Consider the following 72,089-nt stretch of genomic DNA (forward strand, 5'->3'; position numbering starts at 1 on the left):
GTTCTAGTCTGTATGAACCAAGTGTACTGAGGAGAGGAGAGGGCGGAGCTCCGTGTACTCCCTATTGTTGAGGAAACTGTAGGGTTTCCCATCAGAAATGATTCATCTCTTTTATTCAGACAGAAGAAAGTAATCCTCCACCGAGACAAACAAGATGGATCAACGGAAGGGCTCAGAGACTGGGGCCTGCAGACTCTTACTCAAAAGGAAGATGGCTTCCCTAGCTAGGTGCCAGTGTAAGCCCCACTATCTGATGTGTGCATGTTCCTGTCTAAGTTGGGAAGGAATTAGCCTAAGAGAGTCAACAAGGCTAGATCTGTGATACAGGCCTGTAATCCAAACTTTTCAGGAGGATGAGACAGAAAGGTCACAAGTTCAAGTTCTGTCTAGAGTTTAAAACTAACCTAGGCAGCTTAGGAATATATGACTCAAAATGAAAAGTAACAAGAAGGTTGAGAATATATTTCAGCAGTATAGAAATTACCTATAGGTTTGTGAAATGTACTGTGTTTAATTCCCAGTACCACAAAAGAGAGACGGGGGGGAGGGAGGGAAGAGGAGAAGTAAAGGGATAGAGAGAGAGATCATCCCTAACATCACTCATGGCAAAGACAAGTGAGTTGACTGTGGGCCGAGAAGGTATTGCAGAAAGTAGGCAGCATCCACATCTCTTGTCCTACCCATGGTGGTGACTGCTCCAAACAGAAAGTTCTGGTAACACAAAGTTGAAGGTTTGTGGTACTAGGTCATGATGGATGAAAGAAGTAGAAGCAGTATAGCTAACAGTTGGGTCTTCTGACAACCACAGAGTAGAAGGGTCCTATAGAACCTACTGGGAGACTTGTAGACCACACAAGAAAGACCCCAAGAGAGGGAAAGGGTTACAATCAAAATTGAGATTAATGCTTTAAAGTAAGTGTAATGGGTTTTAGTGGCTCAAAGTGACTGGAAATTTATGGGCTCCATCCCAGATGGTATTAAGTGACAAGAAATGAAGAATGGATTAGGCATGGTTGGAGGCAGTGACTGGAAGAAATAAATCCTTTATGTATTTACACCACACTGAGTGGACTGTTCATCAGCTCTAATGGGATACTGGATAATTTCTCCTTTTTCGGGCAGGCAGCTGAAAATGGCTCAACAATCAACAGAAGCTTTGGCATCAGATTAGAAGCAACCATGGTGAATGTGGCACTGGTACCTTTGCATTCACAGTCACACTGCCTTGTCTGTCTTCCTAGATAACCCGCCAGAAAGTCTTGATAGAAGAGATTGAGAGTAGACCACAGAGAGACTATAGTGTATGTCTAATGGTTTCTCAGGATGCATTACACTGAACAGCTCAAGAATCAACTCAGAGCTTTGTTTTGAGAAGACATGAGATATCAGTCACTTTTCCTGTATGTAATTCATGCCTCTTGTTCTTTCCTAGACTTAGGAGATTTTTTTAAAATTAAGGTCTCATTCTAAAACTACATTTATGCTCATTATCCCCGAGTTTTTAGAATATCTGAATCATGGGATAATTCTGGAAAGGATGACGTGATAAGGACCGATAAAAGTAGAAGCCACAGGTGTTTCATTGAAATGTGTAGGGAGCTGGTTAGGTTGCTGGGACCTTGACAGAATGGGGAAGATGTGGGTGGGCTGAGGAGAAGTGCAGAGTGCCTGTCAAGGGATGCAGCTGCTACTCTCTTCCTGCTGACTGTTGCCATGTGAACATCACACCTGGTTTAGCCAAGTCTTCCGATTTCTCAAGATAAATGACAATTTCACTTTTTCATATAAATCTCATTATTTTTAAGCATTGGCAACTACTCAAAAAATTTTAAGCATGATCAGGGCCAAACAAAGCACATCTGTGGGCTGATATGGCTGGTGGGTTGCCAGCAGCCTCTGGCATAGGTAATGGGAGAAGGTGGTCAGAAATGAAATATGGGATGAAGGCTCTGGAATTGTTGATCATTATTGCTGCTAAATGGGCCCTGGATGTCTCTCAGGCTGGAAATAGCATTGTAGGAGGTCTGAACACTAGAAGAAGCAAGTCAAATTCTACTAATGCTGAAGAATGAGGTACCGATACCCCTAGGATGATGTTGATCACACCGAAGCTTTGGGAAGGCTTCTTTCAGGCATCCCTGGGATAAGCAGGGAGACCAAGTGTTAGCTGAAGCAGCAATGTGCTTTGGTGACATACAATTGGATGTGCCATAGTTGAGACCAAGAGGATGCAAAGTGAAAAGCTAAATCCAGCCACAAAACACAATCTCATGAAAGACTGGTGTATCATGGATTCCTTGGAAGAGGAAAACATTACAAACACAACTTTTCTAAGCACACAGAAAAAATCTTTTTGATCCAAAAGGCCAAATGTCTTCCTCTCCTTGGATAGTGTTTTGGGTGGAGGTGGACTGGACAAGTGCTGGCCCACAGGCAGAAATGAGATCAGAGCAGACTATGTGTGGTGCTAAGAAAATGCTACATTGAGAAACTGGCCATGAGGTGAGCATCATGTTTTGACATTGAATCCAGACTGGGTTGGATATGTGTATTTCTTTTTTATTTTAATACTTATCTTTTGAGATTTTTCTATATGAGTACTGTGTTTATATCCTTTCTCCTCCTCCTTTACCTATCTCCAACTCCTTCCTCATTCCCCTGATCTCTCTCAAATTCATGGCCTCTTTATCTTTAATTATTATTGTTACATATATACACATTAACATCTAAATATAACTTGATGAGTCTATATAGTGCTGCTTATATCTTTGTCTCAGGGCTGACCACTTGGTGCTGAATAACCAATTAAAGGGCTGGCTGGTTCCTGGAGAAGACTGATTCTTCCACTCTCAGTAGCCCATTAGTTTCCTGAAGCTTTTTATCTATGGATCTGTGTATTTCCAAGAGAACCCTCATCTAGTATTTGCATTACACGGTTGCCTCCTAACTTTTCTCCCTGTTTGTGAACTTGACCTCTACAGTTAGCTCTGAACACAAGACCAAAGTCATACTTTATAGATTTAAGTCTGGTCATAGCATTGTCTCTGCTAAAAGCTCCCAGGCATCTCTTTTCATCTGAAACCAATCCCAGAACCTTTAAAAGATCCAGGTCCGTGATCTATCCTCAGCGTCCTTATTTTGTGTCATTTGCTCCAACCCTGACCATCTCATTCATCCATACTGGACCCAGCCATGCCCTAAACATACCCAACACTTATTCTTTTGTTCTCTTCACATCTCCTACATCTCTCCCCTGGATCTCTTTCCACAGTTTCTTTTGGTCTTGCTCAGATCAGCCTCAGTTGACCTCTCAATGCCCAGGAGCAGCTCTGTGCCTGTTTCTCTCTCCACATTACCAGATTGTTGTTCTCACAGCATTTACCACTACCTGACCCATTTTCTTTGCATTTGTCTATTAATATAATCATGTATCCCCATGAGAACACATACTCCATTAGGGCTTTATTGCTGATCTATCTCCTAACCCCACAATAGTGCCTGGCACATTGTGCTTGATAAATGTGCTGAGTGAAGGAGTGAATGGAAGAACAAATTAAGGAAACTTTTAATGACATCTGAGTAAATTAACAGAGGCTGGGGAAGTACTTCGACAAATTTTCAGAGAGATTTAGAACCTTGGTGTATTTCCAATGCTTAAAAACATGTAATTGTCGTTGTCTATTCCTCTCCTGTGATGAGTAATGTTAGTGACACAAAGTTGAAAGGGTGGGTGGTTGCTTTCTGGAAAGAAGGAAGGCTGACTCCTTGAAACTGTTGAAAGATCAGAAGGGAGTAGATAGGATTCCAGGCTTGCATGAAAAACTTGGCCGCAGAAAGGCCCATATGTGGGTTTCCAACAGAGAGGACACGATGTCTACAAGCTTGTTGAGACTGTGCCAGAAACTGTAATCAGGACCTATGACTTTTCTGTATTTCTTAACTTTCAAAAAACAAAAAAAAGCCCCATGATTTAGATATATTTCTTCAGAATGCTGGCTGTCATCAAGATCTACTAGTGACAGCAGTCTTTGGGGATTCCTAGTGGACTTGCCTAATTTGCTGAGAATTCTTTTCTTCTGTAATACATATTTATAAAACATAATAGGGAGAGAAAAAGGGGAGAAAGAAAGTAACATTTTAAGTATTTTCTCCCAAAGCTATTTCCCTCTCTTTCTCTTTAAGATAAATGACAAGTTGTAGTAGCCCTCTATAGTAATATATTTCTATCTCTGCTTATAATTATTTATACTCAGCTACCCTTTGCTGCTAGAAGTGGGTGGAAGAGGCTAGGAATAGGATAGGTAACTTAATTTATTATCTAATATTAGCCATTTAGCATCACACTAATCAAACAGCCACAACTAGAAAAGTCCGGGAGACAAAAGTGACTCCCATGTCACCTCAATGAGTGTCTATATTAGTGATGGACAAGACCTTACCATTTTTAAAAGTTAAATTATGTTTTGAATTTTAACTTTGTTTAGTTTCAAAGGTTTTTGAGTTCTAGTGCAAAAAAACCCTTTGCTTTGTTTTTAAGGATAATTTATTTTAATTCAAGTTTAATAAACTCAAGATGGGAAAATGACTCAAAAACAATGAAATGTGTTTTCCTAAGCAATCATATTGGGTTATAATATGAAGAAAACATGTGAATGAAACCACAAAGAATACTATTTTTAATTAGAATATTTATGGCCCAGTTTTACTTGTACAATATATAGAATTATGTTCCCAATTTCCATTAAATATAATGAGAAGAATGCACAAAACTCACCACACAAAGCAGTTAAAATGTGATGAGGCCAAAGAGCTATTTCCCTCTTTGCTGTTGACCCTAATGTCATTAGGTTGTTCTGTACCTTTGCAGAACTTCCCCTGACCTCTTAATAGTGATTGAATACTTTGTTCTCTGATCCTGTCGATGGAATCCTGTGGGTTTTACCATTTCTCAATGCTGTTACTTCTAACTTAACTTTGCATTTTAGACACTTATTCTCTACCCATTCATTGACTTATCTACGGAAAAAAATATTGAAATGTGGCATTTAAATCCCTCTCCAAGAGGAAACTCTGATACATCAAGCTTCAGTCAGGGATTAAAATTTGTTAAATGAGACTACAAATATATTGTTTTTTTGCTTTGTTATTAACTTTATCACATAAAGTCAAATTCTTTTAAGAATCCACCTCTGGAAATTCTTTTAAACTATAACATCTGGAAAGATCTGGAACGTTTTCAGAAGTTGGAAGACAGATGTAGGCTGGACATTGAGGACTTGATAGCAAACTCTGCACATAGAAGGGAGGTGGAGCTGGTGATACACAAAAGAAGACTCCCTTGGGGAAGCAGTAGCCAGAGTTACAATCGAAAAGGGACCAGAAAGAAATGGAACCCAGTGAATATTCTGAACATGAATCAAGTTAAAGGTGGGTGTGTGTGGAAAGGAAGCCTTGGAAAAGGCAGCGAAGGTATCTGAGTATCAGGCTGTATTAATTAGGAGTAATGCCATCTTCAATAAGCAGAAAACCTGATTAAAGCTCAAAAATGTTTGTTTTCTTAATTTAAAAAATAACAGAATTAGGCAATCTCAGGGTTATATCAGCAAGTCAACAGAGTTCTCATGGATTGAAAGCCTTCTACTTCTCCCATGCCATGCTTCAGGACTTTTGTTCCGTCTCCAGGCATCGTGTCTATATTTAAGATGGGAGAAAGAAAGGCAATGGTACATATTCCACAGAGAGAAAAACAAAGGCTTTCCTACAATTTTCCAGTAGTCTTATATCACATTGTCCAAAGCTAAGTCAATGGACTTCTGCAGCTGAAATAGAGCAAAGAAAACTGTACTCTTTCCAGCCTTTGAGGTGAGGATGCCAAAAGAAAAGTTGGAGATGCTATTGCCTGTGTTAGCCAACCTGCCCAAATGAGTGGAGATCAAATGGATCTTTCTGGATAGAAGCAGTTACTGAAGATTTTCAGAAGAGAAATGGCACAAAAACAAGGCTTTAATATGATTAATAAAATGGTTTACAGAATGGATTTGGGGAACTAAGAGACTGATGGCAGGGAAAAAAACAATGAGGAACACGCCAGGTTCCAGAATGTCAGATTTGAGTTCCTGTTGGAAATGTATTCACCGTTAAGTTACAAAAAAAAAAGAGCTGCCTGCTTGAATCCAGACTGATTTTCCAGTCCACATAATTGTAAGCTAAACAGTGGTTCTTGCTTTCAGCAGCTAAAATTTGAGATGGTTGTTACGCAGCAAAGCTAGTGGACACAACAACCTGGCACGTATCTCTGCTGTTACCTTGCTCAATTCAAGCCTATCCTTACATCCAGAAGGCAGAAGTAGCTTTCTGAAAACGTAGTGACAATCACATCAAGACTCCCTCTACAGTGACCTCTAAAGTTGTGCCTTCGTATTACTGCTGTTCACATAATCCCAGCCACTCAATCCTTTGTGCTTCCCATTCCAGCCTCACTAGCTCTCTTGCTATTCCTTGAACACATTAAGCACACTCTTGTTTCAGGACCTTTGCCTCCACTAGAGGCATTGCCTGAAATTTCATTGTCCTTCCCAATATCTTCTGTCAGTCCTCAGTGTCACTTTCTCATGAGACTTTTCCTTCTTCTACAGAGCAACCCGGTCCCCGTTCCCATCAACCCATGTCCTTTGTACTTGCTGTTATCTTGTTCTTCTATACCTATCACTTTCTCGTGTACCGTGGTTTGTGCAGTTATTATGCTCACTATCAACATAGGATTCTCTGTGCAGACAGGGTTCTTCAGAAGAGCAAAACCAATTAACAGTAAGATGCATGTGCTGAGTTGGTGTGTTTAGATACATCAAGAAATAACACTTGTTTGTTGTTTGTTTCCTTGTTTTGGAGCTTGCCTCACAATACTGGAGGGGCTAGCATGTTCAAATTCTTCAGGACACTAGAGACATCAGGAATCTGAGGATGCATGGCAGGTTTGCTATTACTACTCAGGTCTAAAGGCAATCAGAAGACAACTCAGGGGCCCCAGTCTTTAAATATGACCTCATTTTCTTACCATAGTTCTCCTGGAACTCATTGTGAAGGCTAGGCTGACCTTGAACTCAGAGAGTTCCAGCTGCCTTTGCTTTCCAGTGGCTGGGACTAAGGATGTGCATCACCTCCTGGCAGGACCTCAGCCTTTTCCTCAGGCCTTTTAAATGAATTTGATGGTTTTAGTTACATCAAGAATTTTCTCATTTCTAAATCTACTAATTTAAACAGTAATTTGTTGTTTAAAACAACACATTCATAGCAACATCTAAATTGACGTTTGACCAATTACTGTATGCCATCACATTGCCAAAGGAACAGTTAAAATCTGTCACACTATCTTTAGCGAAATATAAGCCCTTTGCGGAAAAATATCCTTTATTTTGTTCTGTAATTTATGTAACATGCCTGAACCTATGATTGACACATATATTAAATGAATCAATGAGTCTTACCAAATGTAACTGAAACCCAACAAGAATATTGTGTCTAGAGGGTGGTGGGGTCAGTCCAGAGAGCTCCCAGAATGATGTGCACTTCAAACAGAGCTTTGCAAGGATAGTGGGATGAAATTTGGCAAAAGAAGAGGAAAAGACTTTACTAAATCAGAATAATGTGTATATTGGCTTTAAGTAGGGAAAAAGCAAACAAAATATGCCCTCTACAATAACCGCATCTTGTACAAAACAGGGACACTTTTTAGTTACGCCTGAAAAAGTAAACACTTCCTTATCATCTACTGATGACCCACAGCATCATTTGTCTGTCTACAGCATGTCTTAAAAATGTTGTCTCTTGAACATTTGAATGTTTTCCATTTCTATGAAGCAGATGCATTCAACACAACCTTCAACCATAATCTTCCTATACCTACAGTAAGATCACCACAAACATAAAGACCTGTTCCCTAACTTTAACCAGCAGTTAAAAGTCAGACTCCATATGATGACTGCAGGTACCAAGCAAACCTGCTCAGTTTTCTGCAGAGACAAGCAGTGTCTCTAGGGTAGAGTTGCTGCCAATTTCACTGAGCCATAAAATCCTCCCAGCATCTGACCCTGATGAGGCTGTTGGAGTGTCCTAGATATTTATTATTTTTGTAGAGATACAGAAACTAAAGCTTAAGTAGGAAAGATGTACATAAAATAACTATTTCTCATCATGGTTCATTTAATCACTGTCACAAACATAATTTCTGGTAAGCTCAATGCAGCCTCATTTCTCTATCTGGTTGCTTAATCTATCATATTTCAGTGTTCTCATCCACATTCTATTATACATGTATGTTGTCCTCCTGCTCTCTGGGACAAGGACTGGACTTCTTGCTGGATTTAGAGGGTGGAGAGTGTACATACCTAGCAGCTCTTCCTCTCCTGGCGATTACAAATCTCCCGGTGACCACAGTTTGGATAGTGCTCTTTGCTTTGTTTGTCTTTGAGAAAACAAAGATCTTAACCTTCTCATGCGATATGGTGCCAGAGTTGTATATAACCTTTGAGAACAAAATTCTCCAGAAATCATGCTTCCCGTATAGGAAATCCCATCTCTAGATATTTTCAGTCCTCTTTCTATAACACCAAGTAGTTTTGGAGTAAGGTATTAGAAAGACTACAATAGAACTACATTTGTATGTTATAAACAACCATGCATTCAATCATTCATGAGACATTTATTTGAACTATCCTTACACCCAGGCTGTTGTGAACCATGAGGAAGGAGAGAAACAACACTTACATGTTCCAAAGATTTTAGTAAACCACCACATAAGTGGGTCATTGATTGATCAGAGCTGCAAAACAATGACTCAGGAGCCTTGTTTCTCCTGACAGACCTGAGCAGGGGCAGCAGCAAGGTTTATAAGCATAAAAATAACAAACACTTGTTGCCAAGTTACAGTTACAGTTTTCACAATCAGAAATCAATGAATAGGGACTTTCCTTGTGTGTTTTATCACTGTCAACTGACATATAATACAAGCCTTTTAGACCAACCAATCATATTCATTTGTTCTTTCTGTTGTTAGGAACAGCCATAATGTTTCTAGAGAACTAAAGATGCATAACGATTATCTCTGTGGTTTAGGGAGGAGGTTGGCCAGCAATTGGAAAGTTCTCAGCACCCTTAGGGCTTGGGAAACTGAACTTTATTTCACCCTACAGGTAAATGGAAGTTAAAATTGCAGTATGTAGGCCAAGGTGCCTTTGCAGGCTCCCTTCACTATCTGTAGATTTTCTCTTAAAATATGAATATTAATAATAAACAAATGATTGTGATTTAATTCCAAATTTTAATTTTCACATTTTGAAAGGAGGGAGGGCAAACTTAAAACACACTGGATCTTTTTTTTCAATACTGAATTCTATAACAGACACAGGTATATTTAAAATATATTTTGTAGAGTTGATTATCATTATCAACTACTGTTGGACAAATATTTTACTGCTAACTGATATATGAAACAAACAAACAAAAAATCCCTGTGCAATTGGCTGGCTGGGTAGGTACTAGAAATCTTCTGTAGGTCAGTAAGAAATCTGTGTGTATTAGTGTGGTGTATGAACAATGCTAACTGGCTGTCACCAGAAGAACAACGCAGCTTGCTCTAGAATCACAGGAAAAACACCCTGGACAATATAAGCTGCTAAGTCATGCCTGGCTTTTATACTTCACTTTTACTTATGGAACAAATTGCATCATTAATCATATATCACTATTGTAAGGAGAGTGAAGACTTAGAAAGAAGAGGAGAGAAGAAATCATACATTGTTCATCTGAAAAAGAAGGGTGTGTGTGATAAGCATGGTATTGGGTGTTTAATTTTTTTCATGTTCCCCCAACACTCATATACGTGATGCTAGGTATTAATTCCAGCCACTGTCTCACTGTAAATTTGCTGCTTATAATGGCAGGACATTATGAATGGTCTTTTAGAAGTGATTTTTGGACCTACAAACTCTTATAGAAAAATTGGCAGCCACATAGGCTAAGGTTCTCCACTTTTCTTAAAAACAAGTATTGTTGGAAAGTTGCCTACACATGTACCCAAAAGATGCACATTCATACAACAAGGACACCTGTTCAGCCATGTTCATAGCAGTATTATTTGTAATAGCCAGATCCTGGAAGCAACCTAGATGCTCCTCAACTGAAGAATGGATGGAGAAAATGTGCTACTTTTATACATTAGAATACTACTCAGCTGAAAAAAAAAACAATGGAATCTTGAAATTCAAGGGAAGTAGATGGAACTAGAAGAAACCATGCATAGTGAGGTAACCCAGTCACAAAAAGACAAACATGGTATGTACCCACTCGTATATGCATTTTAGACATAGAACAAAGGATTACCAGCCTACAATCCACACCGCCAGAAAAGCTAGGAAACAAGGAGGACCCTAAGAGAGACACACAAGGTCCCCTGGAGAAGGAAAAGGGACAAGATCTCCTGAGATAATTGGGGGCATGGAGGAAGGGGAGGAAAAGTTAGAAGAAAGAAAAGGGGAGAAGAGGAGGGGAGAGGAGGACATAGGAGAGTAGGAAGATTGAGTCAGGGGAAGAATAGAGGAGAAAAAAGAAAAGAGATAACATAATAGAGGGAGCCATTACAGGCTTAAAGAGAAATCTGGCACTAGGGAAATGTCCAGAGATTTACAAACTTGATCTCAACTAACAATCTAAGCAATAGTGGAGAGGCTACCTTAAATGCCCTTCTCTAATAATGAGATTGATGACTACCTTATATGCCATGCTAGAGCCTTCATCCAGTAGCTGATAGAAGCAGAAGCAGACATCCATAGCTAAACACCGAGCTGAACTCTGGAATTCAGTTACAGACAGGGAGGAGTAATGAGCAAAGGGTTCAAGACCAGGCTGGAGAAACCCACAGAAACAGCTGACCTGAACAAGGGGGAGCTCATGAACTACAGACTGATAGCTGGGAAACTAGCATAGGGATGTTCTAGACGCCCTAAACAAGGATGTCAGTTTGGAGGTCTGGTTAATCTATGGGGCCTCTGGTAGTGAATCAGTATTTATCCCTAGTACACAAATGGACTTTGGGAGCTCACTCCACATAGAGGGATACTCGCTCATCCTAGACACAGGGGAGGGTCTAGGCCCTGCTCCAAATGATATGACAGAATTTGAAGATACACCATGGAAGACCTCACCCTCCCTGGGGAGCAGAAAGGGGATAGGATAGGGGATCTGTGGGGGGCAGGGGAAGAAGGGAGGGAGAGAGAACTGGGAATGACATGTAAAACAAGCTTGTTTCTAATTTAAATTAAAAAAGGAAAAAAAGATTTCATCTCACAAAAGAAAAAGAAAACTTGCCCAGAAGTTTACTGGGAAGGAACTTAAGGAGTAGATGGGAGTAGTGAGGGGCGGGGTGGGAGGAGAGAAGGAAAGGAAGACTGTGGTCAGTATGTAAAATAAATGAAAAATTGTTAAGTAAATAAAATCAACTTAAAAAGAAATTCAAAGTTTGCTCATGTTTGGACTAGCATATACATTCAGATGAAGTTTACTTGGCACTGGGCAATTTTTTCATTGTTTGACAGTTTTCGGAAGCTTTTAATTTTTTATTTTAATATTAGATGAGCAGTGACTTTTTAAAAATTCTTTATCTCTTTAGTGAAATGATGCACCAAAAAGAGTTCATTTTCAGCCGGGCGGTGGTGGCGCAAGCCTTTAATCCGAGCACTCTGCAGGCAGAGGCAAGCGGATCTCTATGAGTTTGAGGCCAGCCTGGTCTACAGAGCGAGTTCCAGGACAGCCTCCAAAACAGTACAGAGAAACTCTATTTCAAAAAAAAAAAGAGTTCATTCTCCAACTCCCCTCCCAACTTAGTCTAAATAGATGTAGGATGATTTATAATAGTGCATAAAGTTTCTTAATCTAATTTACAGGGCAAAGCTATATTCCAAACCCATCTACCTTACACAAACACAGGTAACTTGTCCCTCCAACAGATTAACAGCAGGAGAGAATTAACTCACACCACACAGTACCATGAAATTGCTTCATTTTTCACACGCTAAAATGGATGCCTGGAAAAGTAGAACAATTTATCTATAGGTTAACATAACTTCAAATTTTTAACTGTATAAGCTAAATAAAAGTTAAAATAAAAAGCTGTGATTCAAGTCACATCCTTGGCCTGCAACCCTTTCTAGAATTAAAAGGAGTATGTATTATTTTTGAAGTCCACAATGCAATAAAGTAAAATGAACAGCTAGCAAGTGACTTCAAAAGATGTTTATAGATTGTCCCTTAAGCCATCATTGTTTATCTACAATCTACCTTGCACTGGCACAACTAATAAATATAGTATTGAATTCTAATTGTTCCTTGAATGTTAGCGCTCACACCGTACAATTTAAAATAAAGATAAAACCAACCTGTGGATTATTCTTCTTATGTTCCCAAAGCAGTAATAAGAGCTTTCAACACAAAAGGAACCAAAATGTACAGAGATCAAGGACAATGAGCCACACACTCACATGATTTCTGATGGATCCAAGAAGAGCACAGACCCTACAAACAGCCCTCTTTGCTCTCGGTGCATCTTACAAAAAGGCAGAAATGGATAACTATACTGTTACTGATCCAGGAAAAATGTGTTAAAAGTGATAGCTTTCAAAATGCAAGAGTGTTTTCTCTATGCGGTGACTTATTAATATGTGAAGACTCAAAAGAGCTATTTTCTTTTTTTCAATATATTTTTATCTAAATTAGAAACATGATTGCTTCACATGTCAATCTCAGCTCTCTCTCCCACCCCTCCTCCCTTACCTCTCTACCAGCCCCACACCCCCCACCCAATCCCCACACCATTCCCTGGGGACAGTAAGGCCCTCCGTGGGGGATCTCCAGAGTCTGTCATTTCATCCAGGGCAGGACCTGGGCCCTCCCCCATGTGTCCAGGCTGAGAGAGCATCTGTCCATGTGCAATGGGCTCCCAAAGCTCATTCATACACCATGGTAAACATTGATATATTACCCAAGAGCCCAGAGATTGCTGAGGCCTCCTCACTGACACTACATTCAGGGGATCTGGATCAGTCCCCTGCTGGCCTCTCAGCCATCAGTCTGGGGTCCACGAGCTACCCCTTGTCTGGTCAGATGACTTTGTGGATTTCACCAGCACAGTCTTGACCCCTTTGCTCATCACTCCTCCATCTCTGTCACTGGGTTCCAGGGCATCAGTTCAATGTTTAGCTGTGGGCATCTGCCTCTGCTTCGATCAGTCACTGGATGAAGGTTCTAGAATGGCATATAAGATAGTCCTCAATTTCATCATAAGAGAGGGGCTATTAAGGTAGTCTTTCCATTATTGCTTAGTTTGCCAGTTGATGTTAACCTTTCAGATTTCTGGAAATTTCACTAGTATCAGCTCTCTCCTCAAACCTATGTTATTTCTCATTCTGCTCTCCTCTATTCTTACCATGACTCAACTTTCCTGATCCCCATGTCTTCCTCTCCCCACTTCTTCTCCCCCTCTCTTTTTCCCTGTTCCCTCTCCCCTCCTTCCATGTTCCCAATCTGCTCAGCAGAACTTGCCTCATTTCACTTCTCTGGGGTATCATGCATATCTCTCTTGTGAACCTCTCTGTTTCCCAGACTCATTGGCAATGGGATTGTAGGCTAACATTTCCCTGATCCATGTTTAAAATCCATATATGAGTGAGTACATACCATGTTTGTCTTTTTGTGACTGGGTTACCTCATTCAGAATGGTTTCTTCTAGTGCCATCCATTTGCCTGCAAATGTCAAGATTCCGTTGTGTTTTTTCCACTGAGTAATACTCCATTGTGTAAATGTACCACATTTTCTCTATCCACTCTTCAGTTGTGAGGCATCTAGGTTGCTTCCAGGATCTGGCTATTACAAATAATGCTGCTATAAACATAGTGGAACAGACATTCTTTGTTGTGTGAATGGGCATCTTTTGGGTATATGCCTAAGAGTGGAATTGCTGGGTCTTGTGGTAGACTGAGTTCCATTTTCCTGAGGAATCTCCATACTGATTTCCAAAGTGGCTATACAAGTTGGCACTCCCACCAGAAGTAGAGGAATGTTCCCCTTTCTCCACAACCTCTCCAGCATAAATTGTCATTGATTTTTTTTATTTTAGCCATTCTGACAGGAGTAAGAGTTGTTTTGATTTTCATTTCCCTGATAGCTAAGAATGTTGAGCACTTTCTTAAGTGTCTCTCAGCCATTTTAGACTCCCCTACTGAGAATTCTCTATTTAGTTCTGTAGCCCACTTTTTAATTAGATCCTTTGGTGTTTTGGAGACTTGCTTCTTAAGTTCTCTGTAAATTTTGGAGATCAGCCCTCTGTCAGATGTGGGGTTAGTGAATATCTTTTCCCATTCTGTGGGGTGCCTTTTTGTCTTGCTGACTGTGTCCTTTGCCTTACAGAAGCTTCTCAGTTTCAGGAGGTCCTATTTATTAATTGTTGATCTCAGTGTTTGTGCTACTGGTGTTATGTTCAGGAAGTGGTCTCCTGTACCAATTCGTTCAAGAGTACCTCCCACTTTCTCTTCTAAGAGGTTCAGTGTGGCTGGAGTTATGTTGGGGGTAACACTGGCTGGAGTTATGTTGGGGTAACACTAACCAAACAAGTGAAAGACCTTACCACAAGAACTTTGAGTCTTTAAAGAAAGAAATTAAAGAAGACACCAGAAAATCGAAAGATCTCCCATAGTCTTGGATAGGTAGGATCAATGTAGTAAAAATGGCAATCCCGACAAAAGCAATATACAGACTCAATGCAATCCCCATTAAAATACCAGCACAATTCTTCACAGACCTTGAAAGAACAATTCTCAACTTTATATGGAAAAACAAAAGACCCAGGATAGCCAAGACAACCCTGCTCAACAAAGCAACATCTGGAGGCGTCACCATCCCTGACTTCAAGCTCTATTGTAGAGCTATAGTCCTGAAAACAGCTTGGTATTGCACAAAAATAGGCAGGTAGATCAATGGAATGGAATCGAACACCCTGTTATTAACCCACAAACCTACGAACACCTGATTTTCGACAAAGAAGCTAAAATTATACAATGGAAAAAAGATAGCATCTTCAACAAACGTGCTGGTATAACTGGATTTTGGCATGTAGACAACTGGAGGTAGATCCATGTCTATCACCATGCACAAAACTTAAATCCAAATGGATCAAAGACCTTAACCAAAGAGCTATTTTCTAATTCATTAAAAGGATTACACTTATCTGGGCAGTGGTGGCAAATGCCTTTAATCCCAGCACTCAGGAGGCAGAGACAGGCATGGTCTACAGAGCAAGTGCCAATACAGTCTCAAAGGCTACAAAGAGATATCCTGTCTCAAAAAATCATAAAATAAAAGTAAAAAAATAAAAGGATTACACTTGCATCATTGCACTTAAGACTCAACGCTACTCGACGGTGTTGGTTCACTCCTTAAATTCCAGCACTTGGGAGACAGAGGCAGGCAGAGCTTTGTGAGCTCAAACACAGCCTGGTCTACCAGCGAGTTCTATGATACCCATGGCTACAAAACAATAAAAAGACTTAACTCTAAAACATTCTATTTCTTTTGTGAGGTCATCTATCAGGTTCTTTTCTGTAGAAGTTTTTCTGTTTTATATACACCATCAAAAAATGCCTGCAGAAATGAATTCAACAGATCTTGGCTGCCTACCATACCAAGCACCAGTGGGTAATGATGGGGAACAACTTTTGGTCCAAAGGATTGGAGAGTCTGGTAAGGAGAGATTCTAAAGTGTGGAAATACTTAGCTAACTATGATTCTAGGGACTTATTTTCCTTTCTATGATTGGATGACTTACAAGTTAACTCTGCACATCAATATTAACTCACATTTTAGTGATACAATCTTAATAGGAGTGAAAACAAATTAAAATACAAATAAAGTGTCATGAAATTATCTGCGTGATTCCAAAAAGTCACTAGGGTATTGGTTCTCCTGGGTTGAATCCAAAGAAAATGAATCCAAAGAAAATCTAGGGGATAGTCATGTCTTGATCTTCAGCATACAGAAAAGGAAATTTCTTTTGCAAATAATTAAATATCACATTTGCTCAAAGAATGGCAAATGTTTTGAACAATGAAACACATTTGCTTTGAGACACATTTGTTTTGTGAATAGAAGGGGTAGAATAAACTTATCTGGCTTTCGAGGCAAACACAAGATCAAGTGTGGGTCTTCTATTATCTGTCAGACTTAAGGAAATTTCTTGACATATTAACTTATCAGATGTTTAGTTTCTTATCCATAAAACCCAGATATTAAGATGAATTTGGTTGTTGTAAGAGCAAGTATTCAATATGGAAATCTGTACTATATAATTTATTTTTCCCAAAGTCTGAAGATCGACTAGGATAAAAAGATTCTTGGACAAAAAGGGGAAAATTCCTTTAAAATATCTTTCCACCTGATGTGTTCATTTCAGCCAGAATAAGTAAATTAATGATAGTGTTTGGCCATGAGAACTCTATGTCTTTTCTGTAGTCCCTGCTAATCTGAGGCTACTGGTCAATGCTCCCTTTGCTGATACAATTCTCAGTATAAGAATGGCTACCTTCTCTCATCTCCCACTCTTCTACCACCCGGATGTGCATTCTTCCTTGCCCCTGTTTTCTCTGCTTCCTAAAAGCCTTCTAGTCATAATAACTGAGAACCATAAACATTTTCCCAATAGTCACTTGGAATTAAAAATTTTGCTGACATACTTTCTTACTTTTCTACTGCTGTGAAGACATCCCGACCATGGCAACTTACAGAGAAAAGTTTGTTGGGGGCTTAGAGTTTCAGAGTGTAAGTCCATGGCTACCATGGTGGGGAGCATGACAGCAAGCAGACATGCATGGCACCAGAGCAGTAACTGAGACATAATATCTTCATCTGCAAATACAAAGCAGAGAGAAAGAAAGCTAACTGGGTCTGGCGTAGGCTTTTGAAACCTCAGAACCCACCTCCCAGTGACACACCTCCAACAAAGTCAAACCTTCTAAGCCTTCTCAAACACCAAATAGGGACCAAATATTCAAATATAGAAACCCCAGTCGGGGGCTAGGGGTGTCATTTTCATTCAAACCACCACATTGACTTGAGAGAAATCTCAGTCTTTCTGGGTCTATAATAACCCCTAAATATTCGACTGGATAGTTACTAGAATAGGAAGGTCATGTATCCTTATTTATTTTAGATTCTCTTTGGCCTTTGGTTATTCTTCCTAGACCTAAAGAAGTTGATACTGGTGCCCCCCAGCCATGCAGCTTTGGTTAGTCTCGAAAAGAATAAGGGCACTTGACATACTGTCTCACACTTCTCCTTCCATGGTTTTCACTCTTTTTAAAAGAAAGGCAATTTTTAAAAAAGGAAATATGAAATGAAACCATGTTGAATTTAACTTCTCAGGCCCAGGATGGGATGCTGCCAGTCTCCATAGTGAAGAGCTCTAAACGGATGATCTCAAACTTCTGTCTGTCTCCTGGCTTGGCACAGACAAGAAAGAGTCACTTCAGTAAAGATGCGCCAGCCTTTAATTCCTCCTCACACTGGACTTGACTGATATATTTTGTCATCTTGTTGTTTCATGTATCCTCAAATTTGCAAATGTAATGGCCCATTATATAAGGACCTTTGCTTTTCTATCAGCTGGAAGAGACAATATGAGCAATTAGCAAGGCAGGATTTGTTTAGCTGGAAAATAAGGGAAATGGTGAAAGATGAAATTGTTTAATTCTTTCTCCTCAAGTAACTTCAGAATTACAGATGTCTCTGAATGCAATCAATTAATTTCAGCCATGTCTGTTTATTTGTATGCATGTTACCAGAGTAAAGGCCTAATCCAAAAACTAATGATTTGGGAATCTGTTGGGTATTCTTCTGGACCCTGTCCAATTTCTTTTCATGGGAACACCCAGATGAGCTCTCTTAGAGTACAATATACAGCCAGCGAAGTGCCTGGGCAGCTAATGTGCATCAATGCATAGTTACACTCAGTCTGGAGCAAAGGCAGAGCTCAACTGCTTAACTCCAGTCTTCTTTAAATGCAATTAAGTAGAGTGAACCCCAGTTAGGTGGAGCCAGAAACTGGAAAAGTTGGGTTATTCAATGGAAATAACAACTGGTTATAATCCACAGACAAAAAATAATGAAAGTATTCAAAGGAAGAAACGTCTTGTTAAAAAGAATCAGATGTTGTGTTATTGGCTTTTTGAAAAGTGTAACAAACTGTTTCATAATTTGCCAAAATAGTATTCATCTACGTAAACTAATAAAGGCACCACTGATTAGTTTAGGAGGAATCTGATTATTGGGATAGAAGTTGAAAGTAAAATGCACTTGCTTAATAGATAGCTTTTCTCTTTACAAATTCCCTCATATGCTTCTCTGCCCTGATAGATGACAGACATTTACTGTTCTGGAAGGCAGTATTCCACTAGGTAAATGCTCAATCACGGCTACAATGTGTAGTCCCTGTTATAGAACTAGAACAATCAGGTGTGGCATTATTTCCTTTTTATCTCTCCCTGTTCTTCATAGGATAAAAGTTTTAACTTATGTGGAGTTCTTTTGTTCCTATAACAATATTGCAGGATGCCAACATTTGGCACCATCAGGCTAAATAAGAGAATAGTTGATATGACGGGCCTGAAAATTAGACAATTATCCTCTCCATAAGAGAATTTAATATAGACCTGAGTGGGAATTTTGTACCTATTGGTTTGTCAGCAAAACTCTACTTATTATTACTCTCCTACTTACTAAACCAAATTCTCATATTTAGAACGAAGTTCCTAAGGGCAGAGGAATGTCATTTGCAATGTTAAGTGCTTATAGGATACATTATGATGTCTTAAAGTCAGTTAAGTTCGCCCATACTGAGTCCATGACTTAACTCTCCTGTAAAGGCATTCTACTATTGTTTTTCCATCTACCCAGCTGTAAGTTTTGACTCCATAAAAACAACGATTAATTTGATTTGTTTTACAGGCGACTTAGCAGTGAAAACTTTAAGGACCAAGTTTCAGTCCAGAGTTAAAATAGTGTAGGATATGGTGACAAATAAGAGCACAGAGGTAGAAGCTGAAGAAGCAAAGCTACCAAGGAAGTTAGCCGTCACTCCTAGGAAGGTGCCTACTTCTCATAGGCTGCAGAATTTGGAAGAATAAAGCAGAAGCAAGACTCCTAATGACATGAGCCACGCTAGTTGATTCGAAATCAGCATATGACTACCTTGGTTTTTTAATTAATTCTTAACCAATCCAAAACCTCTGCCTCCTGAAAGCCAGGAAACATAAGCATCACTGATTGTTGCCCACACAAATGTGTAGAATTTGGCCTCAGTTTGCTTTAACATTGTTTGATGAGTCATGTTTATGTACATGACTAGCTCACTTAAACTAGCTCCACAACTACTTTCCCTTTTGCATTGCATCTATTGTCTTCCCACAATGCATGATGCCTTCCATTTCAATCTATGCACATTGTATTCCTTTCTCCAGTTCCCAGTCACATTTCACCTCTCTTTGAAATTACCCCAGATAAGCTTGCAATGTCCTTTGTATCGAATAAAAACAAAGAATATTTACTAATTCCCAAATTACTGCTTTTTCATAGTCTTTTATTTTATGAAGTGCCCTTTTTATTAAAAGTCTTATTATTCACTTTCTCAGCATTCCTTTAGTGTTATTCTCTTGTCTGCTTTTCATTGCTATTAGCTGGGACTTAACCATTATTTTCTCTCATTCACCAGCTATAATATATTAACTATATATCAATAAATACCAAATCTTTACTATCAGACTATCCTTTATTCCTAGGTTCTAGATCAATCTATTCTTTCTGGTTACGATATTTAATTTCAAGGAGAACTCATGCTTGCAACTCAGAAAGAGTCTTTTCCAAATTGGAATTCTTATTCCTATGTTCATTGTGATCCCAAGAAGAAGTAAGTGATGTAATTTGGCTTACACTTCTTGCCAGGGCATTTTGATTACCTGATCATTGCCTACTTTTAGGGCCTTGTTTGGGAGAGATGCTCTATGATAGGCATTGGCATGAGTTAAAAGTATTTTCACACTTTATCTCTGCTTATGTGAACCCACTCACCTCCAACTTAAAACATTCTCATCTCTGTGTTTCCAAAGCAAATGAGTAAGTACTAAGAGTAAGCCCAAGTATAGTGTGAATGTTAGTATTCAAGGTCTTTGTCTTCCTACGCAAGAAATGGAGAACTGGGCCTATAATCCAATCTCTGCTCATCATTAAGATGCCCTCTTATTAGTAGTACAATACATGATAGATGGTCTGGGTTACAAGCACTGGGCACTTGCATTTCTCCTGTAGAGCCTATACGTCTTTTGTTCTGGAAGTACCACTCATACTAATATCATGAAAGTATGATAATATTAGCATTGATTCATATTGAACCTACTTGTCTATCTAGAGTTTGGTAGATTTGACAGTATTCATGGTAGATCTGGTAGGACAATAATTTGGGAGCGCATGGTCAGATGCTTCACTGGGTTCCACAGAACCCTTGTAAAATTGATCTTTAAAAAAGCATATAGCTTTATACTGCAAATGGCTTTTCCCACTGATGATAGAAGCTCTTAAGATCATACTATGAGATCAGTTGACCTGCTAGTACTGAGAATTGGAACTGATACAAAGACATTTTTTATTCTGAATCTCGCTCAAATCTATCAGTCACTAATGTCACTTATTATATTAATTGGAGCAACATAATGAGGTAGAATTGAAGAGTTGTTGGACCTGTAAGTGTAATTTCTGTGTGAAGAGAATGAACAAATTTATTTTTCATTGGCAAAATGAGTTGATTTTTTGATTAATAAAGATATTTTTGAGCCAAGTTACAATGATACAAAATTTACAGGCTGAAACCACAACCTATTATTTACATCTTTCAATCACTCTTTTCAATATCAACCATGGTAATTTTGATACTTCTGTCTCAGAGGAGACCATCACTTTCTTAGGCATGAACCCTATAACTAATATACACCACAGCCAGAGTGTTAAATATATCTGAGAAGTATGAACCCAAATTCTTGATTTTTCCTCTTCCAACCTTCCGCTCCTCTTTCCTTAAAGTATACGGTCAGAATTCAGCCTTGCATATGGATCTCCCCAGACCTTATGTATATGAAGTCTCCTAATCTCGTAGTTCTTTGTGGGTATAGCCCCATTGTCATCAGGATAGTGGTGAGTGGTCTAGTTTCAAAATCATATCCCAGCATCCTCATGACAGCAACTATTGAAGCTTTCTTCTTTGGAGAAGAAACTTTGAAACCAAAATTTACTATTGCTGATGTGGAGATCTTTGGAAAGGCAAAGGAAGAAGCAGAGTCACCTAGAGAGTGGAGCTAAACTTCATGATAGCCTCAAAGGAAGTTCAAGCCAATGAGTTTGTTATATGGATGATTCTCAAGATAGTCTGTTCTTTCCTAGTCATCAAAAACTAGAAAGGAGGAAGATGTTTATATTCCCCTGCATTAAGTGTTGGCCACCATGTTAAGAAGGTGTGAGGGCTGACACTTGAAGGCCATTTTCAGTAGCATGCTCAGGAGCGCATGTAATAAGTCCTGTATCTCGAAATAGAATCTCAACTGTAGATCACAACCTCCACCACCTTGTCTAAAAATATACTGACACTAAACTAGGCAGGTCTTCATAACTGCCTATTTATTACCTTTTCAAAATCAGATGCTATCAAAAATTTTGGATTGCACCCCATGATCCAACAACTTAGGGATATTGTTATCAGTTCAATGAATATGACCAAGATGGAGAGATGGCATAGTGGGTAAAGGAGCTTGCTGCCAAGCTTGATCATCAGGACTTACATCATAGAAGGAGAGAATGGAGTCCCCATAAGTTATCCTATAACCTCCACATAAGTACTGTGGTATATGCATGCCCTCACAGAGACACACCCATACCCACACAGGTAAATAAATATAATTTTAGTAATCTTTTCAAGGGGAATAACTATGTTTAGGTCTCTCAGAAGCAAAGTTCCACAAGCTGCCTCTTCACACAAAAACTGAGTGCTTTGCAATCATAGTTAGGAGCCCAGTGAGCCTGTCTTCAATATTAATTGGTGCATTTGTACAGGCTAGAAGTGATTGACTAAAAGAGATTACACATCTTTTTGCCTTGATGAAGTCACACAGCTTTATTCAAAATAAGAAAAATATACTACCCTTGAGCATCAGGCACACAAGTGTCACATAGACATACATGTGACAAAAACACTCATATACATAAAATAAATAAGTAGAAGTAAAAAAAAAGAAAAAGGGACAAGAAGAAAAGCATTTGAGAATGTGCTTCTTTATAGCATAGGAGTTATGTGATCCTTCAAGGAAGAACCTGGTCAATGAGAGCAGAAGAAACTTCAGTAAATGTAGATTGTGCAGTTCTTCAGAAGCCAAGTCACAGGTCTAAACTAAGAGGGTAAAGACTGAGGCATGACCTGGGAAGTCCATTGATAATAGTACCAGAATCTCACAGTGGTTTTCTGGGCCTTAAACAAACTAGGTGTGAAGCTATTCTGGTACATTCCAAAACTAGAGCTTTGAAGTACATAGTAAGTCTGACATACCAGTCAGAGATGAGCCCATGCCAACAAATATTTCACACACACAAGTTAGAAGCAAATCCTTAGTTCTTGGAAATGCTTTAGGATGCCTTTCCAGGGAGCTAAGCCCTACAAAGCAGCAGAATTGGTTTAATCTGGAGTATTTGAATAGCCAGTAAAGGAAGTGAGCCAAAATCACCAGTGTGAGGGCAACCAGGGCGGTGAATGGAATATGATCCTTCTACCAGTGTCACAGGCGACATGAAGACTGTAGAAGTCTACCGGATTATAGAATTGGGTAATTTATGTCATTGACATTAGTTTCATGCGACAATTATAAAACTTCCCTAGGGCAGTAATCACAAAGCTAGGCTTGTGCAATATGCCAAGTTGTATAATGTACTTGATAATTGGTTTCTATAAGAATCTTAAGTGTGTGGTATTTGTCTTACTCTGTTGTCTAATACTTTACTACTGAGTAAGTTACAAACAATGAAAGTTTATTTGGCTAACATGTTCAATCACTCATATAGCAGAGAAGAGAGGTCATTTCCAATAATGAACCCATGATGATTTATAACATAACAGAGCAACAAGGAAACATGTATGAGACAGAGATGAAAGAAAGGTTCCAAACAAAGCCAAGTAATTCTTATATTATACTAATTCACCCTCGGAGGTTCAGTCCACCACCTGATCCCATCTGAAAGGTTCATCTCCTAATATTGTTGAAATGACAATTGAATTTTAATAAGAATTTGGGAGGTACCTCCAAACTATAGCAGTGTTGGTGATAAACTGTTGATCATGTCATTTATTGAGGCTAAAAGACATCAGGATCACTTTGTCATTCTTTTGTTTTGTTTTGGTTTGGTTTTGGTTTTTTCCATACAGGGTTTCTCTTTGTAACCCTGCCTGTCCTGGACTCTCTCTCTGTGAACCAGGCTGGTCTCCAGCTTAGAAATCTGCCTGCCTTTGCCTCCAGAGTGCTGGTATTAAAGGCACACAACACCACACCACACCTGAACACTTGGCTATTCTTACAAAGCATGAAACTATCATGTTACATACATGACCCTAGAGCATGATGTATCATGAAATAATAAGTGTAACCCCAGAAAAAGGTGCCTGTGGCAGTCCTGGGGAACATTTTGATGGGGTTGATTCAAACTGAAGTCAAATAGGATTACGCTGCCCTGGGCTCAGAAGATGGCATTATCAGTCAAATGCAATGCCATAATTTCAGTGACTTTCAAAGTAAGAATTGAAAAGAGGGTTGGAGAGATGACTCAGCTGTTAAAGACTAGGCTCGAAACAAGAAATAGAAGAGTTGAAAAGATTTCTCATAAACATGTTTCATCTACAAACATGTCTCATGGTTGTGGAATAGTATTTCATTGTGACACCTAGCACCCTTGGCCTACTTACTCAATAAAAGTCAATAGTGTCGATGAGTGGAAGGAAGGTAGAAATGATATCTGAACCCATGGGTAAAGAAAGCATTATTGGGGACTGGTTAAATATAAAGAAATCGCTAAATTGACATCACTGGGCCAGTAGTATTTGTCAGCTCTACCTTTTTTTTAAGAAAAATTAAATATATTTAAATTTCAAACATTAAAAATATTTTGCAATGCTCTTTTTATTAATAAAACGTATACATAAGTACAATCTTCACATAAATAAAAGACAAAACTATAATTTTCCCTAGTAATATGATGAAAGACAAATGAAAAGAAAGTAACTTATAGTAAACCACTGTAGATTCCATTAGTAAATGCATGAAGCAATAGAAGACATAAAAAACTAGCCAGATTCTCACAGCTGCATGTTGAATCACATCTGTGACAGTTACATATGCTGATTGACACTAATTTACATGCTGAGAACAAAACACCAAGAATGGTTTTGTGACAGCATGATTTTCTGAAATTGTGAATAATGTTTCAACATCAAAGATTACTTTTTCACAGATGGTATAATGTTCTGTGTTGAAAAATCTCAAGATTCCACACCCCCCAAAAAATCTAGAATCAGCAAAATTATCAGACTCCAAAGTCAAAACACAAAATTTAACTTCATTTCTATATGCTAACAGTTACCAATAAGTGAAACTTCTATTTAAAACAACATCAAAGGAATAAAACACTGAGAAGCTAACTTAAGAAGACAAAAGTCTTACACAATGAAAACTACAAAACATCACTGAAAAAGATTAAAGAGAAGCCGGGCATTCGTGGCACATGCCTTTAATCTCAGCACTTGGGAGGCAGAGGCAGGCGGATCTCTTTGAGTTCAAGGCCAACCTGGTCTATAGACCGAGTTCCAGGACAGCCTCCAAAACAATACAGAGAAACCCTGTCTCGAAAAACCAAAGCCAAAACAAAACAAAACAAAAAACCCAAAAGATTAAAGAGGATAGATGATTATATACATATCCCATGTTCATGAATAAGAAGGCTTAATATCATTTAGATGTTGGCACTACTCAAAACCATGTATAGCCAGTGAAGTTCCTACCAAAATCCCAGTAATTTTTATGGGGGTGCAGGTAATAGGGAAATCTCAGGAGACTCCCAATAGCAAAAACAGTTGTGAAAAAGAACAAAACTGGAGGACCCATTATACCTAACTTCAAAGCCTATTACAAAGTGATCAAAAAGTGTATGTTAGTCACATAAGGAGAAGTATATGCAACGTAGAATAGAATAGAAAGTCTTGACACAAAGTCACAAGTTCAAATGGTTCTTGATATGGGCCTAAGACCATTCTGTGGTGACATATTATTTATGATTTAATAAAGATTGCCTGAAGTATCAGAATGCAAATCCAGTCACACTAGTTAGCTATAGAAGAGGAGTGGTAGTAGCACACACCTTTAATCCCAGGACTCAGGAAGTAAAGGCAGATGGATCTCTATGAGTTCAAGACCACCCAGGGCTACATTAGAGTGAATCAGTCTAAAAGGGAATTAGAGTTCACGCCTCAATCCCAGCCCCAGAGAGGTACATATGAGATTGGAGCCCAGTGTGTCAGGCTCCATTCTGATATTTAGTCCCCAGCCACACTGAGGAGAGGCAACAGTCTGAGGCTTGGTAGAGAGCTTGTGGAGACAGGATCACCCCTTTCAGTCTGAGGTAGAGGTAAGAGCTAGTGGCTGTCTGCTTTGCTTTTCTGATCTTCAGCATGAAGCTTGAACGCCTGTCTCTGGCCTTTTAGTATTTGTGTTATACCATTTAATATGGAAAAGTGCATTTTCAACAATGCTGCTGGGAAAGCCAAATAACTCCTTGTGAAAAACAAAGCTGGGTTCCTAATGTTATGTATAAAAATGAATTAACCTGCCAAAGTTGGACCCCTAACACATCAACAAAAATTAACTAAATTTAATCAGACCCCCCCTAGAACTTTATAGTCATCTAGGAAAATAAGATAAGGATTCATGGAATTTTATTTGATAATGATATTGGGATATGACAGGAAGGCACGGGCCACAAAAATAAAAAATACCAATTGTACTTCATGAAAAGTCAATTTTTGTATATACCAGGAGACAGTCAATATCAACAGACAAAAACACAACTCAATAGAATAACAGCAAATATTTGTAAACAATGTACTAATATGTAACTTATTATAATAGTGCACTAAATCCTGAAACTGCATGACATAAACACTAGACTTAAAATGGACAGACTTCAGTAGTCATTTTTCCAAGTTAACACAAATGATCAACAACACGTTTTTTCCAAGTTAACACAAATGATACCCAGCATTACCACTGTGGAAATACGAATCAAAACCACACAATGACATGTTACACTCATTAAGAAAGTAAACCAATCAAAGATGTGCATAAATAGGAGCCCTTGCATTGTTAGTGAGATGGTAAAAGGTATAGGTACTATGGAAAATAGTACAGTGGTCCTTCAAAAAATAAAACCACAAGCAAACCCAAAGCCAGCCAACAAAACCAAAGAAAGACATTGTAGAATTACTATGTAACTCAGCAATTCTTTCCATTACACACTCAAAAGAATAAAAAGCAGATTCTGAAAAGGTATTTGTACACTTAATTTCTTTGCCTAACAAAAGCAACTTAAGATTGTCAGAAGCTTCACACCTGCTCTCAGTCCACGGGCATAGTCTATGGTAGTGGGAAATTCAGAGCAGTGGGACCTTGAAGCATGACCACATAACATCACATTGGAACCAAAAAGGATCTAAAGAAAGTAAGTTTAAGAAATGGGATGGATAGGAAGTGGGGGTCTCATGATAACCTGCAAGCCTGATATGTTCCACAGACACCTGGAAAGTAGTTCTCCATGAATATTGTCCCATGTGGTGTTGGCTTTGCCTTTTCGGATTACAGAGATGAGTTTTGTGTAGAGAGGCTGTGAACAGCATACACAGAGAGTGTAAGAAGGAAAAATCATTCAAACTTTTACCAGTGTGAGTTGGACACTGTGCTGTGATGAGTATCCTCCCATTCACATTCCTACAGCGTGCACACCCTTATTAGTGTATGCCATTGTTTCTGGAACCACTTTTAGGATGCAGTGACTTTATATCACTTTTGCAATATTTGATGCCTTATTGCCTTGCGAATTGGAGATGTCTTAATTAAATGACAGAGAATCTCACTGGTAATAGAAATGGTTGTAACTTATCCTGAGAAATGACTTTTCAAATGGCATGCCTTTGGTTGAACACTGCATACTTTTTTTGGTGTTTGTGTGAATAAACAACTTTGCAACTCTTTTGTGCTCTGGGGACAGGCATGATCCCTTGGTTTTCCACGTGTCCCTCTTTGCTTTCACTGAACTCTAAGCTCAAAGAAAATACCAAGATGGGAGGCCATGGACATTTGTCTTACTACTAAATTGTGAATTAAGACCTGATGAAAACCCTAGGACAAAAGACCAAGAAAAGGGACAAAAATCCCCTGCGGTGGTTTGGAGAGAAAAGTGGGAAGAATAGACTTGGCTTGGCCTTGCCATTTCCCCTACTCCCTCGCGGGGCCGTGGGTCTCTGAACATCCCTCTGTGACTTGTGCTTACTGCACTCTATGAGGCAGGTCCCCAGCCTCTACTGCATGCAAAACTGGAGGGTAAGGACCGTCTCTGCAATTGTGAACTCTTGCCCATATCTCCTTCCATACAGAGGACAATCCTGCACTGGCTGTTAAGGGAGATCTTCTAAACTGAGAGACTTAACAAATGGACCTTCATGAATCCACCTCCCACACACCTAAGGTTCTGTGAGTCTAAGACAGGAGCCTTGCAGAGGCAAGGAACTTTCCATTTTACTCTCAGGAACCTTTAGTTACTAAGGCTTGGTAGCAAGCATAAGGGTGAACTTAGCAGTCTAGGCTGAGTGGCACAACTCCTCTTTCCCAATCCCCCATCCTCCTCTTCTCAATGTGTGGTTCTCGTGTCCCCCAATTTGTTGCTGCAAAGAAGACACAGAGTCAGGTGCAACACTGGCTTATTGAGTTGATCTCAAAACACTTTTCACACATTAATAAAAAAAGAAAGATTAAAACAAAATACTTGAACAAGATGCTAGATGGCACATTGTATGAACAATTTTGACTCATCTGGGCACTTCACATACAAGACTCTGCCAAGACTGATTGTCTTAAATAGGATCAACAGCTATATATACAGGAAACCTAGATCAGGGCCTCCTGGCCTATAGTTACTTCTGTTTGACGAATCACTTTTTCTACCATAGCATGTTGTATATGACATTTTCTCAATAATGGATAGCATATATGCTGGTTCAATAAGATCATATTGCCTAGAGACATTGAAACCATCTTAGTTGCTGTAAGTATACTGTACAATGTTCCCACCATGGCTAAAATTCCTAATGACACATTTTTTTAGAATGTACTTTTGACTTAAATGACATATGACTATATGTGTGTGCACATGCAAAAACATACATTTTATAGTCTTCCACCAGTTCTATAATTTATGAACATAATGGTGTGCCTGGGAATATTTTATTTTCCTCCTGAAAATGCCCACAGCTGCTTATTCCGAACATCTGGGAACTCTAAACAAAATACAGTGTGCATAATGCCAGGCACACTTAATCCCTCTTTTGAATGAATTACCAAAATTAGTGTGAAGGAAAGAATTCAGTAGACCTAAAAGGGCCGACCTTTAATATCACAGCTAATACATTGCAACACAGAAAACTCCCTTGAAGTGTATTCATTCTTATGGAAGGCCTGTCACAAAAGCCAAAAGCAAGCCAAGATATGACATCCAAAAGCAGTGATAAATGGCCATCCCTGGAGCAGGGAAGGTGTCCAGTAATATCTCCATGGTATTGGAGTGGAACCAGATTAATTTAATACCTTTATTCCTGTTCTGGTAAAGGGTGAGGGGTAAACAGTATCCCCTGTTAGTATGATAGATGTACCAAGTTGGCAGATGTTTAAAAATTACAACAATAGAAAATATAATGCACCATGGAAAAGTGAGGCTAGAAATATGGCATAAAAACATAAAATGAGGTTCAGCTTGGAAATATGAAGACCGATACAATTGGGAATTATAATATGAAGTGGGGAAATTGTCCAAGAATCTGGCCTGAAGGGACAGGGGGTGGGGGAATGAGTGAGGAACAAAAATCACAGAACTGTTCACTCCCAAACAGGATGTGTCATTTTAAAGATTAGACCTCAGACGTTACCTATGGACAAATTGCATGCAGGCCAGAGTGCAGAGCTGAAGACTGAACAAGACAATGGGTACAGTAGGTTGAGAATCATGTTAACTCTTCTCATCATACTACAGAATGAGCCTGTGGCACTTCCAGGAGAGCCAACAGAGTTGCACAGTCCAGGTCTACCAGACAGCCTCAGGTTATTGGAAATCAGTCACATTAGAAACATTTTTGTACCCCCAGGAAGATGGAGTAGGTGGCTGCTGACAGACATTTTAATGGTCTGTCTATGACAGTCAACTTGTGTACAATGAAAAGGCAAAGCATTAAAATGGTTTTCTTAATCCTTCAAAGAGAAGGTAAAAATAAATGCTAGCGCCACGACTATAATTATGACCAATAGTCAGAATCCAGTCCAATAAATATCTTTCTTCCAATGATTCAAACACTGCAGAAGTGATGTGGAGCTTCAAGAGAAACCCAAGATGAATGGCCTTGCCAGGAGAATGAGGAAGTTTCTCTTTTTCTTTTTTTAGCTTATTAATACCCTCTCCAGTCATCCTGAAAATTTTAGGTCATTTTTTTATTTCTTCAGTTGTTAAACAACTAGACAATATTCTTCCTCCCTAAGCTGATAGGAGAGCTCAATGAGTAGTGCACAAACAATTCTTTCTACCATGCAAACTTCAGAGTGCACCAACAGCAAAAATAAGACTCATCTGAAACCTAAGTACCATGGAGATGAGGCACTTCATTCAAATGGCTTCTCCCAGATCTCTGAATCTGTGTAAGTTTCTTAACAATTTTGTGTCTTGTCTTCTTTTTAATATCTGTGCAAAAAATAGGATATAGCATTTGGGTGGGAGGATTAGAACAGGGTTTCTTTGGTAGCTGTGTCTCTCCTAAAACTAGTGCTGCAGACCAAGCTAACCTCAGAATCACGGAGATTTGCTGCCTCTGCCTCCAGAGTGCTGGGCTTAAAGGTATGTGCCACCACTGTCTGTCACAGTACCTGGCTTTATACATCATGTTTGTGAGATAAAGTACATAAACCAATTCCCTACACACAGCTATTTAAAAAATAGCTAGTTACTGTAGATTACTTTTGGTACCAATGACAGCTTATGCTGGAGAGGATATGGAGAAAGGGGAACACTCTTCCATTGCTTGTAGGAGTAAAAACTTGTACAGCTGCTGTGGAAATCAGTATGACAATTTTTCAGAAAATTAGCGATCAACCTATCTCAAGACCCTGCAATACCACTGTTGGGCATATACCCAAGGAGGCACATTCATACCACAAGGACATTTGCTCAACTATGTTCATAGCAACAATATAACCAGATCTTGGAAACTACCTAGATGCCCCTCAACTGAAGAATGGATAAAGAAAATATGATATATTTACACAATGGAGCACTACTCAGCGATGAGAAACAATGACATCCTAAAACTTGCAGGCAAATGTTGGAGTTCAACTGAAGTGAGGGAGGAGCAATAATATGAACAAAGGAGTCAAGATCATGATGGGGAAACCCACAGTATCAGCTGACCGAGCTAGTGAGAGATCACTGACTCAGGTCTGACAAATGGGGAACCTTCATAAGACTGAACTAGACTCTCTTAATATAGGTGACAATGATGTGACTGGGACAATATATGAGGCCACTGGCAGTGGGTCCAATACCTAACACTAATGCACAAACTGACTTAGTGGAACCCATTCTATATGGAGAGATAGATGCCTTGCTCAGTCTAACAGGGTGCGGTGGGTGGAGAGGTGCCTTGCTCCCACCTCAACGAGATGATGGGACAGACTTAGTAGACTTCCTAAGGGAGAACTTACCCTCTCTGAAGAGCAGATTGGAGGTAGTGTGGGATTGGGAGAAGAGGAGGGAGGGGAAAAATGGGATAGGAATATAATAGATAGATAGATAGATAGATAGATAGATAGATAGATAGATAGATAGATAGATACTAGCTACAAAGGATTAACAAGGCACTTAGTTTACTTATATTAGGCAAAACACAACTGATTAACGATTTGGATTTCACATCATTTGTCTTATATTGTATAAGCATTGAATGTCTACAATTCAATGCCCTGCCAAGATCAAAGAGCAGGATTCTGAAGGCCAAAAACACCTGGATTCCAGTCTTGGCTCTGAGTCTTACTGGCTGAATCCTTGTGGGTATGTAATTTAACTTTCTGGCATCTCATCCCCTTCCTCTAAAAAAATTATTATCTACTTGGTGAGATTCTGGTGAAGAAGATACAAGGGCAAGCAGAAAGGCAATGCCAGATGCTGACTCCTCCCACTACACCACACAGGTCCAAAGAGTTAGAAAAAGCTGGAGAAATCTTTCTCCTAGTCCTCCTGTATTGTGGGTCAACTTCTCCCAACTATTTCCTAAAACTGGGAATGGTTCCAGGGACAGGCTGCAGCTGAGGACAGAGAACAGAAAAGAACAGAAATCAAGGACAGTTGGGAGACATAGCTGTGGGCAAACTCAGATCCTTGTGGATGGAAATTGGCTGGTCCTGGTGTCATTGGGCAATGACCATGGGAAAGAACAGACAAACAAGAAATAGTGCGTGGTCTTAAAGATACAGAAAAGGCTTCAAAGTCAGAGAAAAGGAAGGTGATTTGAGTGAGTGGATGTCAGAGAGTGGATGATGAGAGGAGGTCTGGAAACATCTCAGATGCTCAAAATGCTTGCTTGCTTTGTGTTCTTAAAGTATGGGTGAAATACCACACGTATCTTGAAACACTGCCATTCCTTCCTTAACTACTTCTGGGATTTGTTTTCCCCCATTCATAAAGCACTGGTTTATCACAAAATCATTATCCTAAGCACCATTTTTTATCATGCCAAACAATCAACTTTTATTGTATACAATTCAAATTAGAGGGTCCAGATGAGGTCACAGAACAGACTCAGCACAGTAAATACCCCTCTTCCACAGAACACTTTGTTTTCTCGCTCCACTGGAGAAGAGAAGAGCAGAAATAAATTTTGACAAATGAAAGCAAAATATCTCCCTTAAAAGGGATTGGAAAACTTGAAAGATGTCAGAGGACTCTACAAATAAAATGTAATTATGGTTATTAATGATGGATGACAACGTTATAGATAACAGAATAAAATTAGGCAAATTGAACTCAGCCCTAGCCCTGGGAATAAACATACAAAATATGAGTATGAAGATATTTATTAGTCCACTCACCTTATGGTCTATAAAATGAGCCCCAAACAGATTAAAATCAGTGACTTCCTAGACACAAATTACTCCCTGGAAGATGCTTGTGCCTTTTGGGAGAGTTTTTCAACTCCCAAGTTGTTTGAAAGCTTTTAATGTAGGAATGGAATTAATAACTGATACCCTGGGGAGCTCGTAAGAAGTGAGAAGAGAATGACTCAAAGGGAGTCATTTGGAGAATTCTGTTAAGTGTAAGACAAACAGGGGACAGGAGAGATCCTTCTGTGATTTGGACAAGACTAAAATGTCCACACCCTTCTCCACTTACTCCCAATCCCTGTGAATTCCAAGTGAGGCCTGGAAGAGGCTCTATCCTGATTAGCATCTAGAGTGCTCTGTAGTGCTCTAGCAACTTCCTTAGAGACTAATTTATTAATGAGGATACAGCAGAGAAATTGTGTTCCCATGTGTTTAATTTGTTAACAGAGTTCGCTATGTATCTTACATGTGTACAATTTTTATGACTACCTAGTAGACTTTATTAGTGTTAATCTAGTCTGGTCAAGTGAACTTGTTTCTGACAAAAAAGACAGTGTCTCCGTCACCGTTTTTGTTAACATTTTAAGAGTTCTTTTTCAGTGCAGGAGGCTGGTTTTTCATTACAGTGACAAGGTATGAGGTCACTTGGTGATCAGATAATGCAGTGACCCATTATTCTTTCATTTAATAAGATGGAACTCATAATTTTAAGTAGATTCTTTTTTTCCTTATTTTAGTATTCTGAGATGGAGTTTCTCTGTGTAGCTTCGGAGCCTGTCCTGTAACTCACTCTGTAGACCAGGTTAGGCTCAAACTCACAAACACCTCCTGCCTCTGGCTCCTGAGTGCTGGAACTAAAGACATGTGCCACCACTTCCTGACCATAGCATCTATCTTAGACCTCACATGCTGGTTAAGCTCTAACAGTATTTCTTCTTGAGTAGGTGATCATTCTGTGTCTTTACTAAACTTTTTACTCTTGCTACACAAGTTATCAACTCAGAGATGTTTGCCAAACAAATTATCATCACATTTTATTACACCAATTGAATCTTGACTATCACATATTATAACTGGAATTGTCACGTGATATATTGTTCATTAGGTAATTGTTCCCTTTGGAGAACTGTGTGTTAAAATGATTAAAAATGTGAAATTCCCAGGATAAATACTGATCTACTACCCAAGGCTCAATAGATTACCTAGCCCTCCTCACTGACACCCACATTCAGGGGGTCTTGATCAGTCCCATGCTGGATTCCCAGGCATCAGTCTGGGATTTAAGATCTAACCCTTGTCTGGTCAGCTGTTTCTGGGGGTTAAACCAGCCCAGTCTTAACCCCTTTGCTCATCAGTCCTCCCTCTGTGTCACTGGGTTCCTTGCATTCAGCTCAGTGTTTAGCTGTGGGAGTCTGCCTCTGCTACCATCAGCCATTGTATAAAGGTTCTGTTCCCCAGATTCTCTGGCTGTGGGATTCTAGGCTGGCACTCCCCAGATCTATGTTTAAAATCCATATATGAGAGAGTACATACCATGTTTGTCTTTCTGTGACTGGGTTACCTCACTCAGGATGGTTTCTTCTAGTGCCATCCATTTGCCTGAAAATTTTAGGATTCCATTGTTTTTTTCTGCTGAATAGTACTCCATTGTGTAAATGTACCACATTTTCTCTATCCACTCTTCAGTTGAGGGGCATCTAGGTTGCTTCCAAGTTCTGGCTATTACAAATAATGCTGCACTCCCATCCAACAATGAGAGATGCACTCTCATCCTGGACTCTTGGGGGAGGGTCTAGGCCCTGCCCTGGATGAAATGACAGACTATGGACACCCCCATAGAGGGCCTCACCCTCCCTGGGGAAATGAGGAGATATTGGGGGGAAGTTGGTGGGAGGGCACGGGAGGAGGGCAGGGAAAGGGAGAGGGACCTGGAATTGACAAGTGAAGCAACCTTGTTTCTAATTTAAATATAAATTTAAAAATAAAATATAAAAAACCTAAGGAAAAAATAAAAATGCCTTGAAACTGAAAATAAATGTGAAATTCAGAAAGATAGTTGCCGTTTGTAAGATCTTTTAAAAGTATTCCCAGTAGTTTCTTGCTAAACTTAGGCTTTCTCAACAATGTTCATTGTTTTTTGTTTGTTTGTTTTGTTTTGTTTTAGGTCCCTGGTTCCTATGCATGTGGGTCCTACCCAGTGCTTGAAGCCCTCTTTTACTTCATGAACATGAATTGATGCCTTGAACAAAAGAGGACTCCATAACGGGATTTCACTGAATTAACAATTCACCTTTTGCTTTTCCAAATGATGAATGTTTTTACACAGGGCAAGCTTCTGGCCAGAGGGCCTTTTCCCCTAAAAACTTATTACAGAACAAAATTCTAGTGATCTCAAGCTCTGAATGGAGACACAAGAAGTACCATCAGGCAGAATACATTTCTCTTAGTAGGGATTTGGAGAAATGTGAAGGTGAGTTATAATATTTATTTTTAAAATACTTCCATCACAAAGGGACCTTGTAGAACATTCTAGTCAATTAGCCTTTCAGGCAACCTTGACCTTCACATAGCATCCTTGAAAATGAAACTGGAGCTGAAAATTTGAGAGTGCTGATGAGAGAATCTTTGCTTTGTTCCAGTGGGGTTTTTGTTTTGTTTTGTTTGTTGTTTTTTCCCAGATTCATTCCCTTGTGTCACAATTTCATTATGACCTGGAAAAACCATCTTTAGCTTGTCCTGAAGAGTTACTGTGAAATGATCATTGCTACCTGATGTCACATCAGCTACTCATAACAATTTCCCTACATCCATTAGACCACATTTTGAATGAAGCTATTGGGTTGGGTTAGGATTTATAAAAGTATGTTTTAGGTAAAGAGCCCTTCTCTATCTCATGACCTAGAGCACACTATCCTGACACTTTGATAGCACTTCTGGTGTTTAAACCTAAATCCTGGTGTCATGTGGGCACCTTTCCACTTGGTGGCAGTACATGTTCAGAACAATCTACCAGGACCAGCTGACAGTATTTCCAAAAGGGAACTTGTAGTTCTTTTTTATAAATTCTAATAGCAGTCCTTTTTAGGAAAAACAACAACAACAACAATTCATTGGTCATGTAATTGACAAGAGATAAACAACAATTAGACTATCTTCCAGATGCTTATATATTTTAATTAATTACTTCAGAGTACATAGGTACAGATATATGTCATCACTGTTGTATTACCAATATCTCCTTCAGTCTCTGGCATTCAAGATTTTAGAAACTAATTTTATGCCAATAGGATATCTAAGAGAAAAATCTGAGTTATGAAACATGAACTCACCAGTCTTCTCCATCAAGTGTCTGAAGCTCAGATTGCCATACTTGGTGTCTAAGCAAATGTAAAGGTTATGATCATGTTTATATGCCAGGTCTTATATGATCTTGTTTTCAGCATGTTATAGGTGGAAGCTGCTAAGTTATCATTACCAGTGAATTATGATAGAAACAATCGGTCAATTTTCAATTTCTTACATGTTCATTTTCTAGATTTTATGCTTAAGCATTAACCTACCCAGACCTGTGCATTGGAGCAAGCTAGAAATGACACTCTTGGGAGTCTATCTTTCTGTGCATCTCTGTTATGGCTATTTATTTACATTGACAATGCTTTTTAGAACCAGTTATTTGAGCCATGGTGCATCTTAGAAAGTGTTTTTGGCCATGGATACACATACCATCTGTATTAAAGTAAACTTGGAATTATTTCTAAGGGGAGAAAGATTATTAGCACAAACTGAAAAGAAAATTATCTCAAAGTGAGTCATTGGATTAATTGATGGAGGATTAGCGGGTTTTGTTGAAAACATTTACAACAAGCACAAAGTTTACCTAAGTAATTGTCATTGAAAGCCCACTATATATTGCTTAAACAATTTGCAATTATTTTAATAGTCAGAAATTGCAGCTCACTAAAAAGAAACTGCAAGGGAATAACAGCATTGTGTTTTTATTATACATGCTTAAAATTATAATTCTAAAATTTCTGTTTGTCTACAGACTAATTTTTTGTTTATTTTTTCAAGATTGGGTCTTTCTGTATAGCCTTTGCTGTCCTGGAATTCACTCTGTTGACCATGCTGGCCTTGAACTCACAAAGATCTGCCTGCCTCAAAGACATGCACTACTACCACTCAGCTTCTACAGACATTTTTACATGCCATATGATGGGAAATGTACAACTCTTTCTTTCCTATTATTGCAATAGTTACAATCACGAAGATTTTCAAAACACCAAATAATCCAATTAAAAAGTGGGGTACAGAACTAAATAGAGAATTCTCAACAGAGGAGTCTAAAATGGCTGATAGATACTTAAGAAAGTGCTCAACATCCTTAGCCATCAGGGAAATGCAAATCAAAGCAACTCGGAGATACCATCTTACTTCTGTCAGAATGGCTAAAAATCAAAAACACCAATGATGGTTTATGCTGGAGGGGATGTGCAGAAAGGGGAACACTCCTCCACTGCTGGTGGGAGTGCCAACTTGTACAACTACTTTGGAGATCAGTATGGAGATTCCTCCGGAAAATGGAAATCAGTCTACCGCAAGATCCAGCAATTCCACTCTTAGGCATATACCCAAAAGATACACATTCATACAATAAGGACATCTGTTCAACTATGTTCATAGCAGCATTATTTGTAATAGCCAGAACCTGGAAGCAACCTAGATTTTCATAAGAATTTTTTAAAGGAACCTTTTGTAAATTTTGCTCAGTTGAGGAAAATTGAACTATATGTACAAGTTAAATCACTGAAAAGTAGATAAGATAACACTTTTTAGTCGGTCCTGTGCTAGTTTTCATATGTAGAATTATGGTCAGCATTGAATACAATGTAAAGGAATTTAAATGCCAGATTCTCTTGGCCATTACTTCAGAAAACCTCCTGGCAATGCCAGGGAAGTGTGTCAGAGAGGAGCCATCAGACGAGAACACAGCATGTTCTTTGGCAGCAGGATATACAGTGTGTATCCTCTCTGTGTTCCTTTTCAACAGACAGCTATGTGCTTTGATGAAATTTAAGATGCTTTCTAAATATATTTCTTGATCAGGTTAGGGCTGAAATGAATTTGCCCGTGGACATCGTATGAAAGCACAGAACAAATGGGACAGGCATTGATCCCTAAGGACTGTGGGGAAAGGGAGGAGAGTGTTGGGTATGAACTGGGCAAGGTGCTCTCTGCTGCATGTGATAGTGACTGTCTGAGGTGGGAAAGAGTGAACCAAGCATGAAACATGCCTATTGTATTTAGTAGTCCTCCCTGTTCACCTCCCTGCTTGAAGATAATGAAAATGGGGTGTGGTTGGTGCATATGGAAGGGTTTCAGTGCTTTACACTCCCCATCCCTGCCTTGGAACACGTCTCAACTATAATCTGTCTGCTGTTGTTACTTAGGTAAACAGCGGAAAGCTACAGCCGAAAGCTTCAACTGGCAGCCCATACAAAGATACTGTCTACACGTGATCTCAAATATTTTTTCAGTTGACTGAGAAAACTGAGACTAAGAATCTCCATGCATATCAGTGAAGGAGACTTTTAAAACATTCTGAGGATATTTTTCTTCAAAGTAGCTTTGGGAAATGTTCTTAAGTCACCATTAATGCAGCAGCAGGCATATAGTCACTTAAGACATCCCAAGAATTTACCCTTTGCAGAGCAAGTGAACCAGTTTCTGAGGACTGTTAGCTTTGGATTGGAAGCAAGACTTCAATTCTGATCAGTTTTCTTGTAAAGTTTCCAAAGTTGACTAAATGCTAGTTTGACTACATACCTGAAGAAGATAGATCTGATTGCAAACCAAACTCTCACCATTAATAAAGAAATAAAGACCTGACTTTATTTATTTTCTTTACTACTGATAACCCCCAAATCCAATATGTGAAAGAGCCTCACATCTTTTCATCATTCTCTACAAGGTTACTTCACTCAGGTACCAGCTCTTCAGATGCCATCTGTTCTAAAAGTCTTCTCAACATCCCTGTTGGGATTCATACCCTTCCTCAAATTCATATGCTAAGGTCATAACCCCAATGTAACTATAGTTAGAGATATGCTATCTGTCTGTAAGTTTGCATCTATGGTACAGGATATACATTCTGCATTATGGCCCTACCAACTATGACTTCCTTTAACTTCAAATACATCTCTAAAGACCTTGTTTCTGAATATAGCTATAGGGTTATGACCTTGGCATATGAATTTGAGGGAGAATATGAATGCCCTTGTAACAGGGTTTTGGGAAGGCTTTTAGAATACATGGCATTTGCAGATCTGAGACCTGATTGAAATAGCCTAGTGAAGAATAACTAAGTGACAATTTGTGTCACTTCCTCTTATGATATCTTATGGTTGATATGATCTTAAAGGAGATGGAGAAGGAAGGAAGAACCAAGTATAACACTTAAGCTTAGACCAAAAATGAACAATAAAATGATGTAGGCAAGAGGCATGGACTAACATAGAGACAGTTCTATGGTGGAGGATATCTAGTACAGATGTTTCTTATTCTATCACATTGTTTCTCAAAATTGACACATATACACGGGAATTATCTGGGGATGGTTTACAAATTTGGGTCCTGGTTTAACATCTGTAGTCTGATCTCCACACAATACCACATTATTTTATTATTATAGATATTTATATACATACATAGTATGTATGTATATGTATGTACATAATACATACATTATGTACATAAACATTATGATGGATCAGATGGACAGGGATTCTGGCACTCAGGAGCAACAGAATACGTAGTGTTGCAGCTTGGAGGGAAAAGTATTCTGGCAATCAGGAGCCAAGGAATATCACAGATCACAATAAGCATAGCAGCTTACAGCCTTGCTTTAGGGAAAAGCTTCCCAATTTAACAGCTCTGCTCTGGCAGGAGTGGGTTTCCCCAGTGAAGCTGTTACAGTTCCAATTTGACTCTGGTCCCCTGGTCCTCTGAGTATGGAGTGTAACAACTCCACTTCACCACGAGAAGGTTTCCCCAGCAAAACTTGGCTCTGCTGTGCTTCTCCCAGTGTCATTTCTGCTCCAGCAAAAGAAGATCTTCACCCAAACCTCATTCAAGAGATTTATTGGGAGGGAAGAAACCAGGAGAGTGGCTGCCTCTGCCAGGGTAGGAGACAGTTGGACAGCCACAAGCTGAACAGGCACAGGGTTTATATAGTGCTTCTTAGTGGTAGAGTTTTTCCAGGGAGATGTTCAGGATGGGGATTGGTCAAATTTCAATCCCTGGACTCAGAATGGATAGATTTCCTGCTTATGGATTGGTTGGTTTTCTGCACAGTTCAGGGTCATATATGGCTCTGGTTTCAGGGCCAAAGTGTGTTTCTTTCATTGGTCTTTTTGAGCCTTTTGTCTCTAATTTTAGGGCTAGGGTGTATTTCTTTCACTGGCTCTGATACCAAGGACAAAGTGTGTTTCTTTGGCACTGGTTTTAGGGTCATGGTGCATTTCTTTGGTTCTGGTTGCAGGGCCAAAGTGTGTTTCTTTGGCTCTGCTCATGGTATGTTTCTTTGGCTGACCCTTTTTCCTTACAATCATGCAGTATGATCTCTTCAATTTTTGTCCTTATCTTTTTAAATTGTGTCCTGACAATATTAACTTGACTTATTAACAACAACTTGTGGAAGACAACAAGTTATAGAGCCAAGGATCTAGGAGAAACCTATGAAGGAAGTATATAAAGGAAAGTCTAATACAAATGGGCATATATTAGACAAACTGTTGTAAACCAATAGATAGATAGATAGATAGATAGATAGATAGATAGATAGACAGACAGACAGACAGACAGACAGACAGATAGATAGATAGATAGATAGACCACCTTAAAGGCCTTAGAATAGACAAAAAATCACTGTCTTGTCAAATGAGACAAGAATTGCAGGTGATTCCCTTTCAGCAACCATACAAGATAAAAGAGCATTATCTTTAAAATGCTGCAAGGAAAGAGGACAGAAATGATGAGTTATAAATATCAGGCTTGAAGAATTCATCACTGTAGATTTTGCAGACATCTCAAGAATAATAAGCAGCTACTTTCCAAGTCTGCATTTCCTGTTTCACAAACATAAATCTGATATGACAGGTAAAGTGAATGAGCTCATGGAAGGACAAACTCCTCAAATTCTCTTAACAAAAAATATAATCTAAATAGCTCTGCATAATAATAAAAATCAAATTAATAATTTAAAACTTACCCCCTTATTGGTAAATTTTGCTAAACATTAAGAAAGAAATAATAGCAACTCTAGACAAAGTACTCCAGAACACAAAAAGGGAAACCTTCCCATATTTTGTGAGACCAGTATTACTTCACTAACAAAAACTCAACATTCTCCATGTACCTATAAACAAAATTCCAGCAAAATATTAGCAAACCAAATCTTGCCACTATATAGTATGATTAAAGTAGAGTTTACACATTAGGCAGAGCTCAAGGAACCCTTAAGAAGAGGGGAGTAAGAACTGTAGGAGCCAGAGTGGGTAAAGGACACCAGGAGAACATGGCACAGAGCTCAAGGAACCCTTGGGGAGGAAAAATTGTAGGAGCCAGGGTGGATAAAGGACACCAGGAGAACATGGCACAGAGAATCAACTAAGCAGGGCTCAGAGGGGCTCACAGAGACTGAAGCAGCCATCGTGGAGCCTACATGGTTCTGCTCTAGAGTCTCTGCATACATGCTTCAGTTGTTTATCCTGTATTGTTTCTGAGACTCCTAATGGTAGGAATGGGGGTGTCTCTGATTATTTTGCCTGCTCCTGGGATCCTTTTCTTCCTACTGGATTTCCATTTTCAGCCTTGATATGAGGGTTTGTTCGTAGTTGTATTACATCTTATTACACCAAGTTTGGTTGGTAGTACTGGTATGCCTGCTGTTTCTGAAAGGATATGGAGAGTAGTAGATCTGGGGGAGAGGGAAATATGATGGGTACTGAGAGGAGTTGAGGGAGAGGAGACTGTGGTTGGGATATATTATATGAGAGAAGAATAAATAAAAGGAAAAAAGAAAAAAGAAGAACGTTTATCTCAGGATTGGTTCAGTTTTATAAAATTCAATGGGATTCACCATATCTATGTTTTTTTTTAAAAATATTTATTTTATTTTTATTTGTGTGTGTAGATGCATGTGCATGCATGTGCACATGTGTGTGGTTGCCTATGGAATCCAGAAGACAGTATTGGATATCCTAGAATTAGAGTTACAGGAAATTGTAAGCCACCCTATATGAGTCCTGGGAACTGAACTCCGATCCTCTGAAAGAGTAGCATATGCCTTAACCACTGAATCATTTCTGCAGACCCTGTTTTCATGTTCTAATAAGAAAAGTTGTACATTTTCCTCCATAGATGCAGAAAAACATTTGACTGTATCAAATTTCCATTAATTACAGAATCTCTTAAAACTAGAAACAAGAAATGGGATGAGGAGTCCCACAGTTAAAGTGTAACTTGTATTATTAGTGAGGAGAATGTTTGGGACCGTGTGGAGATGCTAATGCTCTGTTCTTGAATTAGTAGTCTTCCTGATCCAGATATTAGGCGAGCAGCATCCACCCCCCCCCTTTCAGATGAGGTCCCCGATGATGTTAGTGTTGACTGTCAACTTGACAGAATCTAGAATCACAGGAGAGATGGGCTTCTAGTTATACCGTGGAGAATTATTTTAAATTAGTTTTAATCAATGTTACAAGATCCATCTTAGTTATGAGCATGACCATTCCCTGGGCAGAGAAACTGAACTGTGTAAGTTGAGAGGGGGTGGTGAGCAGTAGCATATACTCATTCATTGCATCCTGCCAGTAGATACACTATCATCAGCTGCTTCAAGCTTCTACTGCTGTTACTTCTTTGCCAGGGTAGGCTGTAGCTTGAACTGTGAGTCCTAATAAACCTCTTTTCCTCAAATTGCTTTGGTCAAAGTATTTAAACAGAGCAACAGGAAAATAAACCAAGACACTCCCTAAAACCTCATGTTTAAAGACAAACCATGAAACGTCCCTTCCCCAAAAGGCAGATTCCAAATAGAAGAAGACACTTAGTTGGCCATACTTTATTCCTTCGCAATTCATGAGTTAGACATCATCTATATTGACTGAGGTAGGAATCTCAGCTTCTGCAACCATGTCGGAGGCAAACCTCTATGCACAGCTGTGAGAGATCATATTGATTAGGTTCACTGAGGTAGGAAGAACACCTAAGATGCGGAAATACCATTCCTTAGGCTGATGTGCCTAAAGAATTAGAACGATAGATGAGCACTAGCGCCTGCCACTCTTCTGCTTCCCCAGTGTGGAAGCAATGCAGCCAGCTGAGCTGCATCTGGTGCCTGCCACCATGACTTCCTCACCATAATGGCTTGTATTCTTGAAGTGTAAGCAACAACCTTTACCCTCTTAAGTCAATCCTTGTCAAGTATTTAATCACAGCAAGGATAGAAGCAACTAACACAACTACTCTAAGCATATCATTTAACACACTGTGTGGGACAAAATATACACTCTGTAAACAGCCTTGAATGACTTCTCCCTATAATTATGAACCAACATGGTAGCTAGCCTTAAGTTCATAACTCTTGGGGAAACCAGTGTATAAAAATAAAATTGCTCAACCACCCACTAAAATTTGAGCTCTGCTTTTCTTTACCACCACTATTCCACTTAGCTACTAGTGATAAAACTTCATTCCCAGCTTAGGGATAAGAAACCAGGCTTCAGTCTCCTCTATGTCTCACCTAAGAAGACTATTGGCAAAGTTTGTCATGAGGCTGGCGTATGTGTCTAGAATCGCAGCTTCTGTTGACTGGCTTGCATTTACTGCCCATGGGTCACTTGTCTTTTGCAGCACTTTCTTCCCCACAAGCAAAGAAAAAAAGTTTGACTCTCCTAGGTCACCATGTTAGTCACTGTGTGACTTCTGAGGCTCTGCATCAATTGGCTTCTGGTAAAACCTAAGTCATATGGTCATGCCTTGACAGTCTTTTGAACTAACAATTTGGGGAAACTAAACCTTTGAAGTCGATGAGCTACCAAGGCAGAGAAAATCTGTGCTCTTCCTCAGTGGGGAAATGAAAAATCACCATTTAATGTTTAGCCGTTATAAAGAAAACATCAGTTTATAAAACTAGTTGAGGTTAAAGATAGAATCGCAACACATGAATTAACAATGTCTGTTCCCATCCTCTATAAAATAGACTGAGATTGTCTGGGGCAAGATCACACACTTTTGTTTCTGGAAATTGTACTCTATTTAAAATTTTTTTCTGAGTGTGGTGGGATACTGGGAATGAAACATGGATCTACACCTTCATACAATTGTTGGGGGATTTTTAATTTTAGCCAGTATATTTCCACCTCTCCACAAAATTAGCTTGCTTTACTAGAAAGATAAACTTGGTCATCTCAGCTAACTTAAAATAGACATATTTGATATGTGGAGATATAGTTATGGCTATTTATTTATTTCTTCTGTCCCCAAAGAAGGTAAAGCTGTAGACATAGAAACTGAGATGAGAGTTACTTGATGACAGAGAGGATAAAATCCAGGCCAATTTCCTAGCAGAAATAAACCCAACACTTATAAAAAGGGAGGCAATGGCCTTATTGACTTTGTGGTTTTCTGGACTTAAACTGAATGTTCTTCCTGCAAACTCAGATCCACTTTTCTTGTGTCCTACTTGGAAGGGCAGAACCTTCAAAGATGGCCAGGATTAAGGCCCAGATCAGTATTTCAACCTTCATAATTTGCATATATGATCAATAGTTATAGGAACAAGTGTGGCATTGGCACGGAAGTGCTATGTGGTATGTGAATCATTCATCTACATGATAATGCTAGAATATGTAACTATGACATCCATGCAAATCTGCTTGCCACAGTTCAACAGTTAAGTTCCATGGTGAACTTTATTGTCCTCTTCATTATTTATTTTACTTATCTGTTATTTTATACATCTGTACAGTATATTTTGACTATGCACACTCCCCTCCCAATCTCCCCTCACATCCGCCTTCCAACTTCATATTCTTTTTTTCCCCTTTATACTCCACTTGGAGTAGAACATGGGTGTTAGTTATTGCCCTATTCTATTTTGAGTCTTTGTGTTATCTAATAGTCATTCTCCCCTATTTATTATCCAGTGGAAAAAGAACTAAGAAATCAAATACTGAGATCATTTAAAATAGACTAAGGAAAACAAAATAAATTAGAGAGAGAACCAAAAGAAAAAGAAGATACCCGAAAGCTACCTAAGTTACAAAATGTGTTGCTGTTTTTGTCACGGAGGCCACTGAGCATCCACCCTGAATTGGCATAAACACACACACATGAGATTACTGCCTTGTATATTTGAAGCATCTTAGTGAATGCTGGCTCCTAATACTGACTAATGTAGAGACTCAGAATTTTCTGAGTCTTCATTTCTTTGTTTCCATTTTTCAACTTTGTTTCCTCAGGCAACATCAAACTCAGAAAGAACAGTGTGACTTCTACAAAGCTGGATTTTCCATCTTCTTTGCTGTCAATTCAGTCATAAGAGAAACTCTCTTTTCAGATAAAAGTTTCAGCCAAAGTTTCATTTCATTCCAACAATTCTGCATAAGTCACATATCAGCACTAATGGCCAGAGCACCACACTTCAGCTCCCCTAGGTAAATGTTATAAGCTTGTGAAAACCATAATACATAGGTCAAGAATATAGGAGTCATTGCTTAGAGGAAATTCTGATTTTACCCAAAAGGCAGAGAGATACCAAGTAGTAAGCACAACTTATATATATATACTAAATTGCTTCTCCCTCAAGTCTAGATTGAACCTACCTTTTCTGGTTCAGTTTTTTTCTGAACATATGCTTCTGAAGCACTCCACACTTAATTATCAATATCCTCACTGTTTCTATGAGTCTTTTGGCAACAAATTCAACAGTACAGCATAGATGTTGTATCCTGAGCAATTATTAGTTACTGTTTGGATATTTCTCCCCTGAGAAATGTAAATACCCCCCACGCCAGCCCATCAGTGCCTGATGCAGGTGGGAGAGCTGGCCCTGTCCCTCATCAACTTCAACACTCTAGAGAGTGGCCCCAGTACCACACCTGGGAAACACAGTAGAGCTGACCCTGAAGGTGTAGGTGCCCTGACCCTTGTTCATGACTGCAAGGAGTGAACCAGCCAGGGCAATGCAGGAGAGCTTGCCCTCATGGTAAGAACAAAGGAGAGCTAGAAGGCTGAAAGACAAATATCACACATTTTCTCTTATACACTGAGTATGTCTACATTTAATACATAAGATATGACTTAGGGAAATACATTAATGGAAGGGATGGATATAAAGTGGGGAAGTAACAGAGGGTGATGGGGAGAAAATAAAGACACATAGCACGCATGGGTCTTTGAGAATTCAAAGCCTTGCTCCATTTCCAGTTTGATCTTTGGGCTTGGTGTTCACAGTTGAAGATGCAGTTACCCAGCTGCCTGCTCCAAGCACCTGCTGTCATGCCACTGTTGCCATTTTGGACTTTACCTCTGGAGTTGTAAGGCAAAATAAACTCTCTTTTTTCATAAGTCACATTTGGTTTGGTATCTTACCACAGCAACAAAAACCTAAGACACTGGGTTCCCATGTGGCCTCACCTTTCATGTGGACCATCTCAGTTCAGACTCTAATGCAGCAATTAGCTATGCACAGGAGCAAATTGCCTGCCCTGTGTGGACTAACTTTCTTTCTGGCCTGGAGCCTCTCTGCCCACTTTACTTTCAGTTGTAAGCATTCAGATGCATGGACAATCCTGAAAATGTGAGAGGTCCCTGGACAGGAAGAACTAAAGCCAATGGATGAACAATCCACTGTACTGTCTTCTAACCTGAAAATCCCCGGACTCTTCTCTGCAAGTTCTCAATGGGTCTTCAAAGAAATGATAATCAAGTTGCCTATAGCTTGCTCATCACTCTTGAACTGGCTGTTCTGCAGCTCCTGGTTTAGTTTTTCAACTCCATACCCTGGTTTTTTGGAATCTATTGCCCAAACAAACTACTGGTCTTAAAGCCTTTTGCCTCAGCTTCTTCATTCTGGGGTATATTCAGTTCAGATGGGCTAAGAGCATTTGTTAGCAAGCTTTCTGATTCAAGAAGAGTGAGATTACCAAAGATATATTTATATATGTAATTTGATTAAAGGGAAATGGGAGCAGTAAAAATGCCAACCAATATGTATTATATTTGATAGACATGTGTACTAGACACCAACACACTTAGAGAAGACAAGCAGCTATCAAACTGTAAATGTGTGAAGTTTAGTCCAGTGACCAAAAAGACATTCAATTCAGACAAACACTGGAACCTGGAGTGTGTCACATCCTTAACCTTTTATATTCCTTTAGTTACTACTTATTCTTGAAACACGATTGTTCATTATTCTGATTAACAGAGATTTTCTAAGTGGAATACCAATTTTTACTTTTTCTAAGCAATAAGTATTCATGTTAAAATGTGTGATTTGTCCTTTAGAGTTATGAAAATATTTGTCTCTGTCCAAACAAATGTAAGGGTTGATGTGTCTGTGTAGAGTTAAGCAATAATGACTTGCAGGCCAGTGCTTTGACTCTTCAATTGCTCCTAAGTGCTGCCTGACCTCTGCAGTTCTTGCCATATGCTGATGAGCAACAGTGAGTAACACTTAGAGGAAAGGGAAGAGATCAATACATAACTACTCTAAGCCCTGCGCAGAGTCCATTGCCATGCCTGCCTGATGACTTGTGAGCAAGAAGTCCTCCTCCAAATGTTCCACAGGGTCCTCAACACCATCCCCCTAATGTCTTGAGCTGCATTATCAAAACAAACAAAAAGTATTTCCTGCATTAACACAAAGCTATTTATCTCTGTGGATTCTTTTCCAAAGGATTTTATAATGACAGGTGTGTCTGGGAGACGAAAGTTGTCAAACTCCTGCCTAGAAATAAAAAGTGGGAGTAGATAGTACATCCTGACCATTTCAGTAACAGACCTTCTTGATGGTCCAAGAAAAGCCTAATACAGAAATGGCAAAAATTCACATTTATCTAGGACCTCTGATGTAACAAGTTCCTTTACACATTGCAGTATGCTGAAGAATACAACCTTGCCTCTCTGCCACCAAAAAAATTAGATCCTACTCCCTCTCCGCATTATGCTACTTAGGAAAGGATCTTTGCTCATGAGTGTCGGGAAGGGAAAACGGTCTTTTTATTGCTCGGGTGGTTTGTTTCAGCAGTCACAATTGAGTTTGCATGAGAGCAGCAGCAGGAGGCGGGGCTATGCAGACAGAGAATCGAGTGATGCCATCACAAACAACAAAATGTTGGCAATCCCCAAGAGCCGAAGAGGGAAGGAACAAAATATGGCTTCTTTCCCAAAGCCTTCTGAAGAGAGCGTAGTCCTGAGGACACCTCGATTTTAACTCAGCCATACTGATTTCAGACTTCTGTCCTACTGAACTGTAAAAAAAAATGCATTTCTGCTGTGATAGGACAAGATTACAGTCAGCTCTTACAGCAGCCACAGGAACATAATTCGCATACACATTGCCTCCCTCAAGTCTCCTGAGAACCTTCGGAAGTACCTACTACCTCTGTTTTATAGGTAAGGCAACTGAGGCTCACACAAAGTGTCTGGCAAATACGGGATCAATGCAAAGGCCATTTTCTCTGCTGAATTCCCAAACCCTAGCTCTTTATCACAGCCTGTGCTGCTGCCACACAGGCCCGTCTCTCCTCTCCCACGCTCGGCCACTTTCCTTGTTCTAGCCTGACCTACCTGACACCATAGTGTGACTGTGGGTGGTCATGAACGGGTCGTTTGGGGCAGGCACAAATGCGTGTGTGACTATGGGTAGGCGTGAGTATAGGCGGGCATTCATGAAAGTGCCTGTGTGAGTCAGGGAAGATTTCATGACTCTTCGGCTCTCAGTCTCTGTCTTATGTTTTGGGAGGGTCTTACTCTCATTGGCTGGCTGACCACTGAGTTCTCCACCAAACAGACACTCAGCCATCTGCCAGCTCCCAATATATCTGTTGAATGAATAAATTATGCTCTTTTAATGGATTGAAATATATAATAATGAAGAGGCTAATAAAAAAAAACCAAGCACTTTGACAGTTTTATGTGTGATCAAAGTGTGTTCAACGAAGGGCTTTTCCTTTTTTTTCACTGTCTTGGTTTCTTCCTATGTACATGGGGACAATCATGTCCACTTACAGAGTTACTGTCTGTATTAGATGATGCCAGCACAGAGTAAAATTTATGCAAATATTCCTACTTTCAATTTCTATCATGTGACTTTAGCTTATAATATGGGAAGATCTGAAAGTAAACAATCAAATGATTGAAGAGCTTTAAAAGCTATAATGAATTGTTATACTCTTGTCATTCTGTAGAAAAACAACCATTCTCAGACAGATAACTTCGTCATGGCTATGCAACCATTTCAGAACTGGAAATGTCAGTGCCTACACATTCAAATATTCAGACCCAAAGCAGTAACCATTAACAGGTCAGAAATTCTAGCAGGCACCCTTTGTTGAAATTATACTTGAGCCTTTCCATAGTGGTATATTTTAGCATTTGGCCTCTGTCTTAATGTTGTATTAATCTTTCAATACTTTGATATTTCTAGATTAGCCCCTGCCAGGAATTCAGTCTACTGCTTTGTTTTTCACTGATAAACAAATTGAACTAATTTAAAACACATGGAGAAGAAAGTCCTCCTCTGTTTGCCTGCACAAGACCCAACGTTGTTTTTAATTGGTTCACAAGTTTTTATATAATAAGCAAAAACAAAGGCTTGGTAGAAGATGCTCAGATTAAATAATAACAATATGAGAAGCTTTGCAGCTACTTTGCTTCTGCTTTCCCAAAGCAAATGTAAGATTGTTTTTCAGTGTCACATGATGCAGGATACACAGATTGGACAGCTTGAAACCTAGGGTCTAATGCCTATTGCTTGACCTTAAGTGAAGAAAACTGCCAGGGGTAGTCATGGTCCTTAGTAACTTGGAAGTAAAGTTCATCAATGTGGTTCTGTAGTTGTATAATGGCTGCTGGTAGCAGCAGATGTTGATTGCAGTGGCAAGAACATATCAGCCCATTCTTCCTGTCTAACAAGCACCAAATCTCTGTACCAAGATCCCCAAAATAGGTCTGTATTTTATCAAGGAAGGGTTTCTTCTTTTACTTGTTGTTCTCCAAAACAATGAAGCACATGGTCTTGTCAGAATGGAATGAATCACTCGGTCTGTCTTATTTACACAGACTATGTCCTGAAACACTACAAAGACAAGGGCTCCAGGACACCCACCAACCTTCTATCATGATGATCCATAGTAGGTTTAGAGCTAAGGCAGTCATGATGGAACTGAAGAAGAGAACATACAAGGATCTGACTAGGATAAGACCACACCAGTCTGAATTCAATGGTTAGTGTAATGAAGAGGCAATTTGGAGAGAAAAATAAGATATAAAAACTGACTGGATGTAGCTAATGTAATAGAAAGATAAACTACAGATGACTCTGAGGTCCCTGGTGAGGTAAACACATGGAGAGTAATGTACGGGAGGCAGAGGATGGGGAGGCTAACACCATGGGGAAGGAGAGACAGGCTTTATTGTTGAGAATATTGAATTGTATGTGCTTGAAGGCTAGATGCCTTACAAAAGGGAGACATTCAGAATGGATACCTGCGGAGTACAGAGTGATGACTTTATATTTGTTTCTTTTGTTACAGTTTAGAATAATTTTATAGAATTGTACATTAAATTGTTTTCTTAACATTTTCACTCTTTAACCTCACAACTCTGTATGATCAACCAGAGCAAGTTCCATTATTCCCTTTTTAAATGAAAGGAAAACAAAGATCAGAGAGGTTAGATTACCCCAATGACCCCATCAGGAGATAATAGCAAAGCCAGAACCAGACTTATGCCCTTTGAGATTTATGTTAGTTCTTTCAGATAGTGTGCAAAGGGAAGCTGGAATCTTCCATTTGCTGTTCACAGTGCAGACAAGATATGTAGGTGGCACATGAAGTCATTTGGGTTGGTTAGATTCCCTTGAGATTATTTGCATTAACTGAACAGTTTGAGGATGGGGGGCCAGCGAGTGAAAGGTGATTGAAATGATTAGAGATCAGAATAAAGACAGGAGAACAGAATTGAAATTCCAAGAAAATGGCAGTGAATGGCATAAAAAGTCATTTCTTCCTCAGTTCCTCAGAACCACTCAGAGGCAGAGATGAGCTCCTCTCAGACTCAAGAACTAGGATTCTCCTGCACCCCATATGAGAAACCTGTCTCTATGCACAGAGTAAACCTGTGTTCCCACTCCAGCTCTTGCCACTGGAAATGAGGACTTCTTGGAGACATGCTAAGCACTACCTCACAGTGATAGAGTCATCAGTAACTTTCACAAGATTCCACATGTAACTTTCAGTATGGGCCAATACGTAATGGCATGCTTTTAAGTGGAAAGCACATTAGAGATGCCATGTCAAGACAATAGCAAACAGATGTTTTGGCAAAAAAAATGGAGCGCCCTCATGTGTTGATGAGTGGCAGAATTTCATGGTGAGAGTCGGTTACCACCCTTCCCTCAACTTTGTTTTCAGTTTTATTTTAAGATGTTTGTTTCTGATGCATAAAAGCTCAGTTGTTCAGACAAAATCCAGAATTCAAAGAGACAGGTTTCCCCTTCAAGTAGGTTGATGCTATGTGCAATGAAAGCAAAATGATTGATTGGAACTCTTTAACAAATTCAATGCGGTGAGTGTTAACTGAGAGTTTCCCATGTATCAAGAAATAGGTTATGTCCTCTGCCAATACAAATACATGAATATATCTAAGAAATGTTTTGCCTGGACAAAAGTAACGGGGCCCACCAACATTCTTTATGTTCTCCTGGAACTTTTGGCCTCCTCTAAGGCTAGACAAGGGCATGTGACTCCTTCTGCCAATAATTGGGAGAGAATGATGAAAGCATAGAACTGGTTCCTTTACCTTCTTATCCCTCTCCAAAGTTTTAACAGTCAAGAAGGTGTTCTAGATGGCTCCATGTCACAGTGATCCAAACTGCAGCATTTGAGAGTCGCAGAGATACAACATTTGAGAGCTGAGCAAGGAAGTATGTCATTGGAGAAAACAAAGTATAAACTGCAGCATTTGAGAGTCGCAGAGATACAACATTTGAGAGCTGAGCAAGGAAGTATGTCATTGGAGAAAACAAAGTATAAACTGCAGCATTTGAGAGTCCCAGAGATACAACATTTGAGAGCTGAGCAAGGAAGTATGTCATTGGAGAAAACAAAGTATAAACTGCAGCATTTGAGAGTGGCAGAGATACAACATTTGAGAGCTGAGCAAGGAAGTATGTCATTGGAGAAAACAAAGTATAAACTGCAGCATTTGAGAGTCCCAGAGATACAACATTTGAGAGCTGAGCAAGGAAGTATGTCATTGGAGAAAACAAAGTATAAACTGCAGCATTTGAGAGTCGCAGAGATACAACATTTGAGAGCTGAGCAAGGAAGTATGTCATTGGAGAAAACAAAGTATATACTGAGACCCTGTGCCTGCCTCTTTCTGATCCTATTTTCCTCCTTCCCTCCCTCCCTCCCTCTCTCCCTTCCTCCCTCTCTCCCTCCCTCCCTGTCCTTCCTTCCTCCATCCCTCCTTCCTTCCTTCTCCTTCTCCCTCTCCCTCTGGCCTCTCTGTCCCTATTCCTAATCACTTCTCTCTCCCTCTCCCAAATCTTCTCAAACTCTTTTCCCTCCCCCTCCTCCTCCCCTCCCTCTCTCTTACACGAGAAAGTAAACAGGTATCTTCCACCACATGTTCTCACCACTATATACTGTGTCATTATAACCCCAAAGCACCAAGGGCAAGAGATGGCAAACTAAACTCTCTGAAGTTTGTAGTTCATGTCTTGAAGGCTCCACCTCAGGTCCATCAAACTCCTTCTGTCTAGACTATCACCACTCACACAATCATGTATGCTTCACAGACAACAGAGTTGATACCCAATTTCTTCCTATCATCCACCCTTATCTATGCCCTAGCAAAGGAACATTGATGGACAATACATCTAACAAAGACATGAACTAAAGGATAATGTAAAAAAGTCATCACTGAGCAAAGAGGATCATGAAGATTTCAAAATCTTTCAAAAACACATTAGTTGCTCTTATGAATGTCACTATTTGCTTGTCTCAAAAAACATTACCTTCAAAAATGCACTGTATGTAGTTCTACCTTACATAACAATACACAGCTACAAGTAATGTAGGATTTTTAGTGGCAAGAATAAATACACTGCTGGTTTATGTTTATATTTTTGTCTAATTCCTAACAGCAATATTTGAACCTAAATTCTAACAATCCTTCCATTTTTCTTCTGGAACTGCTAGCTTAATGACCTTGTCGGCACTCTGTGAAGTGTAAGATTTAAAGAATCAGATCTAGAAGACAAGCAGTGTAGCCAGGAGAAAATATCTGTGGGCCCTGACTCTATATGAAGATAGACATTGCAATTTACTAGCTCATCTTCGGCAAATTAGTGAACTTCTTTTTTAAGCCCAGCTTCCTCATCTGTAAAATGAAGTTAATGTGAAAAGTAGTTTCTTGGAAATCATTTAAGCAGGTGTTCTCTGAATATTTAGCAGGACATTCAAAGTGTTTCTCACTTTTTTCTGATTTAATTAGATTAAGGTTGAACCCACACTTGCAAAACATGGTAAAAAGTCCATTACTGGCATTTGGAAAGTCCTCTGCTTCTTCTGTAGACACAGCACAGGCCACAGGAGCTATTATACCTTAGAAGGGGCCTCAGCCTGATGTACTGAGTCCCTATGTGATTCTCTGTCTCCTCAGTGTGCAGACAGTCACTGTTGAACTATGCCTTCCCATTGCATAGGCTAGGCTAATTAATCATGTATATGTAAATATGAGTTATATATTTTAGTGGCAAGAATAAATACACTGTTGGTTTATGTTTATATTTTTGTCTAATTCCTAACAGCAATGTGCCATACATATGTAGTTGATTCATTCTGTTTCTCTAGAATGGGCTAATTAATACAGACTTTGGTACCAGGAGTGGCTCTCGGAATACAAAATTATAAGAATAAATTTATCTAATGGGATTGGTGCATTCTGGAGCTGGCCTGCTCACTACGTCCAAAATGTCTTCTCTCCAGCAACCACAGATCCCAAATTGCCAAAAACCAAACTCAACCACTCATTATTTGATCAGCTGGATTACAGTTCATGTTTGTTCATTTGTTTGAAGTGTGTTTTCATTTAAATTGAGGGCATTGGTTGGAAGACAGTGGGATACTGTAACCAGAGATGAAGACGTGTGGAAGGACCCTGTCAAAGTCTACAGCACTGAACTCTCAGGTTTTGATGAGCTGATTTTTGCCATAGGAAGTAGCATCTCCACCTTTAGTAGCAGATGGATCCCTGCAGTTTTGGCCTTTCCACCTTTGATTGAAGTAATTAATGTCTATGGAAACAGCAGCAACCTTCCTCAGAGAAGATGCCAAGCAGGACAGTGCTTGACAGACCCACTGAGGGAGGCTATCATGGTTTAAAGGTCAAATAGAAGTCATTAGCACTGCATCTACCTGAGAAAATGCTGACTCAAAACCAATGTTACACCCATGGAGAGTTTGCAGAAATAATGCCACCGTCAAAGACTAGAATAATGTAGTGGTGGTAGTTCTCACAACATGCCTACTAAACTTTCTTATTTGGCCTTGGCAGAAGGTATGTGAATCTTGGAGAATGATGGGTGATCACCATAAACCTAATCAAGTGATTGCTTCAATTTGCAGCTGCTGTATCAGATATAATTTCCTACCTTAGTGGATTAATCTATCTGGTACTTTCTGTACTCAACTTTCAATTTAGCAAATGCTTTTTTCTTCATGTCTGTCCACAAGGCCTACCAGAAGCAATTTCTTTCAGCTAGCAAGGCCAGCACTAAACTTTGTGGTTCTACCTCGGGAGTAATTAATTGCATACTCCTATGCCATAACTTCATTTTCAGGGATCCTAATTATCCGGCTCTTCTATAAGACATTCATTATACTGATGACAGTACAATAAATGGACCCACTGAACAGTAGGAAACTTCCACTCTGGTCTTGCTGATAAAGCATTCATCAGAGCAGAGAGAATAAATCTAACCAAAAATTCAACAGCTCTATACATGGAGAAAGAGAAACAATAATAAAATGTGTATGAGCTCTGCTGGTGTGGAGCATGCCGAATATCTTACTAACCTTGACCCCTTGTACCGCCAATGAAGAACAACCACTCACTGGGACTACTTGGATTTTGGAGACAGCACACTACTCATTTGAATATGTCACACTGTCCCATATAGCAAGTGACCGAGAAAGCTACAAGTTCTGAGTGAATCCTTGAAAAAAAGGTTCTGAAATGGGTACAGGCTGCTCTGCTGCTTGGACCTTATGACCCATCAGACTCAAAGTGTCAGTGGTAAGTAGGGCTGCTACTCACAGCTTTCTGAGGGCTCTGATGGGTGAATGACAGTGGAAACCTTTGAGATTTGACACTAAGGTTCTGCTATCATCTGCAGATAACTATTTTCTCTATGAGACACAACTCTTGGCTTTCCTGTGGCTACTTCAACCTCCTAATGCATGTGATTCAACAGCTAAGAAAGCAAATACTCTGTTAGTAGGCATGATACATCCAGACTATTAGGGGACAATTGTACTTCTACACCACAGTGATAGTGCAATAGGTCTGTGGGGGGTGCTTATTAATTTGCATATGCCATACTTGAGTTTAAAAGGAAAGTATAACAAAAAATATAGCAAGGATGTTGGCAGACCCTTCAGAAAACAAGGTGTAGGTCAAGAATCGAAGCCAGGCAGTGGTAGCACACCCCTTTAATTCCAGCCCTCAGGAGGCAGTTGGCAGGTGGATAACTGAATTTGAGGCCAGCCTGATCTACAAAGGGAGCTCCAGGACAGCAAGGCTTCAAAGAGAAATTCTGTCTTGAAAAAGAATCAAGGGTGAACCAGGGTTCATTTGTCAGCCTTCAATTACTCTTCCCTAGCAAGTTCATCTTTCGAGGATGCTGACTCTCTCTGCGGACACCACACTGCAGCTTTTGCAGCCTTCCACTGTTCTGTCTGTACCAGCACCTGTCCAGAGAGCTCCAGGACTTCAGCATTGAATTAGTACTGCTAAAGAATCAAGCTTCAAGGGTTGAATTCTCTGCCGTTACTGCATGTAAATGGCCATTGTTGGAATTCCTAGCCTCTACTGTGTAGGCCAATCCAATAAATATTTTTTGTAATATATTTTCATTGTATTGGTTATGTTTTTCTAGAGAACCATTCCTAATGTATGGAAGTAGGTAGCGGATATTTATAAAGTACTTAAAAACCTAAACTTACTGTTTGAGATTTTTTTGAAGAATAAATGAAACAATGACATCATAGATGTACAATAAGAAACAGAGAACAAAGTACATTACAAGTAGGAGATTAAAAAATTAATTACTAATGCATAGAAGACAGAGAAAAGCATTAAGGTTTGGGGCAGGGAAATGAGTTCAAAATGCTATGCAATAGAGTAAAAATTGTTTTGTATGTCTCACATCTGCAAAATACGAGCCAACCACTGGAGCTACTTATTACAAAGAGCAATTAGAAAATTCACCACCTAACATGCCATTACCACATGACTCACCATGAGAAAAAGCCTTTGTAGGCTTCCTTGCCCAACCCTGACTCATCAGCAATATACGAGCTTGCTCTCTCGTGATGTCAGTGTTCCTGGAAATGAAATATTTTCTCAGTGATTTGGTAGAGGAAATTATGATCATCAATAAAACTTCTCTTTCTATTCCCTCCAAGAACAGTGATTATGGAAGATAGGATCTCCTTTGTCCTAATTTGCCTGGAATTTCCCTGAACATAAAATGGGAAAGACTCAAATATGGCACTGCAGTATGGCATAGGGAGGAAGTTCTTCTAGTTTAGCAGATGCAATAAAATGAGCATGTTTTAAAATGTGGCCTTTGGAGCATGACATGGCTTAATAAATGAACAATTTGTATTTGCCATTTGGTTCCCCCACTCCCAAACTGTTTTCTAACAGCCTTTTATACTCCCCTTATACAACGTGTTCCCATAACAGTTCAGCCCACTCATCGACATCAGACAATAATTTAAATAAAAACTGCCTTCAAATACCCTATAGCATGCTAACTTTCCTTGACACTTTTGTCTGTACTTGGTTAATACTACCTGTTCTTTTCTCCTCCTATTAATTCATAGAGGACACACACACTATGAATTGCAGCCATATGAATGAAAGGATATTTACAGTGAACAAAACTGTTTTCAATTTTACTCTGTCAATATTTAAAACCTTTTGAGAACAAAGGTGAATGCATGGTCCAAAGTGACTTGCCATTTTTTAAAATTTTGAAATGTTTTTAACAAAGAACAGACTGTGAACTAATGGAAATCCCTAACTAGTATGGACTGCAGAAGTAACAGATATATAAAAGAATCTGTGGGCAAACAGTACATTATACTCAAAATTCTATTGGAGAATCAGAGAGCCTGCCTTGCTGAAGAGATTCTTTCAAAGCTATTCAGAGGCCCTTTAATTAGAAAAGAAAACACACAAAATTCATACTTGATGATGGACAAGAAAAAGATGACTCATGAGATCTTCTGCACAGAGGACACGAAAGCACACTATCTGTTTAAATTCATAGTCTAAGGTTTTGGTATGCTATGGATTTTAAAAATGATTATAAATCTATTCTGGGGGTAGTGTTAAATGACTACATACATTTCAAACTTACTAATATCCAGAATATGCTTGAAATAAATTTTTAGAAAGCTTAGTAATACATCTCATGATAACATAATTTTGATCCATGGCCACACATCTAGTGTTTATAAAATAGGAAACAATGTTATGCAAAAGACATTTACAAATGCAGTATGTGCACTAACAGACATTTTTGAAATAAAATTAAATGTTTATTATTTAAGAAAACTCTACATCATGCATTTCAAATGAGGAATAAAGGGGAAACAATTGTTTAATTTGGTATTTTCTAAGGAAACAGAAGCATATACACACTGAAGATTATACATATCAAAAGTTTTGAGTTATTGAATTGTTCAGGTGCAACAAAAATAAATGATAGAATATACTAATAGGGCTTGGACCCCCTCTGCCCTCCACCCTCCGCTTGAGGTAAGTGTGGCCTCTACTCAGGCCCCAACTCCCGCCATCACCCCCTCCTTGAATCTTCCTGGACCTGCTCCTCAGATAGAGTGGACCTGCCCCAGCAATAAGGACCACCCCGAGTCCAGGCACACCTCACTCTTGGTCCCCCCTCAGCCCTCCGCCCTCTGCTTAAGGTGAGTGTGGGCTCTGCTCGGGGCCCCAACTCCTGTCTTCACCCCTCCTTGGATCTTTCTGGGCCTCCTCCTTCACTAGAGCACACCTACCACAGAAAGTAAGATCACCTTGAGCCCAGCCACACCTCACTCTTTGCCTCCCTCCACCCCCGCCCCTGCCCTCCGCTTCAGTGAGGAGAATACCAGGGAAGGTCAGACAATCCCGAGATGCAGACACTGAACTCTTGGCCCACATACTCCACCGGGAAACTAGAGGAAAAGGAGAGACCCCACCTGTACCCATTCAAAGAAGGGATGGGAAGATGACAGTATAAGAACACACTCAACAACAGAAAGACCAACATGACACCAGCAGAATCTAGGAACTCCACACCAGCAAGACCTGAAAATTCCAATGCAGATGAAGCAGAAGAGAAGGACATTAAAAACTATTTTATGAAGAAGATAGAGACCCTTAAAGAGGAAACAAGAAAACCCCTTAAAGAAACAGAAGGAAAAACAAACAAAAATGGAGGAAAAGACAAACCAAAAAATTCAAGAAATACACAAATCCCTTAAAGAATCTAAAGAAAGTCACGAAAAAAACCAACCAAACAAGTGAGAGAAACAATTCAAACAGCTCAAATCTTGAAAGCAGAAATAGAAACAATAAAGAAAACACAGAATGAGGGAATGCTGGAAATAGAAAAAGTGGGTAACCAATCAGAAACTACAGATATAAGTATAATCAATATAATACAACAGATAGAAGAGAGAGTCTCAGGTGTTAAAGACTCACTAGAGGATATACAATCATGGACCAAAGAAAATCTCAAGTGCAACAAATCCCTAATACAAAATATCCAGGAAATACAGGACACCATGAAAAGGCCAAACCTAAGGATAATAGGTATAGCAGAAGGTGAAGAAATACACGTCAAAGGTACAGAAAACATGATGGAGGAAGTCTGTGTATGTTTGTCTGATTGGTATAAATAAAGCACTGTTGGCCAATAGGGAAGCAAGATAGGTGGGACTAGGAGTCTAGGAGGATTCTGGGAAATGTAGTAAAGAGAGTTGTCGCCATGTGATCTCCTAGGAGTAAAGGATGCATCAGGAAGGCGTCCTCAATACATATTAGTAATTATGGGTTAATAATTAAGTCAGAACTAGCTGATTAGAAATGATGACAAACAGCCAACAGCATCACAATTAATATAGTGTCTCATGTGTTATTTGGAGGCTAAAGTGATACAAAACATATTCAACAAAGTCATAGAAGAAAACTTCCCCAACCTAAAGGATATGCCTATGAACACACAAGAAGCTTACAGAACACCACATAGACTGGACCACAAAAAGAAGTCCCTTCATCACATAATAATCAAAACACCAAATTTACAGAATAAAGAAAAAGTATTGAGCAGCAAAAGAAAAAGGTCAAGTAACATATAAAGGCAGACCTACAGAATCACACCATAATTCTCAATGGAGACTCTAAAAGCCAGAAGGTCCTGGATAAATGTTCTACAAATGCTAAGGGAACATGAATGCCAGCCCAGACTAATGTAACCAGCAAAGCTTTCAATCACTATACTGAAACAAGATATTCCAGGACAAAACCAGATTTAAACAATACATATCTTCAAATCCAGCCCTACAAGAAACTACTGGAAGGAAAACTCCAACCCAACGAAGATAACTACACTTAAAAAAATATAGGCAATAGATTACTAAACACCAAAAAAAATGGGGGGATCAACACACAAAAACACCAACAACAAATCCAAAACAAACAAGAATCAACAATCAATGGTCATTAACATCCCTCAGTGTCCATGTGCCTATAAAAAGACACGGGCTAACAGAATGGACATGAAGACAGAATCCATCCTTCATCTTTATACAATAAACACATCTTAACATCAAAGACAGATGTTGCCTCAGAGTAAAGGGTTGGGAAAAGATTTTCCAATCAGATGAACCCAAGAAACAAACTGGTGTAGCAATTCTAATATCTAACAAATTAGATTTCAAACTAAAATCAATCAAAAGAAATGAAGAAGGGCATTTCATATTCATCAAAGGAAAAGTCCATTAAGATGAAGTCTCAATTCTGAACATGTATGCCACAAAAACCAAGTTACCCACATTCATAAAAGAAACATTAGTAAAGCTCAAATCACACATAAAACTCACACACTCGTAGTGGGAGATTTCAATACACCACTCTCACCACTAGACAGGACCACCAGACAGAAACTTAACAAAGAAACAAAGGAACTGACAGAAGTTATGACCCAATTGGGATTAACAGGCATCTATAGGACATTCCATTCAAAAGAACATACCTTCTTCTCAGCACCACATGGGACCTTCTCTAAAATCGACTACATAATAGGCAACATAGCAAATCTCAACAGATACATAAAAATGGAATAGCCCCTTGTATCCTATTGGACCACAATGGTTAAATTTAGGATTCAACAACAACACAAATTGCAGAAATCCTACAAGCTCATGGAAATTGCACCATTCCTGAGTCAATGAAAAAATTAAAAAAAAAAAGAAAAGTAAAGACTCCTAGAATTCAACAAGAATGTAGACACAACAAACACAACCTTATGGGACACTTTGAAAGTAGTAATAAGAGGAGTGTTCATAGCACTAAGTGCTCACATGAAGAAACTGGAGAATTCACACTAGAGAATTAACAGCACAACTGAAAGCTCTAGAACAAAAAGAAGCAAACTCACCATGGAGGAGTGGTTACCAGGAAATAATCAACTTGAGGGCTGAAATCAATAAAGTAGAAACTAGGAAAACAATACAAAGAATCAATGTAACAAAGAGCTGGTTCTTCGATAAAATCAACAAGATTTTACCCAAACTAACCAAAAGGCAGAGAGAGAGCATGCTAATTAACAAAATCAGAAATGAAAAAGGGGAACATAACAATGGACACTGAGGAAATCCACATAATCACCTGGTCATACTTTGAAAACCTATACTCCACAAAACTTGAAAATCTAAAGGAAACCGACAACTTTCTGCCTAAATATCACTTACCAAAATTAAATCCAGAACAGATAAACAATTTAAACAGATCTATAACTCCTAATGAAATAGAAGTACTCATTAAAAGTCTCCCAACCAAAAAATGCCCAGAGCCAGATGGTTTCAGTGCAGAATTCTACCAGAAATGCAAAGAACTAATACCAGTACTCCTCAAATTGTTCCACACAATAGAAGCAGAAAGGACATTGCCAAACTCTTTATGAGGCTACAATTACCTTGGTACCCAAGCTGCACAAAGACACAACTAAGAAAGAGAACTACAGACCAATATCCCTCATGAACATTGATGCAAAAATACTCAAAAAATACTGGCATATCTAATCCAATATCACATCAAAAAAAATCATACACCATGATCAAGTAGGCTTAATCCCAGGGATGCAGGTATGGTTCAACACACAAAAGTCCATCAGTGTAATCTACCATATAAACAAACTGAAAAAGAAAAACCACATGATCATCTCACTAGATGCTGAAAAATCATTTGACAAATTCCAACACACCTTCATGATAAAGGTCCTGAAGAGATCAGAAATAACAGGATCATGCCTAAATATAATAAAAGCAATATACAGGAAACCAACAGCCATTATCAGACTCAATGAGATTCCTCTAAATTCAGGAACAAGGCAAGGCTGCTACTCTCTCCATACCTCTTCGAATCTTGTACTCGAAGTTCCAGCTAGAGCAATAAGACAACAAAAGGAGATCAAGGGGATACATATTTGAAAAGAAGAAGTCAAGCTTCCACTATTTACAGATGATATGATAATTTACATAAGTGACCTGGAAAAACTTTACCTGGGAACTCCTACAGCTGATAAACACCTTCAGCAAAGTGCAGTATACAAGATCAACTCAAGAAAATCAGTAACCCTACTATATACAGACAATAAAAGGGCCGAGAAAGAAATCAGAGAAACATCACCCTTTACAATAGCCACAAACAACATAAAATACATTGGAGTAATGTTAACCAAACAAGTGAAAGGCCTGTATCGAAAGAACTTTGAATCTTTAAAGAAAGAAAGTAGACACCAGAAAATGGAAAGATCTCCCATGCTCTTGAATAGGTAGGATCAATGTAGTAAAAATGGAAATCCTGCCAAAAGCAATCTACAGACTCAATGCAATCCCCATCAAAATCCCAGCACAATTCTTCACAGACCTTGAAAGAACAATTCTCGACTTTATATGGAAAAACAAAAAACCCAGGATAGCCAAAACAACCCTGTACAGTAAAGCAACTTCTGGAGACATCATCATCTCTGACTCCAAGCTCTACTTTAGAGCTATAGTCCTGAAAACAGTTTGATACTCGCACAAAAATAGACAGGCAGACCAATGGAATCGAATTGAAGACGCTGATACTAACCCACACACGTATGAACATCTGATCGTTGACAAAGAAGCTAAAAATATACAATGGAATAAAGAAAGCATCTTCAACAAATGGTGCCGGCATAACTGGATGAAGACATGTTGAAGATTGCAGATAGATCCATATCTATCACCATGCACAAAATTTAAGTCAAAATGGATCAAAGGCCTCAACATAAATACAGCTACACTGAACCTCTTAGAAGAGTAAGTGGTAGGCACCCTTGAACAAATTAGAACAGGAGACCTCTTCCTGAACATAGCACCAGTAGCACAGACGTTGAGATTGACAATTAATAAATGGGACCTCCTGAAACTGAGAAGCTTCCGTAAGGCAAAGGATACAATCAACAACACAAAACGGCAGCCCACAGAATGGGAAAAGATCTTCATCAACCCCTCATCTGACAGAGAGCTGATTTCCAAAATATACAATGAACTCAGGAAGCTCGACACCAAAACACCAAACAATCCAATTAAAAATTTGGGTGCAGAACTAAATAGAGAATTCTCAATAGAGGAATCTAAAATGGCTGAAAGACTTTTTTTTTGTTTGTTTGTTTCGAGACATGGTTTCTCTGTATTGCTTTGGAGGTTGTCCTGGAACTCGTTCTGTAGACCAGGCTGGCCTCAAACTCATAGAGATCTGCCTGCCTCTGCAGGCATGCGCCACCAACACCCAGTAGGCTGAAAGACAATTAAGAAAGTGCTCAGTATCCTTTAGCCATCAGGGAAATGCAACTCAAAACAACTCTGAGATATCATCTTACACTAGCCAGAATGGCTAAAATCAAAACACCAATGACCGTCTATTTTGGGGAGGATGTGGAGAAAGAGGAACACTCCTCCATTGCTGGTGAGAGTGCAAACTTGTACAACCACTTTGGAAATCAGTATGGCAGTTTCTCAGGAAAAGGGAATCAGTCTACCTCAGTATCCAGCAATTCCTCTCTTGGGCATATACCAAAAGAATGCACATTCATAAAACAAGGATATATGTTCAACTATGTACATAGCAGTGTTGTTTGAAATAACCAGAACCTGGAAGCTACTTAGATGTCCCTCAACCTAAGAATGAATGGAGAAAATGTGGTACAATTACACAATGGAGTATTACTCAGTGGAAAAAAAAAACAATGAAATCTTGAAATTTGCAGGCAAATAAAAGGAACTGGAATAAAATATCATGAGTGAGGTAACCCAATCACAGAAAGACAAGCAGGGTATATACTCACTCATATATGTATATTAGACACAAAGCGAAGTACTACTTACAAGGAGGACCCCAAAAGAAGAAAGCATGATCCCCGGAAGAAGGGAAGGGGGACAAGCATCCTTGAGCAAATTGGGAGCACATGGGAAGAGAGAAGGGAGGTGGGAAGGGGAGAGGGGGTTAAGGAGAGGGGTGAGGAGAACAGGAGAACTGAGACAGGGGAGGAACAGAAGAGGGAAAAAAGGAGATGCCTTGATAGAGGGAGCCAGTATAGGCTTGGAGAGAGGTCTAACACAGGGGAAATGTTAGGGGATCCACAGCGATGACTCCAACTATGAATCTAGGCAGTGGTGGAGAGGCTGCCTTTGTTGACTTTCCCCTACAATGAGATTAATGACTACCTTGGTTACCATTCCTAGAGCCTCCATCCAGTTAGCTGATCCAAGCAGAAACAGGTACCCACAGCTAAACACTGAGCCATACTCCTGGAATCCAGTTGCGGAGAGGGAGGAGGGATGAGCCAAGGAATCAAGATGGTGCTGGGGAAACCCGCACAAACAGTTATCTGACCTAGTGAGAGCACGGAGACCCCAGTGGTAGAGCTGGGGAACCAGCATTGGACTGAACCAAGACCTCTGAATGTGGGTGCCAGCTAGGAGGCCTGGGCAGTCTATGGGACCTCTAACAGTGGAGTTAGTGTTTATCCCTAGAGCACAAATGGACTTTGGGAGTCCATTCCCTATGGAGGGACACTATTGCAGCCCCGATACTGGAAGGAGGGTCTGGGCCCTCCCTCAAATGATGTGCTGGACTTTGATGGTCCCTCTTGGAGAGTCTCCTATCCCTGGGGAGTGGGTGGAGGGTAGGTTGGGGGGTCAGCGGCAAACAATGGAAGATAGGAGGGGGAGGGAATGGGGGATTGATATGTAAATAAGAGTTCTTCTAAAATAAAGGTTTTTAAAAAAATTTATGGGGGGAGTCTGGAAAATGACAATAGGGAGAAAGAAAGATAAAAGAAACCAAGAAATCAATGGTCCTCATTCAGTCAAGACATAAAGTCTGTGTTTCAGTGAACCCAGGCCAGGCTAAGAAAAACTGTTGCCTTGCTCAACATCATCCAAACTTGCAAGAGCCCCATTCCTGGAGGCCTACAGCCCATGTCTCAGAACTGAGACACATCCTGAAAAGCCCGTGCTTCTCCAGCACAGGATAGTCCCAGAGATGCTTTTATTGGCTTCCTTTTGTTTTCCTGCCCAGCCTTAATAAGGGTGTTGGTATTCAGGTGAGAGGATTCCTGGACTGGCTAATTATGATTTCCTAAGAGTTGACGTGTATGTTGTTGGTTGGCATTCCAATCTGCATTAGTTTGTACTTTCCATCCCCAGTTTAAAAGAGACAAAGCTGGGGTGGGAGGAGGAGAGAGAGACACACACACAAACATACAGGGGTGGGGGGAGGTAGGGAAGAAGGGAAGAAAAAGAGGAGAAGAGAGAGAAGAGAGATAGACACAAAGAGAGAATTTCAATCAAGTAATTGAAAACAAAGCGAAGTCCTAGCCACCCAAACACTACTTTGTGTGTAAAGCACCTGTCAATTACTGTTTGAGAATGACAGCCTTCACTGTGGATTATGGTGGTGACTGTGCTGGACCACACACGTGCCTCTTCAAAGAAGGATCAGTAGATAACAACAGCTACCATTTCTTTCAGGCTTTGTATCCCCTGCAGAAAGTCTCCTCAGGTAGTCTCCTGAGGCAGCTGAGACCTAATGACCTATTAATACAGGAGTATGAAGTATTCCTATCATCCTGATCACATTACAAATAACTCTGAAAGACATTTGAGGCTCTAGACGCCTAGTGTGGGCAGCTACAGCTGCCTGGGTGTACCCATGAAAACATGTTGGTCTCGATGCATTCCTCAGTCAACATCCTACACAATGAATTCACTCCCCGAGTCTCCTTCCATAAACACTGAATATTTGGACCCTGTTAGATTCAAGTTTGGTGTCCCTTGTCTTGACAAAGTATACAATGTATGTCTTAAGTACAAGGCCAACACCATGAAATTATGAAAAGTATCTAGAGTGCTTAAAGTATTGGTCACTCCAAGTTCCTTGTGTCTCTTCCCTGTGCTTTTGCTTGGATAATGTGACAGACATTACAGGGATTGATACAGTCCAACTTGGAGAGGAGATGGAGATGCTTTTATAGCTGCCATTATAATACAAGCCATAAGAATTTTATATTAAAAAGAAAGGGGAGAACCTTCCCACTCTGAATGGAGAACTGACTTGGACACTTTGAATATGGCTAGCTTGTCCAAATAAACATGCCACACTGTATTTATGGACAGGTTAATTGCAAAGCATTTGGATTGTTTTCACTTTGAGCCTGTGAATGGTTCTGTGCATGCTTTTGAGTAGACATGGAACTCACTTCCCTCCCACATATAACTAGCTATGGAATTGCTGGGTTATATGATGACACTATGTGCAACTTTTTGAGAAACTGCCAAGATGTTTTCTAAACCGACTGCAACACTTACAACATTTTGTGGCACCAAAAGTATAGAAGAGTTCCAATTCATTCACATCCTCTCTGGCACATGCTACTGTCTGTCTGTTTTATTGTAGTGTCCTGATGGGTGTGAGTGTTGCCATATTGCGGTTTTGATTTGAATTTCCTAATGACTTCTAATGCAGAGAATTTTTTCATGTGCCTACTGGTAATTTACACATCATCTTTGGAGAAATGTTTATCCAAATACATTGCCAATTATTTTAATTGAGTTGGCTTTTAATTGTTAAGCAACATATTGTTTTCAAAGGAGTGTCCTCTAAAGACGCACATGGGACTCCATTAGAACAGTTATATCCTATGAGACAGATGCTGTAAGAATGTAAGAAGCTAATCTTCTAGAAGATGTCAAACTCACTTCTACAGTGAGTCCAGAAGTCCAGCACTGAAGCATCCAAACCTGGTTACTGGGGTACTATGGGGTACTAATTATGAGAATTAGTAAGAAAAGGAGTATTAGTAGTAGTAAAATAATACAATGAATGAGTAGCTTGTGGTGGAGACAGGGTAAGGAAATATTCAAGCACTAGTTCTCTGTGTTGCAATGTCACCACAAGAGTTCAAGCCTCTGGACTATCTGAGGGGCCCTTGGCAATAGGACCGTGATACAGACCTGGTACATGAGCTAGCTTGTTGGAGCCCATTCCCTATGGTGGGAAGCCATGCTCAGCTTTAATACATAGGAGAGGGATTTGGCCCGGCCCCAACCTATTGTGTTGGACTTTGTTGACTCCTCATAGGAGCCCTTACCCATGAGGAAGAGTGGTTTGGGGTGGGCTGGAGGGTAGGTGAGGGAGGAGGAGGAGGGGCGAGAGAGCTATAGTTGGAATGTAAAATGGAATTTAAAAGAATAAATAAATTTTAAAAAGGAGTTCAAGCCTCCTGTAGTCAGTGGGAAAAATGGTATTTTAACAATGAAAGAGTGTTGAGGGAAGGACCAATACTGAGTAGAAAGTTAGCTATTAAACTGGCATTTTACTGTTGGAAGAGAAAACATCTCTGTCCAAGTAATTACACCTGAACTATTAGATCAATTGGTTCGTGTCCTCTACAAACACATAGGTGGAAAACACATTTTAACAAAAGCCTGAGGATGTAGAATTTATAACCATTTTATTCAAAATAGTAGCTACAAATGTTTGCATTTCCTTATAGGGAAGGAGACACTATTTCTTATTGATACAAAATTTCAAAGGATATATTTTCCGTCTCAAATCACAACTCTTGTGTGAAACATTTCACTTGTGCCCCTAAAATTCAAGATACTAAATCATACAGTATAAATATTTACCATCCATATTTACTAAGAGATTTGAGAAATTCTTAATGCTTCAATATCCGATTGTTATTCATTTTTATCTCATTTCACTTTGCAACACAATTCAGCTAGTGAGATTTAGTCTCAAACTACCTGCTCTCCTGTTTTTGTAATAGCACTTAAATGAACAACTGTGTGTTCATGAGCTCATAAATGCCTACATTCTTCTATTACTTAATTATAATCTGAATTGTGGGGAAAAGGAAAACCCTAAAGCAGTTTTAACAAGTATGATACATTGATCACAATGGTCTCTCTAGCATGCTAAAAATTGATGTGCTTTCCACAACATTTTACCTTTCACTGGTAGATATGTCAAGTGTATAAATAAAGGGCATAGAAAGAAAGATGGAATATTGCCAATGCAATGTCCCATGCTAATTGATACTTCCCTAGCTGGGTGCTCTCTGAAAGCATTAAGATGTTCATATCAGCTTTGGGGTGATTTTATTTAGAAATAACTTCCAGCTGCCCACATTTTGGTGACTGAGTGAGGCTCCAGTTACTTTGCAGCACCCTTCCTGGTTTGGACAACTATTTGAATCCAACACCAATGAGTCCAAATTAAGTTGTATGCTCCATGTAGGTGGGCTTGCATGTCTCTTGCTTTCTCTCTTGAGTAAGGAGTTCATGAAAATTCGGTTAATTTAGGGATCCCAATAGCTTTTTAATAGTAATTTTTTCTAAAGGTTTGATTAAATGGGTTTATCCTTCAGAACTACCCACAATAGCCCATGTGTCAGTGTCTCATGGTACTGTTGCTTGGGTATGTGCAAAGGTCTATGAGTCAAATGCTTGGTTTCCAGCGTGTATACTAATGGGTGAAAAAAGGAAACATTAAAAGATAGAACCTAGTCAAAGGGCTTAAGAAGTCAAGGTGTGCTCTTGGAGGGGATTATGGGGCCTCTTCTCCCTTTCCTTAACATGTAACCAGGAAGCTTCTTCCACCAGGCCCTCTCCATCATGTTCTAAGCTTCAAAAGCAAAGGGACCAAAGGGCCACAGATTGAAAGCTCCAAAACTATGACCCCAATAAAAATTTTCTTTTTGATATAATTTGATGTATCTCAACTATTTGTCACAATAACAGAAACCTGAGTAATAAATATAGTTTTGCCATTTTTTCTTATTACATATTCCAGAAATCCCAGTGAAACATCATGGTTTATCTTTATCTATGCATAAAAGAATCCTGTTCATGGAGGTGACCTCAGGGCAAGTAAGACCAAGGTTGTCCATTAGACTCAGTATGGTTCTCTAGTGAGCACTGCTGTCCTTGGGGACCCTCAAACTCTGCAACTACACAGGAACCATTGCTGTGAACTTCCAGTTAGAAGGCTATTCATAGGACAAATGTGGTGGTTTGCAGGAAGATCATGCTTAGATAAATTTGATTTCAAGGTCAATAGAGAATTCACCCTTCCTCAGAAGTGGAGAACCTATCTGGTCCATCTCCATATCATAGGATCTGGTCTCACGGGCACTTATTTCCAGCTATTCTCTAATTCCTTCAAGATATAGTCCCTCTGCTGTCTTTGAGGGAGATGAGAGGAAGTTAGACAGTAAAAATTGGCCTTCATTGGGCCTGGGGACTTGGATCAGTGGGATAAAGCACTTGCCATGTAAGTGTAAGAACCCAAATTCTAACTGATTTCTAGAATCCATGTAAGTCTGGACAGTAGCATGTGACTGTAACCACAATGCTCCTATTGCAAGATGTGCATTAGAGTCTGGAGAACCCTCAGAAGATTGTGAACAAGCTGGCCTGGCACACATGGTGCTGAACATTGAGAGACCTTCACTCAGATGAGGTGGAAGGCAAGGACTGATCCCCGAGGTTGCCTTCCAACATCTGAATATGTGTTATGTATGTGTATTACCCTCATTTCTATTATGGACTTTCACAAAAATAATACTGTAGCCAGGCATAGAGATGCAACCCTGTAATCTCGGCTGTTTAGGAGGGTAATGAAAGAGATAATCAGGTAGTGGCCAGCCTAGGCAGCTTTGTGGTACCTGTTTCAAAACCCAATCAGAAAGATTCACACACAGATACACACAAACACAAACTTAGAGGAAACCAGCATTTATCTAACCTTGTGTGTGTTGCTGAAGTAATAAATAAGTCCATAACTTTCTTTTGGTAGTACATCTAACTAGTTCCTCTAAACTTTACTTTTCATATCTAGACTGTAAAGTAACTTGGGTCACAAAACTACGGTAAGTGTGCATGCTCATGCCAACATTGTAAGCTGCTCATGCAGTCCCCCTTATTTATGCATTTTTCACTCTACAGGCAAATTTTCCACCTACATTTGAACACTTTTCTTACAAGGGAGCCAGTTTGTTCTTTGCCAATTATAGATAGATAAGCTGAGTTTGAGGCCAAAACAAAAAGTTCTGGAGGCTTTGAAGCCTCTACCTATACAGTTTCTGATGGCCGGTGTGAACAACCCGTTTTCAGAGAGCTTTGTTCTCAATGTGGTGGAGCATCTCTTTGGCCTGAACCTTTCATTCTTGCGTCCTTGAAGTTCCTATTTATTTCCATATGTTCCGATTATCCAAATGCCATGAAAGAGATGAGTACTTCTTATCATAATCTAGAGTTGGAAATAGCAGTCATTAGAAAAATCAAAGTTTCCAGGCAGTGCCGTCAGTTTTCTGTGAACTAGTATCTCAGAATCACTTATAAGATCCTTTAATGCCCATTATAATAAAGTGAGAACTGGATGTTGGGGTGCATACCTGCAATATCAGCACATACAAGACTGAAGCAGGGGGAGAGCTACTATTTGAAGGCTAGCCTGGACATTGTGTGTTGTTTGACTTGAGAGCAATAACAGAGTTGGATGCTCTTTTCCTATCATTGGCTGGGCACCAACTTTAAAAAGACAGGAAAAGGGGGCAGAGGGAAGAGAGGGAAGGGGAAGAGAAGTAGAAAGGAGAGTAGATGAGGAAAGGGTAGGGGAGATGAAAGGAGAAGAGATGAGGGAAGGGAAGGGGAGGCAATGAAAAGGGATGATAAAGGAGCAGGAGGCTGACTGACATGAATAGTTTAGAAATTTACATAAAATTCTAAGACTTTTGACCCATGCTACTTCTAGACCTCAGTTTTTATCAGGGTCTGATCAATAAACCACACTCAGATATTTGAGTTTCAGTCATTTTTCTCAATCCATGAACCTTCAGGCCATTTTTGTGTGCCTTCTAATTTTAATTATTAATGAATACACAGAATAAGATAGTCTCAAATAAGTAGTGTAATTGCTAATGGAAAATTATAGGGGGAAATAATGCATTACCCTCGTTTCTATTATGGACTTTCACAAAAATAATACTGTAGCCAGGCATAGAGATGCAACCCTGTAATCTCTGCTGTTTAGGAGGGTAATGAAGGAGATAATCAGGTAGTGGCCAGCCTAGGCAGCTTTGTGGTATTTGTTTCAAAACCCAATCAGAAAGGCTGAGTATATGGCTTGGAAATAGTTGAAAATTTTACTGTGATTTGTCATGTCACACAGAATATTTGGAATTAGATTTGTTTTTCCTCCTTGAAGATCTTAAAAAACTATCCTACTGTTAACTTCCAAAACTTCTCAAATCTGGGGCCATGAAAGACTAAGACAAAAATCTGAGCCAATTCCAAGCTTGCTTGCCCATTCCTTATGTAATTCTATTGTGACCTTTAGATTTGAATTTTAGTCCTTTTAGCTACTGAGTTGTAGCCAGCTCCAGGGCAAATTACAATTACAGTTAACAGACAGTCTTCAAATTACAAACTTTGGTGAAGTTTTGAAGGACATTTCATTTGAAAAACTTTTCCATCATGACTTTGTTCTATAGCAGATCTCAAGTAGGAACAAGAACTCTGTTCAGGGAAGAAAAGAACAAGCTAGATTCTTCTAAATATGTGACATCTGCTACATTTGCCCCCTTACCGGGGCAGGAAAAAACCACCTGAGGACACTGCGACAAGCAATATTTGGGACTGGGCATTAAGGGACAGACCTTTGGCAGCTGCTGTCATTGCTGATCACCTCAGCAGCAACCCTACAACATGAGATTGTGAACCATGTCTTTTCCTCTCTTTCCCTCTTGGCTTCTTCCGCACTCCACTTTCTCGTTCCTAAGCTCTTTTTGAAAATCTATTGAAGGAGGAAAAATTAACAATACACAGTGTTCTAGGATTATATTTCTTTCAAGTTGGCTGACATCCTAACACCTCAAGCCATGGGTTGTTAAGAATGCATCAGCTCCAAAAGGTCAACCCAGGCACGGGACTGATCCAACAACAACAGAAGCGTGGTCAGATGCTGTCTGGGGAACTGAGTGCTTCTCTGGTTTATTCCATCCAGCAGTGTTTGGGGCACTGTGTCATGAAAGGTACTGCCCCCAGAGAGAAAAGGCAAAGCCAGAGTCTCCGGAAGGGTTTAAAAATAGCAAACATCATTCC

General features: G+C 39.4%; 1 long non-coding RNA gene across 1 annotated transcript; it reads left to right on the forward strand.

Annotated features, from left to right (window-relative positions):
• Positions 1-15,587: 15,587 nt before the first annotated feature.
• On the forward strand, positions 15,588-38,457 carry LOC121133199. The gene is made up of 3 exons (XR_005869988.1): positions 15,588-15,784; positions 34,742-35,047; positions 38,025-38,457. It is a non-coding gene; the product is annotated as an uncharacterized LOC121133199 (long non-coding RNA).
• Positions 38,458-72,089: the final 33,632 nt, after the last annotated feature.

Source organism: Mesocricetus auratus, unplaced genomic scaffold (assembly GCF_017639785.1).
Source record: "Mesocricetus auratus isolate SY011 unplaced genomic scaffold, BCM_Maur_2.0 Super-Scaffold_100020, whole genome shotgun sequence".
In the NCBI taxonomy this organism is placed as follows: domain Eukaryota; kingdom Metazoa; phylum Chordata; class Mammalia; order Rodentia; family Cricetidae; genus Mesocricetus; species Mesocricetus auratus.